This window comes from Lissotriton vulgaris, chromosome 1_1, assembly GCF_964263255.1.
Source record: "Lissotriton vulgaris chromosome 1_1, aLisVul1.2, whole genome shotgun sequence".
Lineage (NCBI taxonomy): Eukaryota > Metazoa > Chordata > Amphibia > Caudata > Salamandridae > Lissotriton > Lissotriton vulgaris.
In genome coordinates, this window is record NC_141685.1 from 173,777,666 (window position 1) to 173,849,754 (window position 72,089).

Consider the following 72,089-nt stretch of genomic DNA (forward strand, 5'->3'; position numbering starts at 1 on the left):
CGCATTAGTGGTTGTTTCTTGGTCTCCACCGCCTGTTGTGGGGATGGGCTTGCCATTCTATTCACTAGATTATGATTATACACAGAGATCCCCTACTACAGAAGGAGTAGTTTCTGTCCTCTAACTCCAGTTCTGTAGTAGGGGTATCTCTGTTATAGTCCTAAGCGCCCGCCCTCCTCCCCGGTGGAGACAGATATTATAGGATGCAGTGCTACAGGTCTGGCGTGCTACGCCTTCAAAAAGAACTGAAAGTAAAAGGGACCTGCAGTGCATTCTGGGATACTGGGAGAGGTTCTAGAAGTTTCTCCTAAAGGCACAGTATCCTGTTTAAGCCTCATAATGGCAGCCTAAGGGGCTTGTCTGTCCATTTCTTCCTCTCTATCATTCCAGAGGCTTTCTGCTGAAAAGGAAAGCTTTTTTTGGAGGAAAAGGCTGTACAGGCTGTGCTGTTTGTGGTTTCTGGTGGAATTTCCAGTTGAAGTACTGGACAGTGTGGCCTTTTGTACAGGCTGCATTATCTGTCTTTAAATTCTCTCTTAAGTGTCTATGCAGTTTGCATTTTTTGACACCTTAAGAGATTATTTTTGATTGCTCCGGGGTCCGCTCACATGAGCGGGACTATTCACTAGATTATGACTATACACAGAGATACCCCTACTACAGAACTGGAGTTACAGGACAGAAACTACTCCTTTTATTACACGTTGTATGTCACCTTCTATCAAAAGAACAATGTCATATAGTCTTTTAATGCCCATGTCAGGTTCCGAAGCTGTGTTCTCACTATCTGTGGCATACCTTGCAGTTAATGTAGCAGCTTTCTTTTTCTGAAACTGAGGGCGTTGAAATTGAAAGTCGTCCTGCTTGCCTTTACCATCAGTCGGGCGGGGCTGCTCAGGTCCTTGTTGGGCGCCCCAACTTCTGCTGCGTTCTCCTCCACCGGCTTACATGCCTGATATTTCCTGTGAAGAACGAGGAGAACGTTGATCAGGAACCTGAAATCTATCAGGAGACCTCATTCTCGTGCAGCCGCAGAAATCATAAGTGTGCTCAGTAGACACTGGTATAGGTGACGCAGGATGTGACCCTTGTTTCTGTTGCTGCTTTCCCTGTTTTTTATTCTTCCAATTCTGTTTTGGAAAATTTGGACGGTTGTCTTTAGTAGACTTTGCCGTCTGAGTTTGCGGTTGTGCTTCTGATTTAGTAAAACACCCAAACTATTGCGGCCAATGGTCTTATAAGCCTCCACAATAATTTTCGGTAACACACAACACAACTCCGCCAATGCGGGTGGTAAAGTTCCCGGGACCACACCGCCAGTATCAGCAATGGTTAACCCGCACGGGGGTGAGGCGTGAAAACAGGATTATCGACAGGATCTTCAAGCAACAGGCGAAGGTCAACGGAGCCGCGAGCTTATGCGGCCATCTTTGTTCGTCGCTAGGCTCCTCCTCCCGCCGACGGATTCTTCGTCGTCGACGTCAGCGTCGAGGCATTGATGCCGAAGAGAGTCCAGCAGGCATCGGCGCTCGCCGTCGAGGCGACACCGCCGGTCGCCATCGAGAAGTGGCCGGACGTCGAGGGGATCCTCGTCGTCGAGGGCGTCGAGACGATCGACGTCGAGGAGCCATCGACGCTCGCCGTCGAAGAAAAGACGCTCGTCGTCGAAGGCAATGTCGATGTCGAGGTTAAGGAGGTCGACGTCGTGGAGGCGACGCTCGACGTTGGAGAGGCGCTCGATGTAGCGGAGGTGACGCTCGATGTCGCGGAGGCGACGCTCGACGTCGAGGAGAAAGAGATCGGCGTCTCAGAGGATTTCTGGCTCTCCTAAGCGGCGCAGAAGGAGTTCTGGCACCGTGAGTCACGCTGGATCGGGGGAAGGACGCCGGAGACGGCGATTACCTACTGGAGGGGCTGGATCACAGTACCCTCCTCCGAAGAAGTCACCGGAGTCGGTGTACTCAGTGGTTTATACACCACCTCGACCTAGGACACATACTCCTCCTCCTCCTCCTCCTCCTCATCGTCCGAAGTCACCACCTCCTCCTCTCCCGAAGGAGGTTCCTCCCATCAAACCTCCTCTTCCGCCACAGGATATGCCTCCAGTTGCTCCTCCGAGATCGGTGTCGTTACCCCGATTTCCTACACCTCCGAAGGGGACGCCTCAGCCGAAGCCCTTGGAGAGGCCAAGGAAGACGCCTCCGCGGAGGCCTTTGGAGCGGCGGACAGGAGGGAGTTTGCGATCTCGCTCCAGAAGAAGGGGAAGATCGTGGAGTCGCGACAGGTCACGCTCTAGGCGACGTCACAGGAGACGTAGGTCCCGTTCATATACGGGGTCTTCCAGGGACTACTTGCCGACCTTGTCAGAGTCTCCGGATACAAGGGTCTCACCGGTGGATGATCTGGTGTCCTTCGAGGACGTCCTCATGAGAGGTGTGGTGAAGCTAGGCATCACATTGACGGTGCCCACACCCAAGTCATCAGTGATTTTCGAAACTTTACATAAAAAACACCTGTCTCGACCGTTGCTACCGCTGGTGCCGGGCTTGGAAGAACCTGCCATGGATCTATTCCTTAACCCGGCGGTTACTAAGGCGGCGCCCTCTCGCCTCCTGAAGAAATACAGGGCTCCCGACTCGGATCCGGCTTTTCCGAGGGTGGATCCTCCGCCGGATTCGGTTATAGTCACGGCGGCTCGGAAGCTGCATGCCACCTCGCCATCGTCCACGGTCCCGCAGATAAAGACTCTAATTGGCTGGACTCGGCGGGGCGAAAGGTCTGTGGAACTTCAGCAACATCAATGAAGGCTGCAAGTGCGACAGCATTGCTTGGAAGATATGACCATTCACTCTGGGAATCCCTTCAGCAGTTTACAGACCTGCTGCCTCGGGACAAGAAGGAGGACTTCTTGGAAGTGGTGAATGAAGGGATGTTGGTGGCGAATCAGGTCATCAGTGCTGCGGCTGATTCTGCCCTCTTGGCTGCGCATGGCTACTGACATGGAGTTTACCAGCGACGGCATGCCTGGCTTCGCCTCACCTCACTCAAGCCTGAAGCACAGCAAAGGGTTGCCAACCTTCCATTCTCTGGCGAAACCCTATTCAGCAAGCATGCGGATGATGAAATGGCCCGCATGAAGGCTGAGGCTGAGACACTCACGGCTGTGGGGCTGGAAAAGCCCAAGGAGGCGAAGAAGCCTTACAGACCGTTCCAAAAGCGGTTCGGAGGACAGAGCAAGGGTCGTGGCCAATCTTCGGGACAACAGCAGCAGCAACAACACCAGCAGCAGTACCGAAGACCCTTCCAGAAATGCCAGAAGGGCAGAGGTGGCCAGCAGTCGGCAGCAGCGACTAAAGGCCAGGCCGGGTCGAGGCCCTGAGCGCTTACTTCCCCTGCATCAGTTACCTACTCCGGTGGGGGAAGCGTTCAATTTTTTCTGGCAGAGTGGAGAAAAATTACTCAGACAAGTGGGTGCTGAATATTGTTTGCAATGGATACAGTCTTCGGTTCACGAGCCCGCCTCCAGCGATTCCGCCGGTAAGCAGCAGTTCCAGCTGCGAGAGCTTCAGGCGGAGGCAGATACCCTGTTGAGGAAACGGGCGATAGAATACGTACCTCGGTCTCAAAGAGGAAGGGGTCTGTACTCGAGGTTCTTTCTGGTTCGCAAGAAGGACAATAACGAGTTCTGCCCCATTCTGGACTTGCGGCAAGCAAACAAATGGATTCGCAGAGAAACGTTTCGCATGCTATCATTGCATCAGATTTATCCTCAGCTGCAACGAGGGGATTGGCTGTGTGCCATAGACCTACAAGATGCGTACTTCCATGTGCCCATTGCACAGAAACACCGGAAGTTCTTGCGGTTCAAAGTCGGCACCAATCATTATCAGTACACAGTACTTCCATTCGGGCTAAAGTCAGCGCCCAGGACATTCTCGAAGTGCATGGCAGTGGTAGCGGCACACCTCACAAAGAACAAGGTGTTTGTCTACCCGTACCTGGACGATTTGTTGATCAAGGCATCCTCCTTCACGGAAGCTCAAGCGGACTTCCAGAAGACGTGCGTTCTCTTGAACAAGCTGGGGTTGCACATCAACATGTCCAAGTCTGTCCCGACTCCGGTCCAGTGCATTCAGTACTTGGGAGCCTCCATCAATACGCTGTCGGCAAGCGTGTCTCCTTCGGCTCTTATGACCGGTCCATCTACAACAGTGAGGACGGTGCCTTCTCTACTGGGGTCGATGGCCTCTTGTATCTTCCTCTCACCTCATGCACGGCTGCACATGAGACTTATGCAGGAGTGCTTGGAGGACCAGTGGGATCAGAAGAGAGGATCTTGGGACGACAGGATACGGCTGTCTCTTCATGCTCTTCAGTCTCTAAGGTGGTGGTGTTCGGCGGAGAATCTCCTCAGAGGGATTCCTTTCCACAAGGACATTCCCACGCAGACCATCGTGACGGATGCGTCTCTCCAAGGCTGGACGGAGGCCACGTACCACATCAACTTCCTGGAACTCAGAGCTGTTCACTTGGCCCTGAAGGCTTTTCTTCCGTCCTTCCAGACCAGCTCACTGCTTGTTCAGACGGACAGTACGACCACGATGTATTATCTGAACAAACAGGGGGGCTCGAGATCGCGCACTCTGTCTCAGGAGGCGCAGACGATCTGGCGAAGGCTTCTGGCCAGAGGACTGACGATAACGGCCACTCATCTACCAGGTGTGCAAAATGTTCAGGCAGACGTGCTGAGCAGACTGATTCAGGAATATCACGAATGGGTCATAAACGACGATGTGCTAGGAGAGGTCTTCGCAAGGTGGGGAACTCCAGACATAGATCTGTTCGCCACTGTAGGAAGGTGGATACCTGACTATGGTTGCCCCCAACTTTTTGCCTAGTGTTTAGCTGGTTTTTCGACATAGTTGGCCTGGGATCCTGCTAACCAGGGCCCCAGGCTTCCTGCTCTCTCTGTAAAATGGACTCCAGGTACCCTAGGTACATAATTTGATTGGATGCTGGTTCACCTTATCAGCCCCTGTACAGTGTACCTTAGGTACCCAGGGCATAGGTGTACCCAGGGCCTACCAGGGGCTGCAGCATGTATTATGCCACCCCTGGCTGGCCATCCAAAACTGACACAACTGGCTGCTAGACAGCTGGGGCAAGGTGGTGTAATCACCCTTTGCTATAGATATAGTATTCCTATATCTAACCTAAAGTGGGCACATATGTTCCTATAAGTCACTTCTATGGTAGGCCTCATCAATCCTGGAGGTAGAGTGCTTGGAAAATGTGTGAGATTGTGCTCTAGCATGAGCTGAGCCTGTCTGCAGCTTTTGGAACCATGTCCTTTAGCTGTTTCCACGATAACGCTATACCATATACTCTTAAGTGCATTATAATCCTCGCGGTTATTGCCAACTTTGGTATAGCATTATCAAAACATGTCGAGTAAGGTGTCATACGATTTGGAATACTACCCCCTCGCCAGTTCTGGCGACGGGGGTAGCATTCCACCCTTCTAGAGGGACACGACATGTCCAGAACCAGAAACCCAGTTAAATTTAACCAGAGCCTCAGCATCACAAAATGGATGCTGCCACCAGACACAAGTCTGACCGCCTGCTGCTGGGAGTCCTTCCAGCGAGGGAGGCTTGGACAAAGGGTTTCCTGTCCGGGGAGGTGCCAGCACCACCCCAGACGGACCCTTGTGTATTAGGGAGGACCAGGCTGAATAGAATGAGACATGCCTGGGGCACACAAGGTGTCCCTTGCATACACCGGTTCAAACCAGTCGCTGGGGCACTCATGCCCCAGCTCTGGCGCGAAACCTGACAAAGGAAAGGGGGTGTAACCACCCCCCTTCCTGGTCCCACCCAGGTGAGGGACCTAGTCGTAGTGCAGCCCCCTTTAGTCGCATAAAGGTAGGAGCTGGTCTCAGCTAACATTAGATTAATCTTGACAACTTCCACAAAGAAACTCTTGACCTTCAGCCCTCTAACCATCAGAACTGAAGAATCTCCCCTATGGTCAGGGAGTGACCATCCTGCTTTGCAGGCACCATCAAGCTCCTGTGCGGTTTTCTGCAAGTCCTTCCATCCCGGAAACAGACGACCCAGCTCGACGAGACCCGGACCTCCAGACGCCTCTGACCTCTACCTACATCCACAGCACAGCTGGGACCCGTGGGTGCGACGAGCAACTTGGAGACGGCCATCTTGAAGAAACCTGCACAGCGCTTCCAGCACGACCGCCGAGGGATCCTCATGTGAGTGCCGGGGTCTGAGAAGCCCCACACCGAAGCAGCCCCTGCATCAAAGACCAGCCCCCCCAGGATCCACGTGATCTGCATGGGGCCCTTTTGCTTGGTTCCTGCTTCCCTGGTTGTCTGGTCACTAGCCGGCTGGCTTGTGACCTCTGAGACGACGACCCGAAGATTTCGACTCTGCTAGTCCGGTCCCCCAGACTGGCCCTTGCTTCCTTGTAAAAGGGAAGTACCCCGGACCCTCCTGGTCCGCGCCAGACGCCATCTTTGCTCCACCGCGTGGCTTGCATTTGCCAAGGCCTGTTGACCAGATCGACGACTCAACACCGCCAACAGCAGCAGACTTCGTGGGACAGCTCGTGCCTCCAGCCTGGTCGTGAAGAACAGCTCCTGGTCCGTGCAGCTGCAGAGAGAAGCGTCCCTTCTTTCACCTGATCGCGGTGACAGCACCTGGTTCCCTCCTGGTTCCAGCACCGTCACTGGCTAGTGACCGAGACTCTGTCCTCTTCCCTTTCAGGACTTCTTCTTTCCCGTTCCATCCTTGGAACCACCGGACTCCTCCATCTGGCTGCCTGCCAGCAACTTCTTGTTTCAGGCATCATCAGGACCAACGCAGCAAACCCGACACAACTTCAGCCCTATGCACCCGCAGCAGCCTGTGGGTTAGGTAACTAAAGCTTCTAGGTGCTGAAGTCTGTGTTCACTCTCCTAGTGTCCAGGTCCACTATTGTTTTTCCTCCATCCATTTCGGTTCGTCCGGAATCCTTACTTCTTTGAACTGTAGCATCCATAGGCGTTGGTACGCATCCCGCGTGAGAGTTTCCTCTCTGCACGTGGGTCCCGTGGGCCTCTTGCTCCTTACTCACCTAGTTTGTAGCGTAGTCCCAGCGATCCTCCAGCCTCTGGATCTCCTTACAGTATTTTCTTTCCTCGCATTCCATTGTTTACAGTATATGGTTTGTCGTGCCCCTAAGGCACACGTGTAATTATTGTGGAAACTCATATTTCTTTTGTAGTATTGTCATGTGCTTAGGTCTCTGACCTCATCAAGAGTTCAGAGGTATTGTTACTAAATAAATAGACATTTATTTTTATAACATCTTGTGTGGTGTCTTTTCATTTGGTATTCAAAGGTTATATGTGGTAAAACAGCTGGCTTCACATGCCATTCAGAGTTTAGCCTAAAGACTGCTCTTGTCCACGCTACTAGGATAGCTGGTCTATAAGGTTGACTTACAACCAATTACCATAAGGGTTGTTTGGACTGATACAAAGTGCTCACTAGAACTAGTGAACATTATATATCAGGCCAACTTCTCACAGCCACCACAGAAAACAGAAAATGCAGAGACTTCGCCTCCAGGTACTACCAGCAGGGGACGCTGGGGAATGCACTATGGATCGACTGGTCGAACAGCTTTCTATACGCTTTTCCACCCATCCCCCTGATTCCAGCGGTACTGGTCAAGTTGTCCCAGTCCAGGGCGTGGATGATCCTGATCGCCCCGGAATGCAGATGGTGCACCCGAACCTCTCGTCTTTGAGTTTGGCGGCATGGCTCCTGAGATAGTGCAATATGGCCATCTGAATCTTCCAGAGGATTGTATGGACATACTAAAGGAGGCAAAGCGGCCTTCCACTAGGACGTCTTATGCTTACAAGTGGAAGAGATTCTGCATCTGGTGCAAGTCCAAGAACTTTGATCCACCAAAATGTCAGGAAGATGTCATCCTTCTGTACCTTCTCCATTTGGCGCAGTCTGGCCTTAATGTTCATTCCATTAAGGTTCATCTTGCTGCGTTGACTTCACAGACTTCCTTCTTCCAGATCCCTGTGATCAAAGACTTTTTGGAAGGCTTGAAGAAATTGTTCCCTCCTGTCAGGCTTCCTTCGCCTTCATGGGAATTGAATGTGGTGCTGTCCAGGTTGATGAAGGAGCCTTTTGAACCCATTCATAAGGCTTCATTGCAGCACCTGTCCTGGAAGGCGGCGTTCCTTGTGGCCATCACATCAGCCCGCAGGGTGTGTGAAATTCAGGTGTTGTGTTGCCAAGAACCTTATACTGTATTTCATGCTGCTAAGGTTGTTATGCGTACTCACCCTAAATTTCTTCCCAAGGTTGTCTCTGATTTCCATGTAAACCAGACCATAACGTTGCCTACGTTTTTTCAGAATCCTTCATCTCCAGCGGAAAGGTCTTTGCATTCCCTGGATGTTAGGAGGGTGTTGAAATTTTATCTTGATAAGACCAAAGATATTCGTAGGTCAGACCAATTGTTTATCAATTATGGATCGGTCAGGACAGGTCTTGCGACCTCTAAGCAGTCCATCTCTAGGTGGATTGTGTCCTGCATACAATTGTGTTACCAAAAAGCGAATAAGACCTTAGGAGGTAAGCGTAAGGCTCATTCCACCAGAGGCAAAGCTGCCCCGACAGCTTGGTTGCATAATGTTCCCATTGCGGAAATTTGCAAGGCGGCCACTTGGAAGTCGGTTCATACCTTTGCTAAGCATTACTGTCTGGACACTGATGCCAGGGCAGATGCTCAGGTTGGACAGGCTTCGCTGCGGAATTTGTTTGCGCATTAGTGGTTGTTTCTTGGTCTCCACCGCCTGTTGTGGGGATGGGCTTGCCATTCTATTCACTAGATTATGATTATACACAGAGATCCCCTACTACAGAAGGAGTAGTTTCTGTCCTCTAACTCCAGTTCTGTAGTAGGGGTATCTCTGTTATAGTCCTAAGCGCCCGCCCTCCTCCCCGGTGGAGACAGATATTATAGGATGCAGTGCTACAGGTCTGGCGTGCTACGCCTTCAAAAAGAACTGAAAGTAAAAGGGACCTGCAGTGCATTCTGGGATACGGGGAGAGGTTCTAGAAGTTTCTCCTAAAGGCACAGTATCCTGTTTAAGCCTCATAATGGCAGCCTATGGGGCTTGTCTGTCCATTTCTTCCTCTCTATCATTCCAGAGGCTTTCTGCTGAAAAGGAAAGCTTTTTTTGGAGGAAAAGGCTGTACAGGCTGTGCTGTTTGTGGTTTCTGGTGGAATTTCCAGTTGAAGTACTGGACAGTGTGGCCTTTTGTATAGGCTGCATTATCTGTCTTTAAATTCTCTCTTAAGTGTCTATGCAGTTTACATTTTTTGACACCTTAAGAGATTATTTTTGATTGCTCCGGGGTCCGCTCACATGAGCGGGACTATTCACTAGATTATGACTATAACAGAGATACCCCTACTACAGAACTGGAGTTACAGGACAGAAACTACTCCTTTTATTACACGTTGTATGTCACCTTCTATCAAAAGAACAATGTCATATAGTCTTTTAATGCCCATGTCAGGTTCCGAAGCTGTGTTCTCACTATCTGTGGCATACCTTGCAGTTTAATGTAGCAACTTTCTTTTCCTGAAACTGAGTGCGTTGACATGGAAAGTCGTCCTGCTTGCCTTTACCATCAGTCGGGCGGGGCTGCTCACGACCTTGTTGGGCGCCCCAACTTCTGCTGCGTTCTCCTCCACCGGCTTACATGCCTGATATTTCCTGTGAAGAACGAGGAGAACGTTGATCAGGAACCTGAAATCTATCAGGAGACCTCATTCTCGTGCAGCCGCACAAATCATAAGTGTGCTCAGTAGACACTGGTATAGGTGACACAGGATGTGACCCTTGTTTCTGTTGCTGCTTCCCCTGTTTTTTGTTCTTCCAATTCTGTTTTGGAAAATTTGGACGGTCGTCTTTAGTAGACTTTGCCGTCTGAGTTTGCGGTTGTGCTGCTGATTTAGTAAAACACCCAAACTATTGCGGCCAATGGTCTTATAAGCCTCCACAATAATTTTCGGTAACGCTCAGGGTTTGTCGACGTCTGGGACAAGGCGCAAAGCATTTGACACCTCAAAGTTAACCGCAGCTCCCTTTACATTCGAAAGGATGAGATCAGCAACTACGTCAAACACTCCAACAAGCCTCATTCCCAACACGACACCCGCCTCCGGACCGTGCTCATCTTGAACATGTTTGATCACGGAGGGCAGGACAGTCATAGACGGTGTGTCGAAGTACTTCGCATATACTGCTGCAAATACTTTACCCCAATTCTCACAATCTGTTACCTCTGGCACTAAGTCTTTCTGCAAACTAATTGTGAGCATCCTGTGTTTTTCCACAGGAGTGGTATTAGGAAATACTGCTTCCAGTTGGTCAAGTTTCTCAGCAAGCCAATAAGGCATATCGTCCTTAGTTTGGGGGCGCTTGCCCTTTACCTAATTAACCATGACTGGACTAATTGACAACCCGCCCGGTCCAACTGGTTGCGCCGCAACCCCAGGTGCCCCCACCTGGACATTGCGAGAAACTTATTGAACTAAAGCCCCATGTACCCCAATCAAAGAGGTATAAAGTTGACGCAAGTCGTTAATCTGGACATTTAGATAACGTGGATGTGGTGTGAACCCGGAAGACTGGCCAAGTAGCCCCAGGAATTGACAAGGGACCTAACCGAACCGGAGTCACGGTGTGGGGGAGGGCGCCATTCAACCAAGCACGATGCTGCCATGCCTAAATCAGAATCTCTTATGTCCTATATGGAGAATAGTTCACAGGTATCACAGTGTGAGAGTACGTATGGAATGTATGATCATCCGCATTTACTGTAGGAAACATAACCCGAGAGTAGAAAAGGTCAGAAGGGAACGCTGCATCGGCACTCACCACAGAGATGACAGACATATCATTGTCAGGCACTCTAAACTGCATCAAATGATGCCGGAGCGCTGCGTGACTATGCCGAGCTATATCAATGTCGCCCATAAGAACACAGAGAAGAAAAACAATTTATATAAATTGTAGCACAAAAAGGGTAGTAATTCAAAACGTGAACCTTTTTATAAATCTGAAGCTTGAATGAACCTATAACACATTTGTATATGTAGGTTAATCCGTCACTCCTGTTAACCGGAAACAGTAGTGAGGGTATTGTGGACAGATACAAGCACTAATCAATTGTCACGAATATAAGACCAAACGTAAGGTGTGCCATGTTTCTGGGATTCTGCTCGTGCACAGAAGTATGCGCAGGAAACCAGGACCTCAGTGTATTACGGTGTACCAAAAACCCACCTCAGTGCCCAGAACCCTAATCCGACTTGCATCCGTGTCTTATTCGTTCTCCGTACTACAGCAAAGCTACCAATGATTAGACAACCCAGAACAAGCGACTTAGGAACCTCTCAGGATTGTGGGAATCAAGAACACTCTTTCAGTTTTTATTCTCATAAAAGTACACAACTTGAGTAATCAGAGACACGGTATAGTTTAAAATGTTTATTTCAACTAAGTGCTCTAAGAAGCAGTATCTTTCCCAACATAAGTAAAAAGATGCATAAAATCAATAAAATCAGCATTACTACAATTCCATAAAATACAAAGGGAAAAATCATATTATAATGCTAGTGGAACCAGGTCTATAGTGCCTTGTGTACCACCCTCCCTTGGCTAGGAGCTATGTATTATAATAATAGAAGATCTCTAGGTTAAAACGGGGAACCCCATACCTCCAAAATCAGGTGAAGTGAATCACATTCCAAATCAGCACAGCTCTTTGTTGATAGAAGGGTTTCTTCCAAGTGCCTGAAAACATGCCTGCAATGTAATATTAAAGGCAGTTTCAGATATTTGCAGCTGTGTGCGTGTTGTGTCTAGAGCGTGGGCCGATCAACCTGGATCAACAGCATACATTGTTATTATGACCTTGAAGACTTCTGCACGCAGTGTACAGACTTGAGGTTGCAGTGTGAGTCTAGAGATGTGAAAAACAGACTGTTCTCATGTGAATGAAAGCAAGCAGTTTGTTTTTATAAAAACTGAGACTTGTAGTGCTGTGTGCAAAAGCAGCAAAATGGCGTTTGAGCAACTAACTCACTTATGCTAACATAGCAATGTGTGCAGGCCGAACCGTATCCGCACTACAAGAGTTCTGCCAGTAAGTTCACAGGTAACGCTGGTGCCCACGGGATCCAGGTGTTTCTCCGCACACCAACGAACCCATCATCTCCAAGCCACTTACTACCTCCTGGTAGTTCCTGGGGCCCACGCCTGCTGGATGAGGAATTCAGCCCCTTGTGAAAGGCTGACGTCCTGCCAGTGTCCCCTGGTAGTGTCACAGAGAAAACCTCTGTGCCTAGAGCTTATAGCTCAGTGAAGCACAACGTGCCCCAACCTTACACAGGACAAAGCATGTCCTTTTAGAAGACCCCTCACTCACCAACCTAGTTGGTGACATGCTTCATCATCGGGGTCCCACCCTGAAGGCCGAGTGCCAACAGGGTGTGCTGCGACACCTGACTACAGTGGAGCGGGTATTTGTTTTTCTTTTTATATGTGCAGAAATTCTAAGGTGATATGTAATTTAAAAAGGGGCCAATACTACTCACCACAAGACTTTATTCTCGAGTGATTGAACCCCCATAAAAAGGAATGTGACACCTATGCCTAATTAGGTAGGCTGCGGTGTCTAAGACGTGTAGTGTTTAAAAATAGCGAAGTGTGCTATGTGATTTTTAAAAAGAAGTTTGGTCTGCATGTTTCAACCATTTAGCGATTGTTGGTTTTCTTCAGGACCAGTGTGACTGACCTGGGTACTCCTCCATTTGTTGTAGAAAACTTAAGCAGGGGACCGGGAGTTCAGGGGACGGGGAGTTCCCACCTCACCTATTGGTTGAAAACCCTTACTCTCTCCTGTTGATTTGCAAAGTCCTGCCAGTGTCATCTGAAAGCCACCATGCATGAGATGAAGATGGCCCTCGAGGACCAGTGGGTGTGGCTGGCCAGGTGATTTGTCAAGATCTTGGCAATGGTTGGAAGACATACCGGCGTGGCCCATGCAAGCTCCAGAAGGGAAGAGAACCATGCTTGTGCACGCCAAATCAGAGTGTTCAGCACCAGAGAGGCCCGTTGACGCCTGGCTTGGGCCGCCAATCAGTGAATAAATTGGAAAGGAGGGAAGACATAGACTTGAGTTGTCAACCAGTCTTGCAGGAAGGCATTCACCGCCTCCGGATCCGGTCTCCAGCTGACATAGCGCACAAGTTGGGTGTCCCATCTGGAGGCAAAGAGGTCCACTTGGCAAGGACCCCAAAATGACATGAGAGCGTGAAATACTCTAGGGCAGAGCCTTCGGTCGCTTGCGTCCCTGAGGTATCTGGAGTTCCAGTCTGCCACTAAGTTCATTGCTCCTGGAAGGTATTCCTCCATCACCGAGATCTGTAGTTGGAGGCAGTCATGCCAGAAAGCCTTGGCTAATTCTGCCAGAGCCCGTGAACAGGTACTGCCTAACTGATTGACATATTGCACTGCCGTCGTGTTGTCCATCCTCAACAGTACGCAGCAGGATATCCTGTCCCTCGTGAGGTATTGTATACCAAACGAGCCTGCAAGAATCTCAAAGCAATTGTTGTGGAGGCTGAGTTCCTCCTCCATCCATCTGCCTCCCATGGAGATCGAGCCGCATTTGGTTCCCCAACCCAGACGGTGGGCGTCCGACTCTTTCACCAGGTCTGGAAATGATCCGAAGATTGCCTGCCTGTTCCAGGCTTCCATGTGGTCTATCCACCACTGCATCTCCGTCCTGACTTCCATCGTCAAAGTCACCATCTCTGAATAGGTAAGGCCCCTCCCAAGGTGAGCTGCCTGCAGCCTCTGGAGAGCCCAGTAAAGTAATGGGCCCGGGAAGATAGCTTGTATCGAGGACGGTAATAAGCCAACAATCCTGGCCAGTTGATGCCGCGAAATACTGTCCCTCCGGAGTACCTTTCTCAGTTCTTTTTTGATCTTGGTTATCTTCTGGCTGGGTAAGCTCAGGGTCGCCACCCTGGAGTCTATACAGAATCCTAGAAAGGTCATGGTCTTTTGAGCCATCAGATTTGACTTCTATTGGTTTATGTCAAATCCCAGTTCTTCGGAAATGTATGGTGGTGTTTGGGTGGGCTATTAGGTGGTTCCGTGATTGGTCCATCAGCAGAATGTCGTCCAGGTAGATGATAAATCTGATGTCCAGAGTCCGGAGGTACTTAACTACTGGCTTAAGGAGCTTAGTGAAGCACCAGTGTGCCGAAGATAGGCCGAACAGGAAAGTCCGGAACTCAAATATTTGCCCTCTCCGTTCAAATTGGAGATATCTGCAGTGAGGTGGGAAGATGGGAACCGTCAGGTAGGCGTCTTTTAGATCCAGATGCTCCAAACAGTCATCTTGAAGCAGCATGTCCCTGAGAAGGTGAATACCCTCCATCTTGAAGTGGCGATAAACCAGCCACTCGCTGAAAGACCTGAGTTTGATTAATGGGCGGAACCCCCTGTCCCTCTTCTCTACCAGAAACAAGTTGCTGAGGAAGCCACTGGGATGAAGGTGGGAGAAGCATATCACACTCTTGGCCAGAAGGTCCTGTACCTCTTGATCTATTAGGAACATCTCCTGGGTGGAAAAGGTTAGAAAGTGGGGTCTCTCTGTTTGTGACCGGGTTCCGTAGAATTCTGAGTGGTACCATTGGACGGTCTTCAGTACCCACTAGTCCAACGTTATCTCTGCCCATTTGTGCGCAAAAAGGCGTAACTCCATCCCCCAATACAGAGAGGTGATAACAGAACAGGGCTTGAAGGGGCGTGGCTTGGGCGCCGATGGCGATGGTCGCCTGAGAGCTCGGCTCCGGGACTAAGCCCGGGATTATCCTGAAAATCGGAGGCTGCGGGGCACCCCAGACCCCGCATTCTGCTGAGCGTGCCGACAAAGACCTGCCGGGGCCCCTAGTGGAGCTCGGACGAGGGTTGCTCCGGAGTAAAACCGAAGTTTGCGGAGTTGCGGAGTGCGACCCAACATGGCGCCCGGACTCCTTTGTCCCCCTGTTCGGACCCACTGACTTGAAGAAGTGCCGCGGGCAGCGACTGGCGCCCGGCTTCGCCATCCCCGGCTGTTCCGGGCATTGGACATTTACTGGATTGGACTTTTTGCAACGGATTTGCACTCGGTTGGATGGCCGGGCGGATGCCCACGCTGTAGAGGGCACCGGGAGCGGACGCCCTGTGATCCAAGCGGTGGCCCGCCTCGCGACTCCGCAACTAGCTACGGCTTCCTGGCCAGTCCACTTCCATGGGAGGCGCGACACTCTGGCGCCACAAATCATCCGAGGGAGTTGGTGACCCTCACCCCGGGGCTATAGTGGGTGAGCGGGTCTGCCCGACTCGGCGACGGTTGTCTCTGCCCCCTCATCGGTGCCCTCGGACGCCGTGGCGGTGGCGTGAGCCGAAGCGGCGGAGTCTCCACAGGCCCTGGAGAAGGAGGTCGCCCATACCCGAATTGAGGACAAGTACCCGGGAAGGTCGTGGTCGACACCTGCACGCGGAGACGCCTACTCAGGGACCCTCGCGGAGTGCCCCTGGAGGCATGGGGAAACCTAGAGGAGCCAAGGGATCCACCCAGACCGCCTCGGACTCTGAAGCCCAGGACAAAGAGGAGCATGGGGACCCAAAAAGTTCTGGTGGCGCGCCGATGCAACACCAGTTCGACCGTGTCCTAGAGGCGATAGAGACCACGAGATCGGCCCTCCAACAGGACATTGCTCAGGGTCAAGGAGGTGGAGAGCACGGTGAAAACCTTGGAGCCGGCGCAGCGAACCTTGGCTGCGACGATGAAGGACGCCCTATCCCGAATTGCGACCCTGGAACAGAGGGCGGAGGATGCGGAAGGCCGCAACAGGAGGAACAACATCCGAGTGGTGGGCCTGCCGGAAAAGATCGAGGATGGCGACATGGTGACATACTTGGAGACCTGGCTCCGAGACACGGTGGTCCCGGAGGGACTGTCCTCCTTCTACACTTTGGAGCGTGCCCACAGAGTCCCAGCACGGCCCCCACAACAGGGACGCACCCCGAGACCGGTGGTGGCGCGGTTGCTGCATTTTCGAGACAGGGACTTAATCCTCAATGCCGCCAGACACAATGGCCCGTTCAAAGTAGCGAACAGTCAGGTGAACATCTTCCCGGATTACACCTACGAGACTCAACGCAAGAGGTTCTCCTTCCTAGCGGTTAAGCGCGAGCTCAGGAGCGAGGGCATTCAGTATTCACTCCTCTACCCTGCAAGGCTCCGCATCATTGTCGATGACAAAACCCAGTTCTTCGACACCCCGAAGGATGTCTGTGTCTGGCTCGAGCTCTACAGGACAGGGAAAGATGGCTTTGGCTCCTCGTCCCAACAGGCAGATGAGCCGGAACAAAGGCGGCGATCCAAGAGGGTCAGGAATCGCCGCGGCCGCACAGGAGGGCCCTCAACTGCGGAGACATCATCGGAGCGGAGGGGAGTGCTGGAAGTATTGTCGGAGTTGTCGGGGGCACGGGATGAAGCCATCGAGGAGGAAGAAAACCCGGGTGCAGAAGGAGCACCATCGGACTCGGAGGACTCAGTGGCCGATAGTGCCCATACACCGGTGATCACACCGAAGTCGGTGGAGGACCTTTTGGATGGACAAGGGTAACGGGGTATGCTGCCTTGTTTTGGGTGGGGGCCCGGCAGGGGGGAGGCGGTTGCCGTCCTTTATTGCTGACAAAGAGGGAGAGAGGGTTGGGGGCCTCTGCTTTTGCCCCGAGAAGTTTTTGGCACTGTTTGGGGCTTGTTATAGTCCTGGTGGCCTGAGCGACGAGGGCCCACTGCCTCCGCCCAGCCCGCACCTGGCCCATAAGGCCTTCCTACGGTGGCGACCGTAGGATTAGTGGGGGTTCTTGGGTTGATGAAAGACGAGGTTTGGATGGGATCTAGATGGTGCAGTTTGGGTCCTGTTCTGGGGTGGGTGGGTGGGGGTTTGGCTGGTTTTTGGGTTGTTTGGTTTTGTTTGGGGAAAATGGCCGCCATCAGCGCTGAGAGGATTGATGTCTTTTCTTTGTGGGGACCCGGAGGGGGGGACTGTGCAAGAACAATCTGGGACAATTGCTGATGTTGCTAACTTGAAATGTGTTACTTGGAACGTAAGGGGGCTTCACACTATGTCCAGGCGCCACAAGGTCCACGCTTATTTAGTGCGTAGGGGAGTGCAAATGGCGCTGCTGCAGGAAACTCATCTGAACAAGGCGGAAGGGGCGGCGCTTCAGCGTAGATGGCGGGGGCAGGTCTTTTCCACGTCGTACTCCGCTTATGCCAGGGGGGCGCTAATATGGATCAGAGCAGGGGTCCCCTTCCAAGTCACGAGGACAGTGTTAGATCCAGAGGGGCGTTTCGTGGCCATCTCGGGCACTCTAGGGGGGAGAGACCTGAACGTTTGCTGTGTATACGCTCCTAATGTAGACCAGACTGCCTTCCTTTCCAGGTTATCGGGCTCGTTGGCCCACTTCTTCTCCGGGCCCCTCCTGCTTGGGGGAGACTTTAACTCCGTAGTGGATGTGGACATAGACCGCTCGCATCCCCCGCTTCCCGATTCCCCGGTCCGTCGCATGGCTAAGGGTCGTCAGGATTGGCAAACCCGCTGGGGTTTGACGGACATTTGGAGGGCGCATCACCCCGCATCTAGGGATTATTCATATTTCTCGAGACTCCATGAGTTGCATGTCAGACTAGATGGCTTTCTTGGATCGCCCGAACTGGTTTCGGCAGCGGTCCGATCGGAGTACTTATCTAGGACCATCTCGGACCATAACCCCCTCCTATTGGACCTTCGCTGGTTTCCCGGGACGCCGGCGGTGCCCACCTGGAAATTGCGACCCGAGATCCTCGAGGACAGTGTCTTCAAAGCGGATCTGGGGGAGAGAATATCGGATTACTTTGCGTCCAACGGCGGCTCCGCGAGTACTAGGGCGTTAGAATGGGACGCTTTTAAGGTAGTGGTGAGGGGTTACTGTATCTCTAAGAAGGTGGGCATGAGGCGCGTCATCCTGGCTGACTTAGACACAGCGGACCGGGAACTCCGCAAGCTTGAAATTCGCCGCCCCGGACACCCGGAATTGCAAGCACAAACGGCGGAGGCGAGGGAAAAGGTAGCGGCAGAGGTCGAACGGCTCCGCTGTTTTGATTATAAGGCCTATACGGTCCGGTCTATCGCGGAGGGTGACAGGTCGAGTGCGTTGTTGGCGTGGTTGGCCAACCCTACGCGCCAGTCCCAAACGACGACAAATATGCGTGGGGCAGACGGAACCGAGGTATGCACCCAACCGGAGATTCTTAGTTGCTTCCGGCATTATTATGAATGTTTGTACCGCAGTCGCTCCGCACGTGACCCTGACCGACTTGATAATTATCTTCGCCCACTGGAGCTCCGCACAGTGGAGCAGGAAGTGGCGAAAACCCTGGGATCCGACATTGAATTAGGGGAGATCCGCGGGGCCATTAAACGGATGGCGAGAAACAAGACCCCGGGCCTGGATGGCCTACCAGTGGAGTTTTATGCAGCTTACGCTGACCTCCTGGCCCCTCGATTATTGGTGGTCTACAGGGAGGCGAAGAGGCTGGGGCGACTCCCGAGCTCGATGTGTGAGGCGTTGGTGGTTCCTCTCCTCAAACCGGGCCGAGACTCATCCGACCCGGGATCCTACCGTCCCCTATCGATGTTGACAGTGGACTACAAAATACTGAGCAGCATCTTGGCCTCGAGGCTGCTGGGACGCATGAGTTCCCTGGTGCATGAGGACCAGGCCGGTTTCATCCCACGGCGGAACACGACTATGAATATTCGTAGGTTGTTCCGTTTGCTAGGGGAACCATTTGTGGATGCCCCGTCCCCGGTAGTCTTGTCGGTGGACCTGGAGAAGGCTTTTGATAGCCTGGAGTGGGACTACCTCTGCACGGTGTTACGGAGATTCGGCCTCGGGGAGGGTTTTGTCAGATGGACCGCGGTTCTTTATGCCTCTGCTTCGGCCAGGGTCCGAGCAGGCCCATTGATTTCATCGCGGTATCCGGTAGAACGAGGCACGCGGCAAGGGTGCTCATTGTCCCCACTTCTTTTTGCGCTGGCGGTGGAGCCACTGGCGCTGCACCTTCGATCGGGAGCCCACTATACGGGCTTGTGGACGCCTGCGGGCCCGCATTATGTCTCGCTATATGCGGACGACCTGTTGCTCTTCCTAGAGGACCCGATCGACGCTTTACGTGGAGCGGAGTTGGCGCTCACGGAGTTCGGAGAGGTTTCGGGCCTCCGAGTGAATTGGTCTAAGACCTGTCTTTTTCCGGTACGCAGGGGTACCCCCGCCCCTGCGCTAAGTAGGGAGATTAGATGGGAGCCCGACTGCTTTAAGTACCTTGGGGTATTTGTTTACCACGACCAACCCGACCTCCTAGATGGGAACATTGCCCGCTGCATTCGAGCACTCCGAGGTTGCATGGACTTTTGGGCCACGCTGCCGCTTTCGGTGGCGGGACGTATCGCCCTGCTCAAAATGGTGGCGCTTCCCCGGTTATTATATTACTTCCGGACTCTACCGATCTGGGTCCCGCCGGCCACGTTTCGTCAGTTACACTCTATGGTGGTCGGATTCCTCTGGGGATCGGATCGACGGCGGGTGGCCCTCAGCACCTTGATGAGGCCGAAAGACGAGGGGGGGCTCGCTGTGCCGGACTTTGAAAAGTATTATCTGGCGGCGCAGCTCCAGACCTTCACCCAGGAGATCGCCAGGGAATTCCGGGGCCCGGAAGACGGAAGGGGGACGGGTATGGCCAGGCATGTTCTCTCCTTTATAGCGCTGCGACCACGTTTAGTCCTGCGGGACTTGTCGATGGAGGAGCGGACTGTCCGCCTGTGTTGGAATCGGGCCCACGCCCGAGGCCAACTGAGAACACCATATGCGCCTGAAATACCGTTGGGGATGCTGACGGCCCTCCCCCACGGAGGGGATTGGTCACGTTTGGCGGCCTGGGAGGATTCCGGTTTACAGCTCGTTGGTGATCTGTACGAGGACGGAGCGCTCTTGTCCTTTCAGGATCTCATTGACCGCTTCGGGATCCCCCGGGGTGACTTTCTGCTGCACTCGGCCATTGTGCGAGCGATCCAGGCACACTGGAGGAACGGGCAGGAGGAACCCCACTTATCTCAGGTGTGCCAGTACGTAATGATGTCGGCGGGCACGGTGAAGGCGGTCACTTGCCTCTACGGCAGGTTGATTAGCGAGGGATTGGCTCCTCTCACCACTTTGAGGAACCGCTGGAAGGAGGACATTGGTAGGGAGATCCCGGAGACGACCTGGTCCCAGTTGGTGAGACGAGCCTGGAAGGGCACACGTAACGCCCGTTTCCAGCTGGTCCACTATTATGTTCTCCATAGAGCGTACCTGACCCCGGTGAAAATCAGGCGATATTTTGCCACGGCTTCGGCGGAATGCCCTAGATGCCCGGCTCAGGAGGCGGACCTCCTACACATGTTATGGGCCTGTCCAGGACTGACGTCCTACTGGCAGGAGGTAGCGACGACCCTGGAGGAGGTGACAGGGAGACTCTTATCATTGGATGCGGCGGTGGGGCTCCTACACTGGTTCCCCCATACCCCCAGGAATAAAATTTCTAGTAAATTTATCGACCTAGGGCTCCTCCTTGCTAAACGAGAGGTGACCAGGAACTGGAAGGCACGAGCTGGTCCGGCAGGCAGCAGATGGCACAGTGAGCTTTTGAAGTGGGCGGCGGGAGAGAGCGCGCTGAGATATCAACTGGCTTGGAGGCAGGGTAATGAGAAGGCGCAGGAGGCCGCGTTGGAGTGGGAAATGTTGGTGCAGGCCCTCAGGGATTATTGTGCCCCCAGCGACTCTGAAAGTGAAGAAGCGACTCACCCCGAGTCCCGGTGAACGTTAGTACTGACAGTCCTATTGCTTTCCCCGTGGGTCCAATAGCAGATCCTATGTTGATAGCTCCCTGGCGCTGGTGGTGGAGGGGGGGGGGGTTTCTCTTAGTTAGTAGACATTTAAGGGGGGGGGGGTTCTTTTGGGGGTTTTTAGGCTTGTTTGGAAAAGCAGATGACGGACAGTGCATTATCCGGACCAGCTCCAGCATCCTACTGACCCCCCATTGCATTTCGCCGCCCGACCCCAGGGTTGTGGGCCGGATGGCTGTGTACGGACTGTACGGTGGGGGGCCAGAGGGCTTTATTCTGTTAATATTGCTTATGATACAATGCTGGTCGTTATTGTAATGATCTACTAATTCCTGCAATAAAAATATATTTAAAAAAAAAAAAAACAGAACAGGGCTTACCGTTGTATCCACTGTTGTTGGATCCTCCTCGAGGTTAATTATGTTTCCCTCGACTGCCATTACGGGAGGGAAAGAAGGTTCTTAGACAATTCTAGCAACGGGGGTAGCATTCCACCCTTCCAGAGGGAGAAGACATGTTAAACTTACGATTCCCAGTTAAAGTTAACCAGAGCCCCGGCATCACAAAATGGACGCTGCTGCCACCAACACAAGTCTGACCTCCTGCTGCTGGGAGTCCTTCCAGCGACGGAGGCTTGGACAATAGGTTTCCTGCCTTGGGAGGTAATAGCACCACCCCAGACAGGACTTTGTGTATTGGGACAGGGAGGGCTGAAAGAAAAGAGACACTGCCTGGGGCACACAAGGTGTCCCATGCATAGCCCGGTTCAAAGCAGTTGCTGGGGCACTCCAGCCCCAGCTCTGGCGCGAAACTGGACAAAGGAAATGGGGTGTAACTACCCCCCTTCCTGGTCTCACCCATAGGAGGGACCTAGCAGGTAATCCAGCTCCCTAGATTAGTATATAGGTGGAAGCTGAGTCCTGAGACTTTAGATTAATCCTGACTGAAACCTGAAACGAAACTCTGGACCTTTGACGTTCTACTTGAAGATAGAAGACTTAAGAATCTCCCTTGTGGCCAAGGAGTGACCACCCTGTGCAAACAGGCACCATCAGCAATCAACAGCTTGCTTTGTCGACGTTCCTGCCGGAACCCTGGCACAGACCCTGACAAGACCCATACTTCCAGACTTCTTCGACCCTGATCCTCGACCACAGCAAGGTAGAGACCCGTAGAGGCGACAAGAGATGTGGGACAGGACCTCTTGAAAAGCCTGCAAATTGCTACATGTGCGGCTTCTGAGGCACCCTCGAAGTTTTGCATTGGGGATTGAGAAGCCCCAACTCAGAGCACCATCTGCACTGAAGATCAGCCATCCACCCTCCACGAGATCGGCGTGGGGCCCTTCTGCATTTTGCCTGCTCGACGTGTTGTCCGGCTACTGGCCCGCTGGCTAGTAGCCTCTGTGACAACCAACCCCTGCTTCCCTGTGAAAGAGAAGCCCCTCAGACCTTGATGGTCTGCATCAGAGGCCATCTTCGATTCCTGCGTGGGTTGCCTTTGCCAAGGCTTTTTTTTCAGAACTAGAACCTTTGCCAAGGCTTTTTGACTCCAATCCGGAAGTCAACTCCTCCATCAGCGAGATCCTTCGTGGGACAGTCCGTATCCAGCTCCTTGTCGTCTTCGACGCCTCCTGGTCCACGTGGCTGCAGAGACAAGCTTCAAGACATCACCTGATTGCTCCTCGACATCGCCTGGTTCCTTCCTGTTTCCACGCGGTCACTGGCTAGTGACCCAGACTCTGTCCCCTCTGCTTTCAGGTACTCTTCATCCTCGATCCACCCTTGGATCCACCCGGACATCTTCCTCCTAGTCGCCTGCAGCCTCTTTCTCCAGGTCTCAATAGGATCCGGCTACGAAACGCGACACATCTTGACACCTATGCCCCCGTCTCCCGTGGGTGAGGTAACGCGAGTACTCCGGTGCTCCTGTGGGTATTGACTATCCAAGTGTCCCTGTTTTTAGTTGCTTCCTCCTAGCTTCTCCGGAAGTGTCCTAAATCTTCTTACTGCTGATTTCTAAGTTCCCATTGACTTCTATGGTAACGCGCGTACGTGGAAAAGACCCCAGGCCCTAGGCCTACTCCTTGTTCGTGACGTGGTGCTTATACCACTATTTTAGTATATGGTTTTCGTGGCCCCTAGGCCATAACTGTATTTTGTGCAACTTAGCGTATGCTCTTTAAGTTTTTTTTATTGTGCTTAGACCTCTGACCTCATAAAGAGTGCAGAGGGTATGTGTTAGAATAAATACATTCTAATTTTTATATATAGTTGTGTGGTGTCCTTTTATTTGGTATTCAAGGGGTTGTACTTGGTAAAACAGCTAGCTTCACATGCCCTCTGAAGTTTTAGCCTTTAGACTGCTTTGTCCATTCTACCACTAGGATAGCTGGTCTATAAGGTTGCCTTTACAATCATCACCATAAGGGATTGCTTGGACTGATACAAGGTGCCTTTAGAACTAGTGACATCATATATTAGGCCAACTTCTCACAGGACCTTCTTGGCATTTCCCATATTAAAGACATTTGGGGAGAGGGAGGGGTAAAATCCTTCCACACACTACAGACTGAATACAAGCTGGCAGGCACCAAATGTTTCCAATATACACAGATCTAGCATTCACTCCTGACTCATCTTCTTAAGCAGACCTCACTTCCCAAAGCCTCACCCTTAGATGACAGAATTTTAGATGCTTACCTTCCTGAAAAAACTATCTCCTTAATATACAAGAAACTAATTAATAACATGGCAGATCCCCTCCAATCACTGGGGGAGAAGTGGAGGCGAGATGGGGTTGAAATAGATGACGAGGACTGGCAAGAGGCTGTGTCCTCCCCTAGAGTGGTTACCATTCCAGGGCACCTCAGGTTGGTGCAGCTTAAAATCTTCCATAGACTATATATCACTGGGCCCCGATTGGTGCTTATGGGAAGATCCGATAAAGGAGAATGTAAGTGGCGCTGTGGCCACATGGCGACATTCATGCATATCATCCGGGAGTGTAACTATATCAGCTCCTACTGGAGCTAGGTCCATGACACAATCAACGCGGGGCTACAGGTCCAACTTCGCCCAGAGGTGCGTAGGTGCCTCTTGAATATATGGAAACCCACGGACCTGAACACTCAGTGGGTTACACTAGGGTTCATGATTGCTAAAAGAAACATCGCACAATTATGGGGAGCAGCCCAATCGCCCACACTTGAAGCCTGGGAAAGAGACCTTGATTTGTGTATGTATAGAGAGAAAACAGTGTACTCGGCCAGGGGATGCCCCAAAAAGTGGTCCTGTATATGGAGTCCCTAGAATACATACCGTGGAGAGATGTGTGTGCCGCCCGATGTGCTGAACAAGATGACTCCCTAATGCCGTAGCATTCCCCTCTTATACAATGCAATGATATGAAAATTCTCCTCCTGTGCCGCTCTACAATGTATAATTTGATTGATACCTCTGTATTGTTTATTGAAACCGATGTATGTTTAATACAATGATGCATAAAAAAAAAATATTTAAATAATTTTAAATTAGTCTTTAAAAAATGTAAAAGGTTGATGTTTGAATTGCCACTCGGGCAAAAAGTCCAATTTGTCCATTCATAGAAGTTGCTTTACTAGAAGCAGAAGAGGGCCATGTCTTTTTCAGTGAAAGTGTCAATGTAGGAAATGTTCCAAATGTTGTTTGTTTATTTATGAGAAAAAGAAAAAGCCAAATTCTTTCCCAGCAAAAGATGAGCCAATTTTACATTAAGTGTCCTGGATGGGAGATGCAACAATATCGGTGTTTGGTACTGCAGATGACAAGTCTAACACCTTGCAGAGTATGTCAATCGCACATAGATGATATTCCGTACTGCCAACAGCCGGTGCTAGGGCAGCTTGTGCGGTAGTTGATACCAGAGTGCCTGTGGAGGAGGCAACACCTAACCCAGCAGGAGCAAATGGCACCTGTGGGTTCTCGAGGAATGCAGCTATCAGTATAGGAATACGCTGGGGACAACGCAGAGCATGGGCTTTTATGGGGTCCAGCATAGCATCCATGTCCGAAGGCGTAGCTGATGAAAGTGTCAGAGATCCCACACACATTCTTCTCCTCAGAACAGCCATCGAAGAACATGTAAGATGCAGTCCATCCAGACTGGTCTAAATAACACGAACCAAGAGGCGCTCAGTTCCAGCAGGCGAGGTATGCCCAGCTGTTGCACCAAGGGTTCACGGTATTTCCGCTCCAGGAGCGCTTTTGTCATCTCTTTGGTGATTGGGCCGTCCATTGCATAGCAGTAATGGGACAATCAGGATTCCTGCAATTAATGCCAGGATAAGCAGAAGACCTCCGAATATGCTTCCAAAGACAGAGTGTATAAAATATTGGATAACTCTGAGGACTCTCTGAAAGGTGCTTAACAGTCCTGACCCTATTGTCTTAAATAGGTGTACAATACCACTTGTATCAGACATATAAAAGATACGACCCATAATTTCTGCGAGATGAATGGGGCAGTTTGTACATATGAGTGCCTGTATATCAGCTGAGGTTCTTGCTATTTGAGGATCAAAGGTTTCTCTGGTGTAGGTTAAGGGCACGTTTTGCTGTAGATGCATGGCTTTCATTCTGCTAAGAGCATCAAATTGTATGAAGGAAACATTCAGTGAAGGCCATAACGGCGCCTCCCTGACTGTATGTATCAGTGGAAACAATACTTGCATACAACAAGTAACTCTGGAGCCGACGGTTACCAGATATGCAATGCCTGGTAGCATTCCACAGCAGCCTTGATAGTTCAGCATCAGGTAACTCCAATTTGAAAGTAGACCGAATGCTGGAGTCATCTCTGCAGCCAGGGAACCCTTCAGATGGCAGGACAGGTTCGCTACAGAACCATACCAAGCCCCGTGCAGCAATATGTCCTGGCATATGAGTGATCCACTTAAAGCACTCTCACAGTTTGTACCGCTAAGAACACTTCTCAATCCCCACACCCGCATTGAATTCTGTATAGTAATTCCCAAGATTCCTTTAAAAAAAAAAGAAATTATTATTGGTCATTTCCCTTTTTTTGCAAGGAATAAATACATCAACAATCAGATATGAACAAATAAAAATAGAGTTCCTTGGCAGAGAAAACTATACGAGAAGAAAATCAAGAACAACAGTTATATACACCAGAAAGAAAGCAGAAACCTAAATATAAAAAAAGGACAAAGGCACAAATACAATGATTGAAGAAAAAGCAAGGAAAGAGACAACTTTAATAAAACAAAGATATCTTTTAAATCCAGTCCGTAATGGGTCTCCAGATTTTAACTCCCATTGCCCTTTTTCTCCTGCCCTTGGTCTTATAAATAGCCATTTCCAGGTTATACATTGATAATAATCTTGCCCACCAGGTCAAAAAATGGAGTTTCAGTGTTGATCCACTCCTTCGTGATACAAGCTTGCGCGTGTGTGTAGCAATGTCAGAGCTCAGCCCAAACAGCACAAGTTCTGCTGTGATGTCATTTGTTACTCCCAACAGGGAATCCAAAAAATGCTCTATGGACAAGAAAAGTTCGGCTAATTTCGGCAAGAGAAAAACATATGAACTGTGTCTGCAGCAAACAACCCACACCTGTTACATTTAGTCCAAGCAGATGTGGCCCAGTTAGAGATCTTTTTTGGTGTATAATACAGGTCGTGAATAGCCATATAATGCTGGATTCGCATCATCCCTGTCAACAAAACCTGATTTGCAAGACTTAACGAGTCTAGCATGTTAATCCCTGCTTGCCCAAGCTTTAGAGCCCACTTGTTTTGAAAAGTCTGTGTTTCTTCAGGGAGTACCTCAATCAGTAGAGTATACAGATGACCTATGGAAGCTTTACCCAGTTTCTCAATAAGCGGAATTGTTCTCAATTGATTTTCTCGCCCGAAACCTAAAGAATTAAAAAAACTCCGGATCTGAAAGTACTTGTAAAAATCGTGCTTAGGAAGGCCATATTTAGTTTGGAGCTCAGTAAATGATAGAAGCTGGCCTGCCTCACATAGATCTCCGAGTGTAACAATTCCCTTTAAGCACCATCTAAAAGAGATTTGATCACGGAAGATCAAAGGCAGCAGCCCGGCGGCAGAGAAGGGAATATAAGCACTAAGGTTGGGGATCTCTAGATGGCGCTTAACTTGTCTCCAGATACAATAAGCGGATTTAAGGATCTTGAATTTAGTTTTTTTTAAATAACTAGGCTCTAGGATTTTAACAAGACACCCATTAGCCTCCTCCCCCAGACTCAACGTAAATATTACTGGACTATGACAAACCAAAACTTCAGCGCCCTCAACCACTACTAATGGACTTATAAATTGCAGATCAGATGCCCAATAATAAAACAAAAAATAAGGAATACCCCAGCCACCACTATTTTTGGGCAAGACCATCTTCCTATAAGCCCTTCTCTGGCATCTATAACCCCATAAAAACCTAGAGCTAATGAGCTCTAATTTTTTGCTCTCAAAAACACTTGAACGCTGCGTACTCCTGCAACTGACACACCATCCTGACAACATCAATCTCCTGGACCCCCTCCAATCCGGCTTCAGACAAGGCCGCAGCACAGAAACCGCGATGCTGAACATCATAGACGACATTCACAGATCTCTTGACGCGGACAAGTGCTGCCTCCCCATACTCCTTGATCTCTCCTCAACTTTCGATACGGTGGACCACAAGCTCCTCATCAAGACTCTTCAAAAAAGAGCCGGTCTTGGCGAGGTAGTCCTCAAGTTGTTCTCCTCCTTCTTGCATAACCGTACGCAAATAATAAAAATCAAGAACTTCACCTCCGAAACCCAGCAAGTCAACAAGGGTGTCCCTCAAGGATCAGTGCTCTCTCCTCAGCTCTTTAACATCTATATGGAACCGCTCGCCAAGTTACTCAGGAATGCCAACATCCACTTCCACCTTTACGCGGCTGACACGCAGATTTACCTGGAATCCTCTTCCCTTAATGACATCCACAGACTCAACGATGTCCTAAATCAAGTTCAAGACTGGCTGACAAAGAATCACCTGAAACTCAATCCCGACAAGACAGAAACACTCCTCATCTCAAACAAGGAAGATAACCCTCAAATCACCGAGTGGTTAAAGTCGATCGATGCTCTCAAAGGTAACCTCACGCTAGCCGACTCCGTTAAATCCCTGGGCTTCACCCTAGACCCCAAACTTACCCTGGCAAACCACATCAAGAATTCGGCGAAAAGCGCATTTTTCAACCTCAGACTTCTGAATAAAATCAAACCTTACATTCCCAATAAGGACCTCAAATTAGCCACGCAATCTCTAGTTCTATCAAGACTGGACTATGGGAACTCAATCCTAACAGGCATCCCCAAATCGCACCTGGCCCTACTAAAAACAACACTTCACGCGGCAGCGAGAATGATCACAGGCTGCAAAAAATCTGACCACATCTCCCCGGCACTCAAAGAACTCGAATGGCTCCCTGTGGAAATACGGAGTACCTTCAGAACGGCCTGCCTAACCCACAAGGCCCTCCATACCGGCAAACCGGAATACTTGACAAGCAAACTTAAAAAAGCAGGCAAAGCCAGAAATTTGAGAAGCTCTAACTCTCTGCTGCTCATCCTACCAAAAACCAGAAAGAAGAGAACTGCGGACGGCTCTTTCACAGGAAATGCCCCCAGAATATGGAACGCCATCCCCCTCACATCAGAACCATACCGTCCTATGCAGAATTCAAGAGTCAACTCAAATCCTTGTGCCTTATCCGCTCCCTTGGTTGTGGGTAACCTGGATCAGCAAGCGTCCCCAGAACCAAGCTGTAACGCTGAATCCTGTTACCAAGAAGTCCTGCTGTTCGAACTTTTCCACCTCCAAATGGTCGCTCGTTGTTCGCTTTTACTGAATTTGTGTCATGTTGTTCTCTTTTGCATTCCCTCTACTGTAAAGCGCTCTGCTACCTTCGGGTCTTGTTAGCGCTATAGAAAACTTCTAAATAAATAAATAAATCTCCTCAGACAGTGCAGACCGTAATCTTAATTGTTTGTTAATTATATAGCTCAGGGTTGCTCCGCGAGCGCCCGCTTTGAAAGCTTCCCAAACCATTTGGACAGACGCAGACCCACGATTAATCTTAAAGAAATCTGATATCCACTTGGACATCTGTTCGCAAAAATCGAGGTCCACCAATAATTTACGTTCGAACTACCAGGGTCTCAAGGGAGATCTATAGCCAGTTTCTAGCTCTAATAAAATCGGGTTGTGATCCGAGATTATTTTAGGCTGGATATCAATCCTGGCAGAATTTGCGAGGTCAGCCGCCACAAAGAAGTAATCTAAGGGGACATGTTTTCGATGTGGTACAGAATAATAGGTGTTTCCTGACGCTCCATTCTCTTTCATACACCAAACATCTACAAGCCCAAAGTCCTATACTAGCCCTTTTGTTGCTTTAAAAGTTTGTCCCTTTTTCCCTGTATAATAGTAGTCGCTGGTTATATCTACATTCCCAGGTAAATGGAGATTAAAGTCCCCACAAAGGATCAGGGGGGAGGGCCATTGGGCTAGTTCAATACTAAGGTTGTTCAGCATACAAGGATCATCAAGGTTAGGGCCGTAAATAGAGTGTATGGTTACAACCCGACCATCTAAGCACAATTCCACAATCACCCAGCGACCGCAAGGATCCTCTTTCACCCTTTTACATCCCCCATCCGCACCTTTTCAGAACAGCCACCCCCCTGGTGGTGGTACCTTGTCGTGTACAGCAAACCAGCTCTAACCCCAGGTCTTTCAACCAGCCCCTATTGTTCTAAGCAATGTGAGTTTCTTGTAAACATAATAAATTACTTTCATTGATTTAAGTATCTGAGCGGTAATCCCCCTTTTCTTTTTATCGTTTAGGCCACAAATGTTCCATAAGCCGACTTCATATCTACCCATGTTCACAATGCGGTTGAGTTATCAAGTCTGAAATGACTTCCTCCCTTCTGAGCATAAGCATAGGAATTGCTATTCCAAACAAGTCAAAACATTTAGTGAAGAACATTTTAATCACACTTAAAAAGCTGTTACTGTATAAGCACAAAAATGTATTGTTCCTTGCCCCCCAACACCCCCCAAACGCCCTCCCCAATTATCCCACCCTGAAGCCCCTCTCCACCCACCCAAGCAAACACCCAAATGAGGCAAAGGGACTGACTAGTCCCTATTGGTGATGGAGAGAAAGGACAAAATGCCCCCACCAAGCCCCCCCCCACCCTCTAACTGAGGTAAACTAAATAAGCAAGAGAGTAACTGAGAAAAAGGGTGAACTGTTAATCGAACAATTAACCCCTTAATAATACCTTCCAGACATCCCACTAAATTGATCCCAAGAATTCCTTTGCTGCAATTTCTGAGATAAAAAATACTGTTTTATCCTTGAATATAATTTTACGTTTTGCAGGATTTAATAAATACGTTTCCGGCGCCTTAGCTTGAAATTGAGGGATCAACTGGTGAAAATGCCATCTCAGCTGTCCTGTGGCTTGGCAGTAGTCTGGGCGCACAAAGAATTTGCACACCTGCCCACGCCTCTTCCGATCATACAGGGATTCACAAAGTAAAAATGTTTTCAGACAGATCAAAATAGCTCTAGGCTTGCACTCTACACCAGTCTTGCCCCAACGTATCTGAAAAGGGAATCTATGCACCCCCTGCAATTCGAGTTCCCACTTCCACTTCGAAAGATCTGGAAATGCTTCCGAAAACAGATTGATGACTAATTGGCGAATGTCTGTTCCTTGAATTCCTTCAGGTACACCTAAAATATGAAGGTTATTCCTCCTTGATCTGTTTTCCATATCAGCCAGTTTCCAAGTAAAGTCAACTCGAAGAGACTGAAGGGAAAGTAAATCAGTTTTTTGTTGACTCTTATCATCCTCAATTGTTGAAATTCTACCCTCAACTTCACCAATCCTGGCAGAGATTTCCGTACAGTTCTTACTCATGCGGCGAACCGTATTCTGGAGTTTATGCACTGCACCCTGCAATCGGAGTCCTTCTGCCCGAGTCTCCTCCCGATGTGGCATTATTGCCTGGTATATAGAAGCTAAGGTGACGTTGTTCTGCATTGTCTCAGTGGAGCACAAACCTTCTCCCTGTACTTCTTCAATGACAGCCCGACTCTCGTTGGACCCTGCACCATAAGAATGAGGCAGCAAAGGAGATCCATTGTTAAGATCTGAGAGACCTTTATGGGAGATTATCTGAGGGACATCCTTCAGTTTTCTAACTGTATTAATATCTTCATGAACCAGAAGACTGTTTTCATCTTCGTCCGGAGGGGCTGAGCTGGTCACGCTTCTTTCATTGCCCTAGTCCCCTTCAGTGCTCCCGTTCTCAGAGTTATTAGAGAGGTCGGACATAGAGAAGAAGTTTACACCAGAGTCGCAAGAGTCCGGTTCTATTAGCACTGTTGGTGCTGCCGTACTACCGTTCTGACACAGAACATTGTCCACCTGCTGTGCGCTACTGGAGCCAGCAGTATCCGGAGCAAAATTTTCAGCAACATTGTCAGCATACTCCACTTTACTCTCAATACCCTCCTGCTCCTGCTCCTGCTCTTTCCCCTGCAAGCCAGGTAGGTTTTTTGTGCTGAGGAAATACCAATAGTTGACTTAATTAACTCAGATGTTGGACTAATAGCAAGTAGGGCTGAATTGCTATTACCTAAAAGACCGGCACAATCATTTATCCCTATCACTGTTTCAACAACAGGAAATGTCTTACCTCTGACTGAGGGTTGACTCTTTTTAATCATGCCCGGGATCTTCTTTTTGGCACCAGTATGACCTGTGCCAGACACAGCCCAGGGGGAAGAGAGTGTATTTTCTAGGATAGAGCAACTGTTAGACCCCACTTCTTGCATGGGGCCATTAAGGGCACCCGCCGGTGTCGAAGCATGAGCTGGAGCTTGGGCTGGAGAAGGTGCTGCATTCCCTACCTTGGCTGCTGTGACTCATGTCTTTGGCCCCTTCTGAACAGCACTAGCGTTTTTCGGGCCCATGCTTTTCGTAGGGCTCAAACTGCAACTCCGGTCCTGGTTTTCCACTGCGTTTGTTGGTGGTACAATGTTCTCCTGCAGCAAGCAAGAGCCCCACACTGTGCTGCTCAACTCTGTGGTTTGTGAGGCAAATGCTGTGGAACAAGCACCGAATGGGAGAGAATGCCTTGCCGCATCGCTCAGTGCATCGCTTGACTGCGGCACCAGCCAGGAGCCGCTACGATTCTCTATCGTCGCAGCCCGTAACTCTCTGTCGCAGCGCCTGAGGGTTGCATGCCGATAGTGCAACTGATAAAGTTGTGCCAGATAAAAGAGGAGCATTACTGCGAAGGCTCCAAAGCAGGTTTTAAACGAGAACCTCACGATTACCAGGATTTTGGTATTCAATCCTGCATAGGGAGTGTTTTGGTCACCCGCAGACAGCTCTCCCTCAGGTCGGGGATGTAGAGGGGTTGGACCGGTGGGAAGCACCTCTTGCCTGCCTATCTCGGACACGGTCGTGTCCGCCATCTTGCCTACTGATTCCCAAGATTCCTCGATTTATTCCCTACCCATCTTTTCATATTTGCCTGCCTGCTTATGTTCAAGGCAATACTGAAACTGGAAAGTAGTGACCGGGAGAGTTATGTGGCCATGGATGAGCCATTCTGTAGCCGGTGAGTCTGCTACGTTGAATACTAATCTGTCCAGTTTTTCAATACTAAGAATTGTATATTTTGCTCCCTTTTGTGCCATTTCTACCTGTTTATCTGTTAGATTATATTCAGAAAACAGAGAAGTACTGTTGATAAAACACCAAGGCACATAGCCTGCATGCAAAGATTGAAGCGCCTAGCCTAACAACATAACAGAACGTAACTGAGATGCAGTGTTGCAACATGGCCAAATCTTGTTCCAATATGTCTATCGCAGAAGATACAATGTTGCCTAAGGAATATATCCTTGAGGTCAATGTTGTTAACCCATTATTTACTACTGCCAAAGATTTTTCTAAATGTATACGGTCAATTTCCCGTATTTTCTCTGTGACCTTTTGTTGGGATATTTTCCATATTTCATGGTAGGCAGCGTAAACACCGGCATATATGAAACGTTTCAGACGTGGCTTCCTGGGACCTAGTAAGAATTCCCTAAGATCCACATCCTCTGTAAGTAGGGATAAGTGTTGTTTCACTTAGGTGAATGTTGAGGTTCCTAGCCAATCAAGGCCCAACTTCCCAACACTGTAGGATGTCACTACCCCCGTATGTTGTTTTTGTAAATAACGTGGAACTGGCCTATGAATATTAATCCCTTCAGTTCTACCCAAGAATCTTGACTGACAACTATTGGTGTCTGTGGGCCAAATCAACCATTTCCTCCAATCGGGGTCTGATCTATTGTATTGAATGATGTCATCTAATGTAACTAGTTCTTGTGATGTATTGTTATCCTTGGTGTGTAATGTGTTGGCACCAAGGTGTGTTCAGGTCTTTGATCTTGGCTAGTCCAAGGCAAGACGGTTGTTGCACTGTCTCATTCAAAAACATGATCTGCTGAGGGATGAGGCATACTCTAAATAAAGCTTCCATCCCCTGAACTTACCAGTCTCTAGTATCCCAGACTGATTTTAGGTCTGTAATGTCTTTCCAAAGGTCGAACCCTTGTTGAGACAGCTTGGTAATAAAGGTAGCAGAGTAAATCTGTTTCGTATCTGTAAGCATATTTTTCTGTGCTGATGTAGGTGCAACCTTACCGTAATATGAGGCTGGGTGAGACATATTAAACCCTGAAAAATATGGAAACTTGTGCACGAATATTTTTGAACTGTCCTTTGGCGGTATTGGACAATGTTCCCACTGGTTTTATGTGAAGACATTTCTAGGTGTCGCGGATTTATGGAAAAAAGTATGGCCATAATGTTGATAACAATACATAAATTTATAATCTGATGAGCTTTCCAATGTTTCACTACTGGAAAATCCAGCAGATCATTCTAAATCAGACAACATGTTATTTACAGTTTCAAAGTCCCAATCATCGGAAAATGTACTTGAGGTAATATCACTTAACGATATTCTATACAAATGTGGAATTTTTAAAAGTTCAGTCGGGCCAAATATGTCGAAATCAACTTTGTCCCACACTATACCATCCGGTACAGGCACTGCTGTAATGTTCACTGAAGACAAGTCTCTGTGTTCTTGATGAGAAGATGGATGTGGTGTTAAAATTAAATTCACGTTTTGGGCTGTAGAGCTTTGCCGAAGAAGGTTAGCATCCCAGCTTCTGCGGCAGTCCCTCCCACTTCCCCACAACAAAAGGGAGCGAGCAGAGCAGATGCCAGTAGCCAACACAAAACACTACGGGGGCAGTAACCAGAGCCCTGTCCGGCCACAGTAACGCCCGCACTTCTGTTCTGATTATTTTTAAATTGCCTGACTAGCTTTATAACTGTTGTAAAATGCCTGCTTTTAATTTGCGCCACATTTCCCGCTTTCACCGAAGTCTCCCCTGGTCCGCCGCGGCTGGTGCCGTTTGTGCGGAGGGGACCGACTCCGCCATTTCCTCTCCCCCTAGACTCAGGGGAGGTTAGCATCCCAGCTTCTGCGGCAGTCCCCCCACAACAAAAGGGATTGCGCAGAGCAGACTCGCACAGTGACACGCCAAAGGCAAGCCTGTTTGCGCCTGTCTGTCGCCAGGCGCCAGTCACGCTGCCTTTTTTATTCCTTTTTTACTCCTTGTTTTGTTTTATCCTTCCCAACACATCACCCTTACTTGACATAAGAAAAGACAATCATCAAATACACTAACCATGAGCTACACTCCTTAAAGCGGGTCAGTACTACTTCCTTGATCACCAAGTTCCCTAACACCCCAGAATGCTTACACATCACTAAAGTAAGCGCACCAACAGTGAACAGCACCACTATCCCACGGCTTACCAATTCTAAGCCAGAATCAGAATTTATAAAAGCACTAGACTGCAATATACGCTCCCTCCCTAAGCACTCACTCCTAATATGGTCCCTACTAGACTCGGAGAAGCCAGACCTCTGCTTTTTTACTGAAACTTAGCTAAATGAGTCCTCTCAGCCTGACCTAGCGACTGCACTCCCCCCCCCCATTACCAGATGATCAGTCAGGCATGATAGGACGGGGAAGAAAGGAGGAGGGATAGCTATAGTGTTTAAATCTAACATGAAATTACGCACTGTTGAAGCCGTCCAGCCTGACTGGGGCGAAATCTGTATTTTCAGAATAGAAGGCACAAAAACTGAAGCATGGAAAGGTGCGCTCCTATACAGACCCCCGGGTAACAAAACTCAATTTGCGAATAATCTAACGGAAATGATTGCTCCACATGTTCTCACGGCAGATAGGTTTATATTCCTTGGAGATTTAAATTATCATGCCGAGCTTATAAATGACCCTTACACTGGAGACCTCCTCACCAACCTCGACTCACTCGGCTTAAAACAACTGATAGCAGACCCCACCCATAATGCTGGTCATACCCTAGATCTATTATTTACAAACTAACATTGCATAAAGATCAATCAAATTCTCCCCATCCTAAGGTCAGACCATCACCTCATAAGCTTTCAAATAGGCCAAGGGATGCCTAAATTGACCTACAAAAAAGAGCAGAAGCTCTATCAATCATTCAGGAGTTTGTTGAAGCGCGACTACTCACCCGTAAGGGTCTCAAGGCGCTAGGGGTGGGGGGGATGTGGGGGGGTGCAGGTTCCATTCCATCAAGGAGGGGGTCTGTCGAAGAGCCAGGTTTTGAGGTTTCTTGCGAAGATGGGGAGCGATGTTGTCTGTCTGAGGTGGAGCGGAAGGGCGTTCCATGCTTTGGCCGCGAGGAAGGAGAAGGAGCGGCCTCCAGATCTGGTCTTTCTGGTGCGGGGGACCACGGCGTAGGAAAGCTGGGCTGATCGTAGGGTCCTTTGGGGTGCGTGGAATTTGAGTCGGCTGTTCAGGTATGCTGGTCCGGTGCCGTGGAGGGCCTTGTGTGCGAAGCTTAGCCGACCATGGAACAAGATCAACTTGAAATCATTTCAAACAGCCTTTGTCCCTATTCCTCCTTCTGAAATGACCAACATAAATGAGGCTGTGATAAAATTGGATGCGGCCATAACCAGATCCCTAGACTCAATTACCCCGAAGAAAAAAATCAACTTCCCCATAAAATTATCCCCCTGGTTCACTCTGGATCTAAAACACATCAAGACAGCTGTCAGAAAGGCAGAACGTAAATGGAGACAAACTAAAAATACATCAGACAGATATCAATATAAAATGCTTCACCAACAATATATGGATAACATTGCTAATGCCCAAAAAACCTATCTTGGAAACCGCATCAATCAAGCCTCTAACTCCCACAAGGAACTTTATAAAATTCTAAAGGAGTTCACACACCCTGTCTCAGACATTCCTCCACATACCATCTCACAGGAGTGAGGAGACTCACTCGCAACCTTTTTTGTAAATAAAATAAATGATATCCATAAATGTTTTCCCCATGACTCTAACACACTACATAGTCAGAATAAAACTTCCCCCACCAGATACCCATTCTCTTTTTAGTAAACTTACAATAGAAGACACCTCCATTCTACTTAATAGGATGAAATCCAGGTCACCAACCGACCCTGCATCTGCACAGATTCCACCCAAGATTGGTTCAGCACTCATCCCCAACCTGACCCATATCCTTAACCTCTCTTTATCAGAATCTACTGTGCCAGCACACTGGAAAAAGGCTATTCGACACCATCTCACACGACATTCTTTTAGAACGTCTAGGTGAGTTTGGTGTCGAGGGCCCGGCTCTGAAATGGCTAAAAAGCTACCTAGCGGAAAGGACTACAATGGTACAAATAGGGGATTTCTACTCCAATAGCCTAATCATTGATAAGGGTGTTCCTCAGGGATTCATTTTGAGTCCAACACTCTTCAACCTTTACGTAGCGCCGCTGACCAAAATTATCAGAGACCATGGCTTCAGCACAATCTCCTATGCTGACGACACGGAACAGCTGATCACTCTTGATGCTGACCCAACTGACACACAGCGCAGATTTATACAATGTATGACATCAGTAAACAAATGGATGTCAACTAATCATCTGCTCCACAACGCGAGCAAAACAGAGATCATGCTCTTTGGAGACGCTCTGAACATATGGTCCGCAGACTGGTGGCCTCCCTCACTTGGACCATGCCCATTGCCCAAAACAACAGTTCGTAACCTGGGAGTTATCATGGACAACAAATTGTCCATGAAGGACCATATCAACTCCCTGGTCTAAACTAGTAATGGACAAATGCGCTCTTTGAAAAAAATCGTTAAATGGATCCCCTCAGCGCTAGGCTGCCACTAGTACAAGGCCTAATCATCAACCCATTAGATTATGGCAATGCACTGTTTGCATCCATTAATGAAAGACTTCTCTCTAAACTACAAGTGCTTCAAAACACTGCGGCCAGATTGGTCCTTAATCTCCCTACCCGATCTCCATCAGCCCCCAGTCTTAGGACCCTCCATTGGCTGCCGATAAAAAGAGAGTTTCTTTTAAATGATGTTGCTTCACCCACAAAACTCTGAACAACCAGGGACCTATCTACCTGGCAAAGAAACTGGTTAAATATCAGACAAGACGCCCCCTTTGCTTATCCAACAAGCACCTCTTGAACATCCCACAGGTATGCATGGTAAAAAATGGGGATAGGTCTTTCTCCAAAATTGCCCCGGAGCTATATAACTTATTGTCGATGCAACTCCACCAGGAGACGAATCATAAACATTTTTGTAAAGATCTCAAGTCATGGCTATTCTAACTCTTCTCTCCCCTCTAGTTACTGTTGTTGGCAAAGTGCTATGAGACCTAAGGGTGAAATATGCGCTCAAGAAATGTCTGTTACTACTACTACTACTACTATAAGGCACAGGCCATAGTTTGGAGACAATCGCTTCGTTTGGTTTCAACAGTAAAGCCAATCGGCCTGGGAAATATCTACACCGAGATCCTCGCCCCATGCCACACGAGCGAGGCCAGTGGAGTTAGAGGTGGCCGCCAGCGTGAGGGCATAGAGTTTGGTAACCAATTTCTGAGGAGTGGGAGACGAGTATAGGAAGTCGAAAGTGGTCATCGAGGGAGGGGGCTGGGGGAATGTAGGATGCAGTTCCCTACAGATGGCCCGTAACTGATAAAAAGGTAAAGTATCCATGGGACCAGAGACAGCAGCGGGAGAGTGGAACTTGCTCCCCGGGTAGAGGTCTGCTAATGTCGCCAGCCCCAGTCGGGTGTCGTGTTTAGCAGTGCCGGAGTGCTGGAGAGGGGGGAAGGCAGGATGGCGAACAATCAGCATTGTTTTTGCCGATAGCATCGGAGCACCAGGCATGCGCATAGTCCCTCCCAGGCCCAGCACAAGGTTTTGACTGTTTTCAGTGCGTGGGAGTTTGGCTGGGGCAAACAGGGCAGTGGCTAGAGTCCACGGGCTGCAAGATCAGCTTTGACCGCCACATGGGGCTGGAAAGGAGTAGGATGAATCCAGAAGTGCAAGAAACTGGCCTGAGCACATAATGCATAAAGCTTAAAATGAGGGACGTCCAGGCCACCACACGACATCGGGAGGGTAAGAGTGTCATATGCGATCCTGGGTTGTTTTCCTGCCCAGGTTAGAGAGATGATTAGCAAACTAATCCTATGAAAAAAGTGGGTTGTGAGGCGGACAGGGACGTTCAGGAAAAGATACAGGAATTTTGGGAGGACAACCAACTTAGCAATGGCTATATGACCGGTCAGAGATAGGGGCAGCCGGTTCCATTGGGGTATCTTGGACTCAAGCCAGTCCTCCGCACAACCAAAGTTAGCCCTCCAAAGTTCATCCACATCCCTGCTAAGCCACACACCCCAATAGCGAGTGGGACCAGACGAAAGGATAGTCTGGAGTAAAGGGCATAGTGGCGTCAGTAAGAGGGAAGAGGACTGACTTACTCCAGTTCACCTGGATACCAGAGTATCCACCGAGCCATATGATCTCGCGTACCAGGGGGCTGAGATTTTCCTGAGCCGTAGGAGCTGGAGGGTGTTAAAATATTGGTTAAAGACCTCATGCAAGGGGGTGAAGCCTGCCGTATAAAGTTATGTGTAATACTCTGAATCGCGTATTGATTTCCTCAGGGGAGGTAGTTCGAGTAGAGCCACCATCCTGAAGCGCCGTGATGTAGGATGCAGCACGAGGTGGGCGGGGAAGGTTGGCCAGGGTTTTAACGGGCCGGTCACCAGCACCAAAGCGGCGTGCTCTGGCCTCTCTGCCGAGGAATGAGAGCTCTCTGTTGGCCTCCTCCGCAAATTCTGAGTATTTCTCGCGAATGCAAGCAAGAGTATCAGAGCTGGGGTGGAGAGCATGGGCAGAGTCCAAAGACATGATTTCTGATTCTAGTTGATCAAGTGTGCTTGCGAATGGAGCGTAAAATCCCTGACTGTTTAGAAATGCATACACCGCGACAACCTTAAAACCCTCCCAAAGTGTGGCTGGAGAATCCACAGAGCCCTTGTTAAGCTCAAAATAGTTAGTGATCGCGGTCTGGACCTCGTCACAGAAGACAGAATCTCGAAGCGCATTCAGGGGGAGCCGCCAGGTGAAGGTCCACCGAGGGGATTGGGGTAAACGAAGGTTAAGCTGTACCAGCGCATGATCCGAAAGGGTGCGCGCCATATGATCAACCGAGATAAGCCAGGAAAGGATATCTGGAGTGGTGATGAAGAGATCCAGATGGGATCAACCGCTGCAAGTTCCAGTGATGCAAGTGCCCTCGCAGGTATTAGTGCGCATGTGGCGCCAGGCATCGTACAGGGAGTTTTCGGCAAGGATGGAGCTAAGGAGAGCCACGGAGCGAGGGTCTGAAGCATAAGGGCCAGAACGGTCCAAGACTGGAGAGTGTCACATTAAAGTCCCCCCCCCCACCAGAGGAGCGCAGCAGGGCCTAGGGACCAGATGTAGTGCCAGATTTGCACAAAAAAAAATCAGGTCATCCGTGTTAGGGCCGTATACTGCAGTAATTGTTAAAGGTTGGACCTGCAGGGAGCCATGGAGAATCACGTAGTGCCCTTCGGTGTCAGTGAGTACCTGGGACGTTTTCCAAGGGAGTCCCCTGTGTATCAGAATGGACACCCCCCCGGGAGTAGTTGGAGTAGAAAGAGGAGTGTGATTCTCCCCAGTGTCAGGAATGTAGTCTGTTGACAGTTGCAGGTAGCAGGTGGGTTTCTTGTAACAGACAGGTGTCCACTTTGTACAGAAGGAGGTGGGCGTGGATTAGTTGGGCTTTACGGAGGTCATTTAGACTGTGGATATTCCATGTTCAAAGTACAGTGTCTGTCATGCCGTAGTAGTGAAGGGAAGAGAGGAAAGCAGTGCGGTCAGGTGCTTGGAGTGGGAACGCATGGTGGTGCAAAGCAACTAAGAAAAGGATGAGCAGTGTAGCAGTGGAGGGGATGCACGTGGGCCGGCAAACACTAGCCTAAGCAGGGAGCTGGGCACTAAGGGAGGAGCATTTGCCATAGGATGGAGGATGGAAGTTGGTGTCGCACCCAAGAGCATGACCTTCAGAGTGTGTGCCATGCAATGCACCAAAGCCGTGCAGAGAGTATGTGTAACGGTGGTGTGATGCAAGCAATATGTCAATCCAAATATAAAAAACAGCATTGCCTCAGGAGGAGGCTGAACATCCCAGATAACCCCCCATGCAAGCCTACCCCACACACACAAGGAAGTGCTGCAACATAGAACGTGCAAAATAACAACAGAATGCATACGGTCGAAAATCAAAGCGCCGCAGAAGGAGGACGCGAATATCTAATACCCACCCTCCCTCCACCCACTCCAACCCCCCAAACAGGTTGAGAAACCACCCACAGCCACTCTGGGGAACCGCAACTTGGGAAGGGGGGATCAATAGCAAAGTGGGAATCATCCCGCGGAGGCGGGGCGTCACAGGGGAGTCCCCTGCCCGAGAGGGCAGGGTGGCCAAGCCAGATGTGGAAGCAGACTGCAGGATATATCTCAGCCTAAGAAGGTGAACAGATAAGCCAGGCCCCTAGACCTAGCGGCAGGAGGCAAACATCCAAAATGGCAAGGAGGCGCAATGCAGACATGTCAAACAGATAAACATGCAATTATGAAGGGAGAGATCAACAGCCCAGGGCACTAAAAAAATCGTGTCAGTCATTTTCGCTGAGGTTGCCTGCATCTGAGTCCTGAGAGTTAGCTAGGGCGGAGCGGTGGGTGCGATCCAGTTTCGTGGCGAAGGCAAGAGCGCCCTTAGGATCCGTGAAGACCAGAGTCATGGAGCCCTGCCTGCTTCGCAATTTGGCCGGGTAAGCCAGAGAGTATGAGATCTCATGTTTTTGTAAAATGCGCTTTGCGGGCAGAAACTCGCGGCGGGCAGCATGCACCTCCTGAGTATCGTCGGGGTAGAATGACAGTGAGTTGCCCTGGTGACGTATTTCCCCTTTTTCCCTGGCCGCCCGGAGGATTGCGTCGCGATCCCGGAAATTTAGGATTTTGGCGATGATAGGACGAGCTGGCAATCCGGCGGCAGGAGGGAGGCCAAGGGAGCGGTGCGCTCTTTCCACAAAAAAGACTGGGGAGAGCTCATTACCGAACAGTTCACGCACCAGTTGCTCCTCATAGTCTTCCATTCCCGAAATGTTGGTAGACTCAGGCACCCCGTGATGCGGGGTGCCTGCAGGAGCGCGCCTCCAAATCTTCGTTCATGGTGTGTATTAGTTACAGGATTTTGTCCATTTGGAGTAGTGAGTGTCGGCATCCTCAGCGTCGGAGACCATTGACTCGACATGCAGCAACCGGTTGTTGTGAGAGTCCAGACAGGATTCGACCACATCGAGGCGAGAGGACAGCTGTTCCAACTGGGTGGCATGCCGGAGACTGCGGATTTGACATCCAACATGATGGCTTTGATGTCATCTTCACGAGAGGCGGTCATCCCTGTGGGGGCAGTCTGGTCGCCCCCGTCGATGGTCGCGCCCTTTTGGCGCGTCTGTCTGCACTGGTCGAAAGTGAGCCTTGGTTGTTTGGGGTCAGCCTTTCCCATATAGGCACCCCAAGAGATGAGGAGTGTGCAGAGGGAGCTCAGCAGGGGGTGAGGGAGCAATGACCAGTCCTGCAGCGGCCCGAGTGGAGAATCAGTGGAGCCAGGAGGCAGAGTAAAAGAGGTATCCGCCGAACGTCCGCCTTAAGGAGGCGCCAGCCAGGCCTCTGGACCGGTGTGGTGGGTGAGCCAGGGAGGTATGCCACCACGCAGGCAGAACGGATCTGAAGAGTGGGTCTCCAGCAGAGTCTTTTACCCCCACGCAGAAAGTCTTGACGGGGAGCGCGACCGAGGCAGACAAGGGCAGCGGAGATGCGAGGAGGCCGCACAACTCCCCCACACGATGCCAGACCCATCAGGCACAGAGCCAAAACAGAAGGATTGGTGCAGATTGTGAGAAGCGGTGCCTCCTTGTACGTGCGCGCGCCCCCAAACCCCGCCTCGGTGGCCTCCGCAGTCTGCGCACTTACCCCTGGTGACGATCACAAGCCTTAGCGATTATCAGAAGACAGGTGGGGGCCCGACAGGAGGAGCAGGTAAATGCAGGCTGAGCAGGTGTGACTCGCAGGCTGCCGTGAGTGGCGGCAAACAGGAATACCTAGAGCAGGGCGGCCATCGATCGGGGGGCCGCTAGTGGGCCGCAGTCCGCAGGGAAGAGTAGCAACCCGCAGCATGGAGTCGTGGGAGGCACGCCATCCTCTTCACCAGACCCGATGGCGGAAAGCCTCTACAGTGAGTGCCGGAGTCCTGCGCGAGGCTCCCACCCATGAGCAGGCCGGGCTGGGTGGTACGACTTGCGCACTCCCGACACCGCCGCTAAGTACCCACACAGTAACGAGACTTACTGGCACTGACGTAGATTGGGCATACAGAGCTGGAGGTTAGCCACCAGGAGATCGCAGGCAAGCAGCACAGGCTGAACTAGGCAGGGCGCTTATGATGCAGGGCTCGGACCCAGGACACACGCGTCACTGGAGCCAAGCACCGCAGGGTCGTAGGGCAGCGGGAGACAGGCCAAACTGCACCCCGGGGTCAAGTAAGTAGCGAGGGCAGGGTTACAGGCTTCGATGAGTATCAGGTCTGCAGGATTTTAGCGGATTAAAGGCTTGGCCGGCAGAGCCCACTCAAGGTGCGGACATCTTGCAGCTGGCTAAGCCACGCCCCCCCAAGACCTGCTAACCTTCAGAAGACTTCTTAAGACCAAGCTGTTCGAGCAGTAGCAGCACTTCCCCCCTTCTCCCCTAACGCCTTGAGACCCTCACAGGTGAGTAGTGCGCTCTACAAATGCATTGATTGATTGAATGCACTGTAAGAGAGCCATACATTAGGCCTCCTATACTTTATATGGAAAAAGGAAAGCAGCTTTCATATGGGCAGGACAGGCCCTTTTAGGCATGCTGCTACCCTTTCATTGCCATTGTGGCATCACTCCTTAGCAACCACAGCTGAAAGCCCAAGATCAGATTGGACATGGTTTGGATTCCCCCACACCCTAGAAATAAGGAACGATGCACACTAATGTATAACACCAACTGCAGTAAAGCTGTTTCTTTCACCAAATAGCGTAAATGCTTAAACTTTGCACTGTGTCTGACCCCTCTCCCCACCCCCACATTGTATTGTATTGTATTGTGGCATACTTGTATAGCCCGACCTGTCACCACCAAGGGCATCCTGGCGCTTTGACCCATAATTCAGCGAAAACAGTAGCTCAGCCTATCCTGGGAAAAAGGTGAGTTTTCAGAGCCTTTCTAAAAGCTAGGAGATCTTCAAGGCTTCTCAAGGATATTGGCAGAGAGTTCCAGAGTTTGGCCGCCGCTACATCCTTCCAAGGCCACCAACGGGCCTATGTAAAGTTTTTAAAAAAGCCTGTCTGGGCCTTACCTTGTGAACTGCCCTGCTCCGTACAGCAACCTGCAGTGCTGTGGCAGCGGCAAGCAATCATTGGACCAGCTGATGCACTGCAGAAATGATGATTTAGATGATAGACTGCCTCGAGTAAAATGGCTGCCTCTTCCACCACTGCAGACTTGCGCGCGTGGGAAGCAGTCGGAAATTGAGTCTGCGCAGACTCGATTCCTTGGCTTCCCGCCTGCCACACCCTTGCCCATCTCGGCACAGGCGCGTTGGGAAAGGGTGTGGTGACAAGCTCTCCACCCTCTGATTGACTTGGAGGGATCGCGATCCCGGGCTTGTATTTAAAACCCCCGGGGCTAACTTTACCTCCACGCCATCAGGGGGTGGAGACTGCGCCTCGCAGCTAGGTCTTTGCCAAGCTGATGACATCACAGCCTGCAGGGCTTCTGTGAGGTTGTCAGCCCCGCAAACATGTCGGCTTCTTTGGGCCCGGCAGGGGATGTGAGGATGTGGTCCATTGGCTAGACTGCCGACTTTGGTGCTGGAAACCAAGGTTCGAGCCTCGGGGGTCGCGTTTGCATCCTGTGATTCTGGGCAAATCACTTAATCTCCCTGCGCCTACCCAAAAAGGCAAAAACAACAAAATGAACGTGTCCTTGTGTAATGAAACTCGGACTCATCCGTGAGCGGGCAGACAGTGCCCCTGTTCTTTTAGCAGCATTATACATAATAAGAGTAGAAGTTCTAAACTGCAATAAAGGTTTTGTTTTTATATATGAGCTGAGCATTTATTGTTGAATGTAGGGTGGGCAGATCGCCGCCCTGGTGCTGCTCAATACACAGTGACACACTCTTCAAGTGCTTCACTATCCTCAGCGCATGCGCAGTCATAACCAAAGGAAATCCTGCGCATGTGTACTTGTGACAAACCGCGTGTCCTGCGCATGCGCAGCTGCACATAATCAGAGTGGCTCTTGTCTCGCGCGGTCTGTTGTCTGTTGTGTCCTCTCAGGGCCCGGCCGCTCCTCACAGAGCAATGCACAAGAGGTGAGGGAAGACATGGGTTCGAGGCAGCGGTCCAAGTGCAATAAAGTATGAGAACTGCAGGGGGCGGGCATGTGGGGGCGGGGCCTGTGAGTGTGGGGCAGGCCTGTAAATGGGGGTCGGGCCTGTGGGTGAGTGGGGGGCTTGTGGGTGGGGGGTGGTGCCTGTGGATATGAATGCGCCCTCCTCTGCCGGGGGCGGGTCAGGCCTGTGCCCAGTTGCGCTCTCGCTGGCGGCAGCCCCGCAGCGGCATTCTTACCATCCACAACAGGTTAGTTTGGGAACTGCAAGGAGGGCGGGGCCTTTGGGGGTGGGGCCTGTGGATGTGGGGTCTGTGGTTTTGGGGGTGGTCGCTGAATCTCAAGTTGCACATTCTTACCTTTCTCCTGGTCCACTGCAACCATGGACTTTGCCCATTTCCTGACCGCATCTATAAATGATGTTTTTGACACAAGTGTGTCCATATGAGCATCTTTTAATCTGGCTGATCTGGGACTTGCCGCAAATATTTTTTTTAAAGCCATGCTCTTGTATTTACAATCAGCAGAAGCTCATGTAGTGAGTGCTGGTGCTGTTCCTGACCTCCCATTCGGTTTGTGGAATTGCCCCTTTGTGGATACAGATCACGCCTACTGAGCTCTTATCGTGCTTCAGTGCTCAGGCCTGATGTGGCTGCCTTCACAGCTTTATCCTAAACCTTAGCTTGTACTTTAGTCAAGGGTACACAGATTTGAAATTGGAATTATCTTTTAATTCCCAACCATGTTGTATCCCCCTGAGATTTAGGCCTGAAGATGCTGTGATAACGCACATTGAGAATATAGACATAAGGAAAGCAAATTACAATAATCTTACAAAGATTGAAAGAAAAGCCCTGGGAAGATATTGAGAAGAAGCCTCACCGAGTCATAAAACCAGTGGATTAAGAAGGCGCCATTTTGATTCAGTCAGCAGATAACTACAGAGAGGCATATCGTAGCCTATTAGGAGACACCAGAAATGACAAAGTGTAGCAAACGAATCCAACTGAAACACTTCAGAAAGAGATTAATGTTTTGGATGAAGAGGCCAAGAATGAAGAATGGATCACTGGAAAGGAAGCTGAATTTTTGATTACAGTGAAAGCTAAGATACCCTATTTTTATATTCCTAAAATACATAAACAGAGAACTCCTCCACATGGGCGCACTATCGTCTCGGCGTAGGTTCCGTTCTCGAGCCACTTTCCAAATTTTTGGATTGGTTTTATGGCCACTTGTCTCGGAAATTAGGTCCTACGTTAAAGACACAAAAAACCTGTTGAATATCATCTTGGATCCAGAGTTTGTTGTAACTTTCGAACTCATGATGTGCCTTGATGTGGAAGCCTTATACGCTAGCATTTACTGAGAAGAAAGCCTTCGAGTCATTGAAGACATCCTAAATGAAAGGGAGTGGCCTTTGAAGCATTAGTCAAGTGGACTATACAACTAGCATGCTTCGCCCTAACCAGGAACTTCTTCCAATTTGAAGATACCATCTACTTACAATTACATGGAACTTCAATGGGAAGCGCTTTCACGCCTAGCATAGCCTGTCTCTATGTACACCAATTCGAACAACAGAACAAATGGAATAATAACCTCCTTTAAACAGGAGCTACGTCTGTGGTGCAGATGCATAGATGATGTCTTCATCATCTGACATGGCACCTTGGAGAATGCAAACCGCTTCTTAGATTAGCTTTACAGCCAAAACAAATTGAGATTCGCCATGACTACAAGCAATGATGAATTACTATTTCTTGATGTCTCGCAGATGGTCATCAAACGTTATACAAAACCTACAGATAAGAATAGCCTCTTCCACTTTCAAAGTGCACACCCACACGTACTTTCGAAAATTTACCAGTTGGACAGTTTCTCCGCATAAGAAAAAAATGCTCCAATATTGCTTTACTACAGTGAAGCAGCAGTCGTACTTGGAATCGAGGACGGGCCCACTTGTGGAGTCCATACAGGACTTGATTGTGTGCTTCCCGGACCACACTTCCCAGAATGCACAGTCTCATTTGAGCCTCCCATCGGTGGGTGTGTTATATATTAAATGGGGAAGTGGGTCGGCAGGTTGCGCACACCGCTTCCGTTAAAGCCCCTGAAGAGAAGCAAATGGAGCTTTGAAACGCGTCGGGCAGATCCCGTACGGAGCGGCGTCTACGAGTGGATCCCCGCCCTCACCTATACATAAACCAAGCTGCTGTTCGCATGCTACTCAAAGGTGGACACCTTCGAGCATTGATTTATACGCGGCCGTCCAGCCGCGGAGTATGCACCACCCCGGTACCCTGGGGGTCACTACAGTGAAGCAGCAGTCGTACTTGGAATCGAGGACGGGCCCACTTGTGGAGTCCATTCAGGACTTGATTGTGTGCTCCCGGACCACACTTCCCAGAATGCACAGTCTCATTTGAGCCTCCCATCGGTGGGTGTGTTATATATTAAATGGGGAAGTGGGTCGGCAGGTTGCGCACACCACTTCCGTTAAAGCCCCAGAAGAGAAGCAAATGGAGCTTCGAAACGCGTCGGGCAGATCCCGTACGGAGCGGCGTCTACGAGTGGATCCGTGCCCTCACCTATACATAAACCAAGCTGCTGTTCGCGTGCTACTCAAAGGTGGACACGTTTGAGCATTGATTTATACGCGGCCGTCCAGCCGCGGAGTATGCACCACCCCGGTACCCTGGGGGTCACTACAGTGAAGCAGCAGTCGTACTTGGAATCGAGGACGGGCCCACTTGTGGAGTCCATACAGGACTTGATTGTGTGCTTCCCGGACCACACTTCCCAGAATGCACAGTCTCATTTGAGCCTCCCATCGGTGGGTGTGTTATATATTAAATGGGGAAGTGGGCCGGCAGGTTGCGCACACCGCTTCCGTTAAAGCCCCTGAAGTGAAGCAAATGGAGCTTCAAAACACGTCGGGCAGATCCCGTACGGAGCGGCATCTATGAGTGGATCCCCGCCCTCACCTATACATAAACCAAGCTGCTGTTCGCGTGCTAGTCAAAGGTGGACACCTTCGAGCATTGATTTATACGCGGCCGTCCAGCCGCGGAGTATGCACCACCCCGGTACCCTGGGGGTCACTACAGTGAAGCAGCAGTCGTACTTGGAATCGAGGACGGGCCCACTTGTGGAGCCCATACAGGACTTGATTGTGTGCTTCCCGGACCACACTTCCCAGAATGCACAGTCTCATTTGAGCCTCCCATCGGTGGGTGTGTTATATATTAAATGGGGAAGTGGGTCGGCAGGTTGCGCACACCGCTTCCGTTAAAGCCCCTGAAGAGAAGCAAATGGAGCTTCGAAACGCGTCGGGCAGATCCCGTACGGAGCGGCGTCTACGAGTGGATCCCCGCCCTCACCTATACATAAACCAAGCTGCTGTTCGCGTGCTACTCAAAGGTGGACACCTTCGAGCATTGATATATATATATATATATATATATATACGTTTTTATATTTTTTTTAAATCATTTTAATAGCACACGATACATACATCTCTTGTGTGTACAATGTTAATAGATTGTGCAACATCAACCAATCCCCTTCCCGCATGAAAAGGCATGAATAATCAGGCATGGCATCATTTTATAATTCCACAAACAGATCCGCATCACATAGCACAGTCCCTTTGCAGGAATTGTCCAGTGGTATTGCGATTGTACATGACAACCCAAAGACCCCCAGCTACTCATCCCCTTGTTCACTCTGAGCCAGCAAAAATTCTCGCAGGGGAGCCCAAATGTCCTTAGGACATGAGGCCTTCGGTAGTTCTGCCGCATACAGTTCCAGCTGTGCACAACAATAAATCAGATCTGTGATCCATTTGTTGGTGCTCGGAAGCTGGCAACTATCCCACGTGAACAGCACCCTCCTCCTTGCCAGCAATAGCGCGATTTGTACAAAGTGCCCGACCGTGGCTTTCAGACCAGGCACATATCCTAGCAAATAAGCCAGGGGAGTGCAGTCAATCAGAAGGCCCGTCATATTATGTATAAGCCCCACAGTTTCCTCCCAGTATTGATGTACCAGCCTACAGGTCCATGCAATATGAAGGAAGTCAGCATCCCCTCGCCCACAGCGCTTACAACTGCTAGTATCTCTGAGCCCCATCTTGTGTAATTTCTGAGGTGTATAATACACCTGATGCAGAAACGTCTGGTGTATAATACGCAGATTCCAGTTAGACGACAGACTTCCCGTTAATAAGCATATCTTCTCCATATGTCCTCCGTGATTGGAGGATCTAGTATAACGCTCCAGCGTTCTAAGCTTTTGTCTCTTGGTGAACCGTCTCCTCCTGGACCACCCTATATAATCTGGTCAGCAGTTTTTTCTTTGATGAGGCCCCAATTACCAGCTGCACCACCTTCAACACCAATGGTTCATCAGGGAAGCTATAATAGTGATCCTGCACTGCCCTACGGAGCCCATAACATGTATACTTAAAGAGTGGTGTGGCATTTCGTATGTAGCCTAGGTCCACGCTTGTTACATATTTCCCATCAACAAAAAGGTCACCCATGTGTGTTAACCCCGCCTCCCTGAGAGCCGCAACTGGACCCTTCTCCCCAGCCACTGAGAAAGCAGCATGCCCAGCAATAAGAAGCGCAGGAGCGTATAGGGGCAGCCTATTAGAACACTTCCCAATTTCCTGCCATGCTAGAACAGTAGTATCAATCGTGTTGATCTCCATCTTAGGTGTCTATCTTTGTGTTTGTGTAATAATACCATTCAGTTGTACAGGATACGCGTCTCTCTCCTCCACAGCCATGTGCGGAAGAAAACCATGTGGACGAAACCAACAATATGCATGCTGTGCCTGTCCTCACAAGTAGTACACGTAAAAGTCTGGAGCATTAAACCATCCCCTGGCGAACGGCAAAGTCAGTGTGGCCCAACTTATTCTCGGCTGCTTCTTCCCCCACACAAGTCTGAGCACCTGACACTGCACTGTTTAAAAAAATTGTTTAGTCAGGGGAACCAGAATATTTCCAAATAAGTATAGAAACTTCGGCAGAATTGTCATTTTTATAACCGCTATGCGGTCCGCCAGCAAGAGTGGCAACCCAACCCAGCGATCTATCTGCTTTACCATCTCGGTGTAGGCCCGACCATAGTTTTCCCTGATGACAGTTTCAGGGTCCCAATGGATCCGCACACCCAGATATTTAACCGGGTCTACCGATCAAACAAGAGGATACTCCACCTAGGGTGGCATCGTGGCAGGCGTAAGGAGAATGAGAATCTACTTCTCCCAATTGATTTGCAACCCCGACAAAAGGCCAAACCTAATATATTCTCTAATGATCGGGGAGAGATAGGTGTGCGGCTCACGCACATATACGACCATGTCGTCGGCATAAAGCGAAATCCCAATTGGGTGATTATTAGAATTCAAAGCGGCCGCCCTATGAGATTGCCGAATCTTTCTAACACAGTGGCAAAAAGAAACGGGGACAGTGGGCAGCCCTACCTGGTACCCCTCTCAATAGCAAACGGCTCAGATGTGAGTCCGCCCACCCTAACCCTCGCAGAGGCATCCGTCTACAGGACTTGAATCCAGCGCACAAAGATAGCAGGGAGACCCATTCTGCCCAGGATATATAACAGATATTTCCATTCTATAGAATCAAATGCCTTTGCCGCGTCCAACAACACGGCCACAGCAGGCAATTCCGGGTTGACCACATGAAGCATAGCAAAAATTGTGCGCAGATTAAAAGACGTAGACCAATCCAGGATAAAGCCGGACTGGTCCGGCAATACGAGCAAGGGCATCAACGGTTGCAATTTCGTGGCTAAGATCCTCGCCAAAACTTTTGCATCAATATTGATCAGTAAAAGTGGGCGATACAACTCACACCTTTCCGGGGGCTTATCCTTTTTCAACAAGTGACAATCAAGGCCTGCCGTAGGGACGGCGGAAGGGAACCCAAATCATGTGCCTCAGCATACATTGCCAGGATATGGGGCGTAAGGATATCAACATATTGTTTATAAAATTCAGGCCCAGGCGCTTTTTTGTTAGGCAGTGAAAGAATGGCCTCTCTAACATCCTCCTCTCCTATGGGAAGGCTGAGATATTTTCTATGTACGTCCGACAACCAAGCGCAGTCCGTGTCCTTCAAATAATCATCCATTGCAGCTTCAGGCATACCACCCGAGACGTATATATACCTTTATAAAAGGACCGAAACTGTTCTATATTACTACTCTGAGATTAGTGGTCACCACCGGCGTCGTCCACAATGTGATCAACCGGGGGCAGTCTACTCTATCCCTCAGCCTGCCAGCCAAAATCCTACCCGGCATGCCACCTTCACCATACGCTCTAGCACCATAGCGTTTGGATAGATTTTAATTTCTGTATTTACCAGCGAGTCATATTCCTCGACATACTAATTAATACGTGCCAAAACATCAGATGAGGGTGCCACAGCGTATTGGGATTCCAGGATCCCTAGTTTCAGTTGTCCCCTCAAATCCCGCAAAATACCCGCGGAGGTGCTTATACACATGGCCCTTATTGTCACTTTAAAGGCGACCCACAGAATTGCCTGGCTCCCAACTGTGCCTGTGTTTATTCCAAAGTATTGTATGTTATCAGTTCTAATTGTGTCATTGAATACCGGGTCCAGCAGAGTCAGCGCGAAAACGCCAGGAGAAGGGTGGATGCAAACTATGGGGGACCGCCACCGTAAGAAAAACAGGATTATGATCCGATAAGGTTCTCGGCAACGTGTGAATCGTGTCCACCCACCCATTGGCCTCCCGGTTAAGTATCCAATAATCTAGCCGGGACCAGCTGTTAAATGCGGGAGTAATATGTGTACACTCCTTCATTGCGCAACCGCCAAGCACACACCAGCCCCATCTCCTCCATAAAATCCAGTACACACTGTGCCACACTAACCATGCGCACCCCAGCAAGACTAGATTTGTCTACTTGCGGATTTAGGTGTGTGTTAAGGTCACCCACCCCCCATAATAATGCAGCCTATGGCCATGTGCGAAACACATTACAGCTTTAAAAAGGAGGACGTGTCATCCATCACCGGTCCATAAATTTTCGCAACAGTCACCAACACCCCCCTCCAATTTCCCATGCACCACAGCCCACCGGCCTTCAGCATCAACACAGGACATAAGAGGCTTAAACAGGACACCCCTCTTAATAAGAATGAGGACCCCCCTCGAGTATGTAGAGTAGGAGGGGGCCAGACGATAAGTTGCCCATCTGCACGCCACTGAACCCTCCCTGCTTTTACTCAAGTGGATCTCCTGAACTTTATATCTATCGAGAAGAGCAAGCATCTGTCTAGTCTTCTTAGGTGTATTCAATCCACGGACATTCCACGTAATGCAAGTGTAACTTTCACCTGTCATTTATGTAAAAAAAGAAGAACTGTACATGTAGCCTCTAACTTTGCAATGCGGAAATGTGAGTGTGGACCAAATCTGTCTGCCACAGTAAAATTGGACACCACACCCCAAATACAAGAAGTAGAAACTACCCCTCCCACCCTTCACCCACTTCGGCAGCCACAATTTGCCAAAGACACAATCCACCCTCCCCCAACAATAACATTAGAAAATCTCTCAGCTGGTGGGTACTGCCCATTGGGGGACGTAGTGGCTCAGTCCACTCCCTGTTTGTAGAGGGAGGGGGCCGCCGAACAGTTTGAGTACAGCCCACTACTTGGGCCAACCATGAATGAACCAAAAGCCCCATTGTACGGGATCATCATGTGAGTGACCTCAACGCCATAACCCAGACATTAACCCAGGACCACCAGCCCGGCCTCCCCGCATATCAGTTACATAATGCAGTGCTATCCTACAGAGTAGGCTAAAGCGGGCAAGCAATCTGAATAATCAAATAATCTATATAACAGCATTCACAAAATATATAAAACATGGGCCCGTCAGCCCCGAACATTCAAATTTGGGAATTGCACACAGCCCAACGTCTGTGCCCCCCTTACTGTTCAGTCAACATCCGACAGAGGAGCTGGAGATTTGCGACGGCGTTGTAGGGATCTGGCATGTTCCATAGCTTGCTTAGGATTTGAAAATGTTTTTCCTCCAGCAGCTTCCCCAAAGCGCAGCCTCGCAGGATAGAGCATGGCATAGGGAATTTGTTCTTTAAGTAGTACCTTTTTGACGTTCTGGAACTATTTCCTAGCTGCCTGCACCTGTGCTGTGAAACCCGGATAAAACGATAGAACATTTTCCTGATACGTAATCGTGCCCTTTTGACGAGTTATCCTTAAAACGGCATCCCGATCTCTGTAATTGAGCAAGCGTGCGGGAGGAGGGCGCGCCGCCAGAGAACGATGAGTCGCTCCACAGCGAACATATGGGACAGTTCATCAGCACTGCAGACCTCCAGCAGCATCGTCTCCATATAGTCTTCAAGGCAGCCCACTTTGGTATACTCTGGAAGGCCTAGGACGCGAATATTATTGCCCCACGATCGCGCCTCAATATCCTCATTTTTCGCCTGAATGACTGCAAGCAGTTTCGAGATATCCGAAGTTTTCGCCGTTATTTGCTGCAGCCCATCCTCCGTGTCTGATATCCGCTGTTCGGCTTCGCCAATGCGCGCCGCCTGTTTGTTGTGCTTTGCGGAAAAACTGTCCATCCTCACATTAAGGGCTTCTATTTTGCCATCAATAGCTTGGAGACTAGCCTGCAGAGCAGCCAGCGACTTCTCCAACGCCATTGGGCACAGAGAGCTCAATTCTAGCTCCGAATCCGAAGCTGCATTTTGACTAGGTTTGCCACTTTTGCGCAGTTCGAAGGTGAGGCAGGGCTGATTCTTCTCTGGTTTCCCCCCAGTCACTTTTCTTACTGCAGGTATTACCAGCAAGGACCCAGGGAATGCCGCCCTTCGCAGAGTGTATAGACACCTCCCAGGGCCTGTCCAGAAGGAGCCCCACAGACCACAGAACAGGCCCAAACACCCTTCATGCTCTTCCCGCACCACCAGTGGGAACACCCTAGCAGAAACTGGAAAATGTGTTAAAAACACCCGGGCTCCACATGCACACCAGTGCTGTCAAGTTTCCCTGTCGGCAAGGAAAAAAACTGTCAAATAAGCGCCTCACGATCTACTAGGCCTCTGCCAAGTGCAGTCCTCCTCCTCACCCTGCAGTCTCCAACCACGTTGCCACGCAGGTATACCGGGGGAGGGGGGGTACAGCATGCGGTATGCACTGTGAAGGCCACTCCCGCCGCTCCTCAGCCCTGCTCGCACACCATCACTTGCAAGCCCCAGGAGTGCCAGTAGTACGAGAGTCACAACAGGCCCAGCAAGGGGGGCAACATCCGCTCCGTGCCCCGTTAGACATACACCAAGGAAGCTCCATGAGTGTCAAGGGGAAAATATGCGCCGTGCACCCCCAAAACAGCAGCAGCGTTGGCAGTCTTATGCAGTGCTCCCACGAGGTATCGCAACAGCAAGCGGCAGCTCCCTCGTAGCAGTAGGCTACCGGGCCTGCTGCGATCCACCCCGCAGTCGGATGCCGGACGCTCGCGTATCTCTGCTTCCCTGTGCTCGCAGCAGGTCCACAGTCTGGCTCACTTCAGAGCCCGCAATCACCCAGCAACGCCACATATCTGCTGAAGGGGCCTCGCCCTGTGCCGCACGGTCTCCTCCAACTCGCCGACCACCCTCCGCTCCTCCACTCCGCAGGGCACGGCCAAGGATAGCACACAGCGTTCTGGACACAGGCCCTCAGTCCGCCATTACTGCCATGTGGCTGGCTCCTCTCACACGCTGTCGGCAACGCTTTGGGGCCTCCGTCGCGCTCAAAAATCACCATAGCCAGTCACCGCCACAACAGCTAGTCGGTCCCAATAAGGGTATCATTGGATGGTGCAGAAGAGGCAGGATAGGTGCAGGACATTGGTCGGCGGCCGGCAGAGCTACACTACAGTGCAGCCATCTTGCCTGACGCCAAGAAGCTGTCATACTTACCAATAAACTTTTAGATCGGCACTCTCTGGAACATTTGACTTAGGGAGCAAATAAAAGGGCACATAATAATCACAAAGAATAATTCCTAATGGATCAAAATATAAAATACCGAAAATAACTTATTTCAAGCATAGCAGTGTGCCGAATGAAGAAACTGGTGTATCCTTACATGCAGCAAACTTAGTTTTGACTAACCTCTGTTCTCATTTAAGCAAAACACCAGCTTAAGAAACTTACTGGTACCCACTAGATCACTAAGAACTGTCACCACCTCCCAAAATGCCTTGTAGAATCTTCCCAGTATTACGGGTCACTACCCTTGTGGCCAATACACATTCTGCCCATTTACCAAGAGGTCCACTGCAAATTATCTTATCTAAGAACTCCTTAGATTAAGAAGAGTCATACTAACTACAATTCTAACTGTCAGTTATAGTGGTGTGAAATTTAATAAAATATCTACTTGTCCATGGGGCAGGTTGCTTCATAAATCTACTTGTTTTGTAACAAAATCCACTTGTCACTTTGGTGCCATGTAGTGCGGCCATAAATTATGTCAGCAATCTCATAATATAAGACCTCTGATGTAGCCTCTCTGATTATGCCAGGGCTCATACCACAGTAGAGTTTGAATGCTTGCAATCCCCTTATGTTAATCAACAAGAGGGAGACAGAAGGGCATTTGGAAGGTCCAGCATACATACCCAGGCCAACACTAGAGAAGAGGGTATGCAGTTCCTTAGGTGGGTCAAGAGAATGTAAAGATAGATCTACAATGTGTATTGTCACAAAGAGAAATGGCAGTCCTAAAATAATCGGCGGGAGGGGAATTCCTCCTTTCGCAACTAGGGCCCTCACACACCCAGCCAGCTAGGTGCCATGCTTCATCATTTGGGCCTGCTCCTCGTTGGGATGGCGCTGCGAGGGCCTCTTTGGCAGAGATCTTTTGTTCTTTGCCGTTTGGTGCAGTGGAGGGAAGGGGCCTAAAAGTGTAGATGTGGTGTAATGGAAAGTGATTAAAACAGGTTGGGTAGTCCAAAGAATGACTTTTATTGAGGTCGGCTCCCCACCTGGTTATAAGGAAGAGTGGCGACTATTTGAATTAATGGTTCAGGATAACAGTACTCTACTATGTTGAAGGGGTCAACATGTTTGTTGCCTAATAGTCTGGAGAATCAGTAGCAATTCACCAGGACCTAGTGAAAAACTATCAGTTCGTATGTTACATGCATGTTATGCTGTGTGTTATGTAGTTGGCTCCTCATATGCAATGCATTATCTCGCTCTTCTCGTTGAGTCCATTGTCTGTTGTGCTCAGACGTAGGATCATTTTTGCTTCGAAGCGTGATAGTAATCAGTGCAACATCCTTTTACGTGTTTTAGGACTGTCCATTTTATGTCTTGTGCCCCATGTCTTTTTTTCTTCGTAATGTTGTACCATGGTTGCATTCTGGACTTTGAATTTAATTCTTGATCTGTGTTGAGTGATCCTCTTTTTTACTGCCTGAGTTGTTTTACCTATGTATGCAAGCTGGCATGGGCATATTACACAATATATTACGTTGGTACTATTGTAATTTGTGAATTCTTCATGGATGATACTTTTGCCTCTGTATTCAAATGTATCTCCTTCGATGGTACTCGAGCATGAGATGCAATTTCCACATCGGTGGTGTCCTTTTATGGGAGGTAGTGCTAGTATGGTCTATATGGAAACCTTTGCTCTATTCATCTGTGTATTGGCACGTACCCGTTTGTCTTTGATGTTTTTGTCAGCTGACAGCTGTCAGGGGCCTCTGTTGGTTACTGTCTTAATTGAAAGAGTTTTCCTTGGGTTGGGGACAAAAGTCTGATCCAAAGGGTGTACTGAGCCAGATCACATGGTGGTACTGTCTGCCAACTGGGGTGTATCTGTGAACAAGTTAATGTTAGGTGCTGCACAGATGAGGAGAAGAGCTCCCAGTGGGTCAGTTCAGTGTCTCAGGAGAGTGTAGATAGAGGTATCCAACTGAGTTCAAAGGGGCATAGAACTGATGAGTGCCTCTGAAGTAGAGGGCCACTGTCCACGTTCTTTCGCCTAAGCATGTAATCTGATGTAGTATTGATATATTGGCAATCAACGTAGCATCAGTTTGGTACATTCATGATTGATTTAATGCCTTCGATCCATATTGAAATAGTCTTATTGAAGAACACCAAGTCGCTTATTCTTATTAAGAGATGCAATATCAAAAAGCTGGTAATCACCATCGCATCCAGCCAGATAAAATCTTGAAAGGATTATTGCCTTTGTACTAGCGTGTAGCCTCGTCGGGGTATGCAAGGCTGACTATCGGATCTGATAGACAGACGGCCTTGCATGCAACGGTGAGTGCCTATATATCTATCCTACATCTGATTACGGAAATAGCACCTTGGTGAGCTCTCCTGCACCTGCTTCACTAATGATTGCTGCTCCTGTGTGGGCATAGGTTAGGCTTCAGTGAGCTCTTACCCCATCTTCAGCCCTGGTGCCACTGTGCCTGCTACACTAACAATAGATGTGTCCATGTGCTCTGTCCTAGGAGTATTTTGCACTTGTACCCCTAACATTCGGTGCCATGGGAGTTGGTTGCACTGGGCTGTTTACATTTATGTACCCACAAACCATACATTAGATAAGACCATTTCAACTCTGCGATCCGGAAGGGCCTCTCTGAAACCAGATATGCAGAGAATAGATAGAAGAAAACAAAGCAAGAGAGAAAATGGAGATATAAAAAGAGCGAATGTTGTAGAAAAACAAAATGAGAAACAACAAAGGAGAAACAAAGGTTATGAAGTGTGTGTGTGTGATTAGGGTGACCAGGTGCCCCGGATTTACCAGGACAACCCCAGTTTTTCAAATTTCAAGACATGTGTCTTGTGTCCCTGTTTTCATAGAGGGCTAACTGAAAGAGGCACATTTTTATGTATTACTAAGAAGGGCTGCCTACTTTCTGTTATCAGAAAGCAATTTAATTAGCAGGTATAAACGGTGTTTAAAATGGCATTTTATTTTTTTCCTTGGCGTTTCGATGTTGATAAGCACTGTCATCCCGTACCCCTCAGTTGATGTAAGATAGTCGTCCTTCTTCTAGTTTTTGAAATGTACAGTTTTTTTTGTTTTTTTCAAAATATGGTAGTCTTATGTGTGACCAAAATAGCAAAAGAGATAGAAAGATAGACTAAGAGAATGTGAAAACGAAGTGAGAAATAGCATGAGAGAATGAACTAGGGTAAGAACCAGAGCAAAAGAGAAACAAATTAACATGAAAGTGACCTCAAAATCAAGGGAATTATAGAATAGAGTGAAAAGGGCAAAGGTTAGCATTTAGAATTTGTGAGATGATGGATATCAGCCAGAGATTGTCAAATATGATGTCCCCCTTATTCAGAGTGCTTAAAGGTGCACACTCTGCAAGTAGGGTGGAGAATGAGAAAGATGAGAATAGAGCGCAAGAGGAAACCCAAAGGTATCGGAGAACAGAGTGAAAAAGAGGACAGAAAGAGGGTGATGCTGACAATGGATGAGAAGAAGAGCAAATAAGGCAAAAATAAAGAGAGAGATAAAAGGAGTCAAAAATGAGGATGAGAGAACAGAGGGATAAAAAGAGCAGCAGAGGTAGCAGAAGAGAACAAGATCAAGAGAGTGAAAATACAACAGACAGTGAGACATAAAAAGTAAAAGCAAGATTAAAATGAGTGAGAAAAAAAACCAAGATTGAAAGAAAAAAAGGCTTTGAAAAAGAAGAAGAGAGCTAAAAGAAAATAGTGAGATATTAGGGGAGAAAGAAACTGAGAAGCTAGAAAGAGAAAGTAAGAGATACATTAAGACCATGAAGGTCCACTTGAGTGAGGGAATGAGAGGCTGAAAAAGATAGAAGAGGGACAACATGCATGAGAGTCATGAAAGGAGAGAAAGTAAAGTGGACTGAGAATAAAAGCAGCAGAGAAGGAATGTGTGATGTTAATGGTTTTTTTCTCATAAATTGCCCGTACCACTTCTGGATCCTCAAGCTGCTGTAAAGTACCTCATTGTAATTCTTTGCCTGTTTTGGACTGTACCTTACTGCTGTGTATTGTGATTCTGCATTGAGTTTTGTGTCTCATGTTTCTGTTCCTCAATAAAATGTAATTACAATTTTTTTTAAATCAGCTGGGGGCGCAAGGGGTTGAGAGTTCTCACCCACCATGACATGACCAACTCTCCATGATGGCACTTACAATTTTGACGTGGAATGTCAATGGTTTGGGTGGTAAGGTGAAGCGAATTCTGGTGCTCGACTACCTTCGTGGGCATGGCCCAGGCGTGGTGCTGCTTCAGGAGACCCACCTAAGGGGCAATCCCTGAAATGCAATGGATTGATATGGGTACAAGTTGCACATGCACGCAGGGTAGGCTCAAGGGCAGCGGGGATTCTAATTAAGGCATCTGTTTCACTGATAGTGAAAAGGTGTTGGCTTGACAAGCTAGGACAGTATGTAGCAATCACCAGCACTTGGGAAGAGAAAACTCTGAACCTTTGCTCGGTATACATTCCTTCGAGGCTGCTTAGTGATACCCTTACACTGCTGGGAAACACCATACTTGAGTTGCCCATAGGCATGCCCATTCTTGGGGGTGATATGTATGCAGTCATGGACCCGCAGTTAGATAGACTGACAGAGGCAATGGGGACACTCGGAAGAGAACCACTACAGGGATTGATAGCAGCGATGGGCATGATTGACCTGTGGCGGGCTCATAATCCAGTGAGTCGAAGTGGACACATACCTCCGCGGCACATAAAAGCCCCTCCAGACTAGACTACATCTTCATATTGAAATCACCGGACAGGTGGGACAGTTTTGGGAGGCCACACACAAAGCGCTTTCTATATCCGACCACTCCCTCAGTCACAGTGCAATTAAAGGGACCAACGAGAAACACTACACTGCCATGGCACGTCAGAAACAAGCCGTTTGTGCAAAAGGTACAGATACATACTACACAATACTTTCAAGACAAAAAGGACTCGGTGGAATTGGCCTCCACTTTGTGGGAGGCTGTACTGACATGGTTTTTGGCTCTATTTCGGAGTGATGAAGACTTTAAGCTTGCTAACATCTATAGTCTGTATTCTTACCTTGTGTTGGCCCTTTTAAGCCCTTTTTTCCAGACCTAGAAGAGGATAGCTGCTTTATATGATGATAGATCCCTTATTCTTGACTCTAATCCATCTATTGCCTATTGGCTTTGACATAATTATGTGTCCTTTCATTATCCTGCCTATAGTAGAGGGTGGATCCTGTGGTCCTGACTTTATATTATACATTGGTATGGTTTGTGTAGGTACTCTGACAGAGCTAAGGGTTATTTCATCCTTCTCAGGCCTACAAGGCCCAGAACTAGAGAGACTCCATTTTGCGTTCTGTCCCTGCAGAGCTGAGATGCTTGTAGGGTAAAGGTAATATTTTAGTTTTGAGCTGTTGTTCGTCCTAAGCGAACCGGAGAGAACCAGCCAGAGCTGAATCTAATCAAGAAGTGTCCCTGGGCTCAGGTCTCTAGACGAAACAAGCAGTTGATCACTGTAGGAGCGTCTAGAGCAAGGAGCCTGGTGCATGGACCTGGTGGGAGGAGGCTGATGGCTGGAACTTTCCATGAGGAAACAGCATTCCATATTAATGAAGTGCAGAGGCGGAGTTAGTTGAGCTAGAGTTGCAGAAAGAGTTCGAGCTGGAAAGAGTTTGAGCTGGAAGCAGTTGAGTTGGATTGAAGCAGAGGAGAGGAGTGGAGTTGCAGAAGGAGTGGAGAATCAGAAAGAGTTTGAGTTGAATTGGAACAGAGGAGAGGAGTGCAGTTGCAGGAGGGGAAGAGACAGAAGATGCTTGGAACAGAGAGAAGACAGACAGACAGTCAGTGAGCTGGAACTGAAGGAAGCAGTCAGAAGCAGTTACTTATCAGGAGGAGTTGTGAATAGCTGGAGTCTGAAGTAATGCCTTTTAGAAGAGACTGAAGTTATATCGTGGATTAATCTGTGGGAGCAGCTGGAGTGAATTGGACATTGGCATGGAGACAATCAGATAGAGTGAAGAAGCTAGTGGAGCGAACGATTATCAGAGCGGCAGAAACCATTAGACTGAAGTTGGAAGGTGGAGAGAGTTTGTGGGGGAGAGGAATCCAGTGCAGAGTGATCAGTGCAGATGTGTGTCCAAGAGTGCAGGAGAGGATCTAAGACGAGCTAAGGCACAGACGAGAGAGGAGCCCAGATGACAGCTAGAGCAAGACCTCATACCCCTCAGGTGATATCTTTCTGTATTTCCAAACATTAACCTTGTCCTTATACTGTATGTCTAATCTCTTTTCTTTCAGCGGTGTGTTACAGTTCCTGTTAGTTACAGAGACCCCGCAGATCTGTGTATGTGTCTATTCCCATTCTATTGTTATTGTAATAAAGATACCCCAGTTCTCTGTGAACCAGTGTGCATGTGTTGTTCTTATGATAGAGAGCGTTTAAATCAGGGAATAACTCTTGCATACAGTGTGTGTCTCTTGTTCTTAAAGCACAGGTAACCTTTCCTTCTAGTCAGGTGTTACAGCCAGAACAGATGCTGCCCCTGATCCGGTAAGTAACCACTGAATAATTAGGGAGAGAGAGGAGCCCTTGAGCTAGGGAAACATTGATACACTAAGTGATTCGGCCATCCCATAATATTATTGTAGTAGTGAACCTTTAGTGAATAGTGAGAGAGACTTCCCAACATAGAGAGAGCTGAAGGTATTCATAGGAAAGTGATCGTCGTTGGTAAGCGGCGTTAAAGAGAGCATCAGGTGGAAGCCTGATGTGTAGGTCCGCCGGATTGCGGATCGGGCTGTGAGTGAGAGAACACTGGGGGGGGTACCAGTGTGTAGGTCTGCCAGGTTGTGGACCGGATTTTGAGGAAGAGAGCACTAGGGCTGCAGACCAGTGTGTAGGCACGCAGGATTGCGGAGGTGCCGAGTGAGCACTGATGGTGATCAGTGTGTAATGGTAAATAATCAGATTGCCCCAGGGTAGATTAGTCTGGACCCATGTGGTCGCGAGACTATGGGGTATGAGTGTGGTGTAGGGCATGGACGTCCTTAGTAATCAGTGAGTATTCCTAGTAATCCCTATAGATTTAGTGGTGTTTCTGATGATATGAGCTTGTATATTGCGAGTTCCCCATCTTCAGGTTGGTACCCAGGTGCCTGGACAGATGGGTCCTGAGGAGGGAGGTGGTTACGTTTTGGCCAGGTTGGTTGTGCTCTGGTGAGCTGGTTCTATCTGGTCTGAGAATCTGGTCATAACATCTGGCGTCACGAAAATGTTTACGTAGCCTGTGTGCGCTGTATTGTTTTTATCTTGTTGGTTTGCACTCGGCACGAAAATTGACCTATGGGCTTGAACAGTTGGAGTGTAAGGAGATTGCAGTACATCATGGCATTTGACTTATGCAGGGTGGAAGACATGCTTTTCATCTTGGTGTTTGAACTGTCACGCTTGAATGGTGACATTACATGAGGGAGCCAATTCCATCTTGGTGATGATGCAATTGTACATATGTGTGTGAAAAATGCTTTTCAATTGCCCATTAAATTGCTTGCTGCATTTGCTTATGCTGCGCAATGTGAAATGTATTCAATGTAATATGACTTGTGGTGTTCCATGTAAATAGCGCCATGTCAATATGGCTTGTGAGGTGCATGTTCTCATTTTGACTTGCTGTGTTCCTTGTGAATTGCGCCTTGTATATATTCCTTGTGAAGAGCATGTCATTATTATGACTTGTTGACTTTCTTGTAAATATGGCTTGTGAATAGCGCCATGTGAATATGGCTTGTGAGGAGCATGTTCTCATTTTGACTTGCTGTGTTCCTTGTGAATTGCGCCTTGTATATATGCCTTGTGAAGAGCATGTCATTATTTTGACTTGTTGACTTTCTTGTAAATATGGCTTGTGAATAGCGCCATGTGGATATGGCTTGTACAGTGCATGTTATCATTACGTTAGGTAGGAGAGAGCTGGATCTCTTTCAAATGCTTGGAGAAAATGTTTTGTAGATGTGCGCACGTGTTATCTGAAAACGTGGAGAGATGAGTTCTTGAATTTCCCATGTACTGCAGACATTGGGGAATGATTGTGTTTGAGCTGCCAAAGGGTTAATATATTGGATTGAGACGGCAGTATTTATTTTGACATGCTGTTTAACATGCATGGTTATCTGAGCTGACACTAAAAGTCAGTGATTGTTTAGATTAATGGTGGTTTGATTTGACTCTTTCATTGGTTGCTGGGTCTGCCTATGTGCTTTGTCAGCTTGCTGACAGAATGGTAACATCTTACATGGAGAACAGAAAGCAGTGTTCATTTAACATTCTCTTTGAAATGCGTCCACGAATTTGTGTGGGTTTGCCTTGAACACATGATTTAATGTGTCTGACTCGGAGGTCGGAAAGTTATAAATCAACTAGTCGGATTGTGATAAGGGTTTGCACGGAGGGTGCTTTCACGGTTGAGAAGAAAATATAAAACAGACCCATCATGGAATGTGCTTTTAATTAGTGAAATGCAACTGTGTGCTTTTAAAAAAAATGTGTTCTAGAAAATATACATGATTATTTTTTCCAATGCAAGCTGCCCTTTAGAATAGCGTGTGACAGTTAACCCACTCAGTTAGAAAAATGGCTATTTAAACAAAAAATGATTCTGGCCCTTTTAATAGGTAGAATAGAAAAGCTTGCACACTAAATTATGAATTCTTGGTTATGCAATGCAAAATTACATGTTGCCCCTTGTTTAATTTGATGGTGTTTCACATGTTATTTTTAAAAAGAAAAATGAAATGTGTTTGCATGCAATGTTGTTCTAATATTTTTTCCCTTTCAGCAAGTAGCAGTACTTTATGACAGAATTATTTTAAAATGCTAGCATGTGACTGAGTTACAAAAAATATGTCTTTATTAATTTGCTTTTTACCACGTTTAAATCTGCTTCAGTTAGTTAGAATTCATGGTCAGTGTCTCTGGCCTGGGAACGGCTGTATGTTTTCAGTTTCAAGGCATCTGCTTTGACCTTGACTGATATGAGCCCGGCATCTGTTCGCGGCTCAAGTTTTGAAAGGGTGGAGGCCGTGGGTAACTTCTGAGAGCAGAGAGAGACAGCTTGTTATTCTTGGCTATGTTACAATTTCTTTCCGCGGAGAAATGTTTATATAAGGGGGGGTCAAGTCGCTCTTCCTTGCTGTCGGCGCAGACAGCTTCATTGACTTCAGATAAGGGATCCTTGCTCATACAGAATAATTGGCAGATGCTTGGCCCTTGGAGTTAGATAAATACAGTAGGTCCAGTGAGCTTCCCTGACTAGAGATTAGAGATGCTTAAACAGAATGGTTGGCAGTAGCTTTGCTCCTGCAATGAGATCAGCATGTGGCAGTGATTCAAAATTACATCACAGTGTAGCCCGGCTCCTGCTTATTATGGTTGGAGCTGATTCAAAACTTTGAGCGCGAACATCTTTCTGAAGGGAGGGGCTGTTTCTCAGATGAGTAAGGAGTAGCTAGGCCCCAGCCCTTCTGGCTGTGTATGACAAAATTAGATTTAGCCCAAACAAATTTAAAGAATTTGATTTATATAGAATGTTTAAATCATTCCTTGGATTTAGAAGACTTCTTTTCATGAATTAGGAGGTTTCTTTTGAAAATAAAAAGCACTTGGGGTGCTTTTTAAATGGAAAATGTATTTTTGCAAGATTGATGATGTGTGTTTCTTGTTTCAGATGGCTTTATCGTGTGGGGGCTCTGGATGAGTGTCATTTTCTTATTTTGGAGTGCTGTGTTTTTTTGTTTTCTGTTTATTGTTTTCGGAATGATTGTTTCCCAACCCCCAAAACCCCCGAGGCTGAATCCAGGATTAGAAGCAGACGTACCAGGCTGAATCCAGGATTAGAAGCAGACGTACCAGGCTGAATCCAGGATTAGAAGCAGACGTACCAGGCTGACCAGACTGGAGGATGTGCGTCCTTGGCACCAGATACTTATGAAGATGAAGAATCATGGCCTTTGCAAATAGACTTTTTTCCTGAGAAGAGACCAACTATAAATTGACAGTTGACTGCCTCAGCAGTCAGGTTGAAATTCAAGATACTCAATTTTTGAAAAAATTTTCATTGACCTGAAAGTAATTCCTTGGCCTGCATTCTTGAGCCTTGCATTTTTTCCCATGTTTCTATTTCAGATGGACATTATGCTACTTTTGCAGTTACCATATACAGGCCCCACTTAAAGAAAAATAATCTCACAGTCCTGTTCATGGTTTTGATGTTTATGCAGTGCCACATTCATTCAAGATTCATGTATATTTTGCTTTTAGTATGCTACACTATTTCATTATTGATACACTTGTTTATCTTTCACCTATTTCATAGTTTTCCTATTTTCTGCAAAACAGTCTTGCCAATGGAAGAGAAAGCAGTGTTTTAAATGATGGTGCACACATGTGTTCCACAGCATGATACAGTGAGGAACTAGGTGCAAACTGTTTTATGATTTGTGACCTTTACCTATTGCCTTTGGCATGGTTCAAATGTAATTCTATGATCTTTTAGACAATATATACACCACACTTAGATAATTTTCTTTGACTTATTGCTTGATATGCATAGTGCTACACCAGCTATTTTGTAGGAATGGGGTTATCCTTATTTTCCTGTTATTACACTTTCACTTTGATTCATCAACTCTTATTTAGAACAGTGCGATTAGTTCCAAGGGTGGTCACCCTAGACTTTAAGTTGTACTGGGAGATGTGTCTTTTAGTCAGGTTATGTCCTACATCTATTAGTAATAGTTGCCCAGACCTTGAAGACCCTTTGTCATGTTTATTTGTCAGATTTTACCAAATCCTTTCTTAAGTTGACCAAAGTAGGTAGGCCCCATTTAGGCCCCTTGTTGTTTTCATTCTACAAACATGTCCCTACATCAATAGATTTAATCAGTTATCACTAGAAGTTGAGGCACATTTAGTTCTTAAGTTGACCAAAGTAGGTAGGCCTCATTTAGGCCCTTTGTTGTTTTCTCGTTAGAAGTTGAGGCACATTTAGTTCTTAAGTTGACCAAAGTAGGTAGGCCCCATTTAGGCCCCTTGTTGTTTTCATTCTACAAACATGTCCCTACATCAATAGATTTCATCAGTTATCACTAGAAGTTGAGGCACTTTAGTTCAAGGGTGCTTTGGTTAGTTTCTGTTGTTATCAGATCAATCTTAGTTACATTTCAGCATTCAGGTCAAGGGTGCTTTGATTTGTTTCCAGTTGGTTGTTAGATTTGTATTACCTATATTAAGTTTTAGGTGGAATTTCCTTCAGTTGTCACTTATTTTAGAGATTTTTTTGGTTTTTGGTTTTGTTGATAGATTATGTTGATGTTTGTTTATTAGTTTGTTGTTGTTTATAGATGTTCGCAATATAAAGTCTAGGGTGGAATGTACTGACATGGTTTTTGGCTCTATTTCGGAGTGATGAAGACTTTAAGCTTGCTAACATCTATAGTCTGTATTCTTACCTTGTGTTGGCCCTTTTAAGCCCTTTTTTCCAGACCTAGAAGAGGATAGCTGCTTTATATGATGATAGATCCCTTATTCTTGACTCTAATCCATCTATTGCCTATTGGCTTTGACATAATTATGTGTCCTTTCATTATCCTGCCTATAGTAGAGGGTGGATCCTGTGGTCCTGACTTTATATTATACATTGGTATGGTTTGTGTAGGTACTCTGACAGAGCTAAGGGTTATTTCATCCTTCTCAGGCCTACAAGGCCCAGAACTAGAGAGACTCCATTTTGCTTTCTGTCCCTGCAGAGCTGAGATGCTTGTAGGGTAAAGGTAATATTTTAGTTTTGAGCTGTTGTTCGTCCTAATCGAACCGGAGAGAACCGGCCAGAGCTGAATCTAATCAAGAAGTGTCCCTGGGCTCAGGTCTCTAGACGAAACAAGCAGTTGATCACTGTGGGAGCGTCTAGAGCAAGTAGCCTGGTGCATTGACCTGGTGGGAGGAGGCTGGTGGCTGGAACTTTCCATGAGGAAACAGCATTCCATATTAATGAAGTGCAGAGGCGGAGCTAGTTAGTTGAGCTGGAGTTGCAGAAAGAGTTCGAGCTGGAAAGAGTTTGAGCTGGAAGCAGTTGAGTTGGATTGAAGCAGAGGAGAGGAGTGGAGTTGCAGAAGGAGTGGAGAATCAGAAAGAGTTTGAGTTGAATTGGAGCAGAGGAGAGGAGTGCAGTTGCAGGAGGAGAAGAGACAGAAGATGCTTGGAACAGAGAGAACACAGACAGACAGTCAGTGAGCTGGAACTGAAGGAAGCAGTCAGAAGCAGTTACTTATCAGGAGGAGTTGTGAACAGCTGGAGTCTGAAGTAATGCCTTTTAGAAGAGACTGAAGTTATATCGTGGATTAATCTGTGGGAGCAGCTGGAGTGAATTGGACATTGGCATGGAGACAATCAGATAGAGTGAAGAAGCTAGTGGAGCGAACGATTATCAGAGCGGCAGAAACCATTAGACTGAAGTTGGAAGGTGGAGAGAGTTCGTGGGGGAGAGGAATCCAGTGCAGAGTGATCAGCGCAGATGTGTGTCCAAGAGTGCAGGAGAGGATCTAAGAAGAGCTAAGGCACAGATGAGAGAGGAGCCCAGATGACAGCTAGAGCAAGACCTCATACCCCTCAGGTGATATCTTTCTGTATTTCCAAACATTAACCTTGTCCTTATACTGTATGTCTAATCTCTTTTCTTTCAGCGGTGTGTTACAGTTCCTGTTAGTTACAGAGACCCAGCAGATCTGTGTATGTGTCTATTCCCATTCTATTGTTATTGTAATAAATATACCCCAGTTCTTAGTGAACCAGTGTGCATGTGTTGTTCTTATGATAGAGAGCGTTTAAATCAGGGAGTAACTCTTGTATACAGTGTGTGTCTCTTGTTCTTAAAGCACAGGTAGAGGGAAAAACATGAAAATGGGTGTTCCCTATGAAAGCAATGTATATTTATATATATAAAAAAAAACAGAAATTAAAAAGCTTTTTTGAATAAGTAAATCTTCTTTGTGGTTGTGTGGGCTATCCGAATGTCTGACTAGAACTTTGTTCTTTTTGGTATTTAGGGAACACCCATTTTCATGTTTTTCCCTCTAGTATTCTCGCCCTGGCGGGTTGTTCCCCCTTTCTTTATTAATCCTTAGATGCAGGGTCCCTCTTTCGTTTTTCAAATTAAAGCACAGGTAACCTTTCCTTCTAGTCAGGTGTTACAGCCAGAACAGATGCTGCCCCTGATCCGGTAAGTAGCCACTGAATAATTAGGGAGAGAGAGGAGCCCTTGAGCTAGGGAAACATTGATACACTAAGTGATTCGGCCATCCCATAATATTATTGTAGTAGTGAACCTTTAGTGAATAGTGAGAGAGACTTCCCAACATAGAGAGAGAGAGAGCTGAAGGTATTCATAGGAAAGTGATCGTCGTTGGTAAGCGGCGTTAAAGAGAGCATCAGGTGGAAGCCTGATGTGTAGGTCCGCCGGATTGCGGATCGGGCTGTGAGTGAGAGAACACTGGGGGGGATACCAGTGTGTAGGTCTGCCAGATTGTGGACCGGATTGTGAGGAAGAGAGCACTAGGGCTGCAGACCAGTGTGTAGGCACGCAGGATTGCGGAGGTGCCGAGTGAGCACTGATGGTGATCAGTGTGTAATGGTAAATAATCAGAACTGCCCCAGGGTAGATTAGTCTGGACCCATGTGGTCGCGAGACTATGAGGTATGAGTGTGGTGTAGGGCATGGACGTCCTTAGTAATCAGTGAGTATTCCTAGTAATCCCTATAGATTTAGTGATGTTTCTAATGATATGAGCTTGTATATTGCGAGTTCCCCATCCTCAGGTAGGTACCCAGGTGCCTGGACAGATGGGTCCTGAGGAGGGAGGTGGTTACGTTTTGGCCAGGTTGGTGGTGCTCTGGTGAGCTGGTTCTATCTGGTCTGAGAATCCGGTCATAACAGAGGCTTACAAGACAGTGATCAGAGGATACACCCAGGTACAAATAGGCAGTCATAGAAAAGAACAAAATAGAGAAGCTGAAAAACTTGAACTGTACAAGAGTGTAGCAAGTAAGGTTGCTTCCCATCTTTTAAATATGTACCTTGAGTTAAGGGAAAAAGGGAAACTCCCCCTGGACCAACGCACAGCCACGATAGTGGCGATCCCCAAAAAAGGTAAATCGCTGGTCATGTGTGGGTCCTATAGGCCGATATCCTTGCTAAACACAGAGGCATAGGTGCTGGTGAAGATACTAGCAACCAGACTACGGCGGTCAATTCCACAGTGGTCCATCTGGATCAGTCAGGGTTTATGTCTTATAGGGGCACATGGCTCAACCTTCGAAGGCTATACTGGACCAAAAAGACACCAGATGAGGAGGCGGTACTCCTTTCATTGGATGCCCAAATGGCATTCAATAGTATTGAATGGCAATTCATATTTGCCACCCTTGAAAGGCTAGGCTTTGGACCCAACTTCTGTGAAACTCTTTTCACAAGACCACCAGGCAAGGGTGAGGGTTAACGGAGAGGTGTCTCGCTCCTTCCTGCTTAGCATGGGTACGCGTCAGGAATTTCTGCCCTCGCCGATGATCTTTGCCCTGGCATTGGCGCCCTTAGCCACATGGGTCCGTAATGACCCAATAATACAAGGAGTTCCAGGAGGGGGAGACTGGGAGGACAGAATATCCTTATACGCTGATAATGTACTCCTCAACCTGGTCCATCCATATAGGTCAGTGCTTAGGGTGCTCCATATATTCCAATTATTCTGTAGTTATTCGGGATTCACAATAAATTGGACTAAGTCACTCATCTTTAAATTGGCGGGTACGGTCCCTCAAATATTGCTAGACACTACCCCACTAATAGTTGAAACAAGCTTCACATACTTGGGTATTCAGATATCCACAGAGGAAGATTTCCTATCAGACAATTTATATCCCCAGATACAGCGGCTGGGCAATGACGTGGAACACTGGAGAAAACTACAGGTGTTCCTGAAGGGTAGGGCGGTCATTTTCAAAATGATGTCACTGCCCAGGTTACTATATGTTTTACAGAATACCCCATACAAGATACCCAAGAAGTTGATGCAAGATATAAATAGTGAGCTACAAAAACTCCTCTGGGATGGAGGCAGTTCTAGAATAGCTCTCTTTAAGCTCCAAAGGAGAGTTTATGAAGGAGGGCTTGCTGTTCCAGATATGTGCAAATACTACTGGGCCTCACAGTTGACGGTGGTGAATGACTGGGCATTTACTGAACGTGCAGACCTGGCCTTCAGGGCAGACAACTGGGCTGTGGGGGAAAGGGGATATCTAGCGGTGCTGTACTGCAGAATTAGGGAAACAGCTTCCCCCACATATACAGACGGTGGTTCGAGTTTTGAGGGAAGCGTCAAAATACACTGGTTGGGAAAGGAAATTGACAGGAAGATCTCCACTGTGGGATGTCGATCAGTTGGCAGAGGTGAGGGACCTGAGAGGGACCTTCAAAAAATGGGAATTGCTGGGAATCGGACGGTTGGAAGACATATGGAGAGGACAGAAACCGCTTACTTTAGAAGAGCTAAAAAGTGAATATGAAATGGTGGTCACTAAAATATATAAACATATGCAACTAAGTCCCGCTCTACGCCAATATCTTAGAGAGGGGGTGAACCCTACCTGATTACTCGCCCCCGGGAGATAGACTATTGATGGACCCAATTGTGCTAAAGATCACATCATTGACATACAAGAAAATAAAGTACAACTTTCCTAACCCGGTAGACCCCTTGAGGTCGGGCTCTGAAGGAGAAGTAGGCATATTAGAGATGACAACTGGGAAGAGGCTGTACAGAGCCCACGGGAGGTAGCCATAATGGCCAGATTCAGTTTGATTCAACTACGTATATTCCACAGGTCATATGCCTCTAGAACACTACTGCATCGACTGGGGCAGGGTATGTCCAAATATTGTGCTAGGGAATGTGGTGAAATTGGCTCCTTCTTTCATATCTTTTGGAAATGTAAATGCATCAATGACTTTTGGAAGGCGGTGACGAGAGTTATGTCTGACGTCACTGGGATTGAAATTCCAACTGAGTCAAGATGGTTGCTATTATGTGTTACTGGGGCGGAAACATGGCCCAAATATGCAGCTATATGGTTGAAAGTAGCTGCGATGGTGGCAAAACGGAAAATAGCCAGGAAGTGGGGAGTGAGACAAACACCGGATTTATTGGAATGAGAAAATAACTTTGACTGGTGCTCTGGGGCCGAGAATGTGAAATATAATGCCAGAGGATGTCCACACAAATGGGGAAAAATCTGGGGTTGCTGGAAGACATATAGGTGTTACTGAAAGGGGTGTGGGAAGGCGGGGTAGGTTAGTGGATTATGAGTAGCATTGGATCCCGGCAGCTCTGGGATCTCCGGGATGTATGAGAAGGAAATCTACCTGAGAAGTAAGAGATTTCAGTATTGGAATATGTATAATCGTTGTCCTATGTGTGCAAGACTTGTTCTGAGCTTTTGTTTAATAAAAGGTTTTTTAAAAACAAATGGAGGCTGTGTCGCATTTATTTACTATAAGCCCTGTCGACCCTCCAAACCATCAGAGGCCTCGGGAAACCCAATCCGCGCGGCCAAAATTGTTGAAAATGGGGATTGGAGCTGTTCAGCCAACTCAATGCCCTCCCCCCCCCCCCCCAACCTTGAAACCTCAAAAGGCACCTGCTTTTGTCCTATCAGACATGTGGTCTGGACTTATTGGGGGTACAGTGTCTGCCTCAAACAGTATGTTAGGGTTAGATGTGGAAGGACACTAGCACTG